The sequence below is a fragment of the Vitis vinifera genome, chromosome 8 (genome assembly GCF_030704535.1).
Source record: "Vitis vinifera cultivar Pinot Noir 40024 chromosome 8, ASM3070453v1".
NCBI lineage: Eukaryota > Viridiplantae > Streptophyta > Magnoliopsida > Vitales > Vitaceae > Vitis > Vitis vinifera.
In genome coordinates this window covers 10,594,408-10,666,496 of record NC_081812.1, presented here as the reverse complement: position 1 = coordinate 10,666,496, position 72,089 = coordinate 10,594,408, and the positions used below count along the sequence as shown (strand labels likewise).

The following is a 72,089-nucleotide window of genomic DNA, read 5'->3' as shown; positions in this document are numbered from 1 at the left end:
AGCAATGCAAATTTTCTCTATGAAACCATTATTTCTCTACATAGGTTGAGCCAAAAAAGGAAAGAAAAGGAGAAATTGAGATCGAGTTGATTTACAAGTTTAGAGAGAACATTAGCCATTTTCTTTCACGTTAACCTCTTGGCAATTTTTTCAACCTAACTAGTGAACTTTGACTCCAATAATATCTCTCTTTTCTCTAAGTTGTTTGGAAGAAAATGAGACATTACTTAACTTTCATGCAACATCAAATGTATGGTATAATATTGTTCTCCAGCTAATTTTTCATTTGCTACTCGGCCCAGTGATTTTTCCCATTTTGGGTATTAATCTTCTGGGCTCACTAAGATTTTATTTCTGAAAGAAGTTTAAGACAAATGCAAAAGCTTCACAAATCTTGAATTTATTTCCATTTTGGAATTCATCAATAATGCAAAATGTAGGCATACAGGAGCTCATTCCATACATCTGGGACCCCAGGGAGGCACCAATGTATACAATCTGCATAACTTTTCGGGTCTGATAATTGGTCTTCTGTTAGAGGTTCCCACTGCTTCCTGTAGATAGATGGATGGCCCTCTTTCCTGTACTCTGAAAGTTGCGTAATGTTTAGAACTTTCACATTCACACCTCTTTTTTTCAATCTATCGATTGTGTCGTCTACTACTCCCATCATTTTGCGGCATGATCCATTTCCCCAGTATCCCTCTTGTGAAATCAGTTCTGTTTCACTGTAACAATTTTGACCCTCTGCTGCACCCCATTCTTCAGCCCTGCAATGAACATGGCATGTTAAGAATCCTACTATTTTGATATTAGGTTAGCTTTAGAGCTAGGCATTGGCTAACCGAGGCGCAGCCTCAGCTTTCCCTCTGTCCTCTTAGGAGTCAAGACAACAGCCTAACGAGTCTCTAGCAGGAAAGAATTTGGGCTAGAGCTGGTTTAATTTGATTATATATCAAAGCATTTTGACATAGCTGAGGATACTATTCTTCATTTCATATCTTAGGTTGAAGGAAGTATTCTGTGTTTATGGAGAGTGTTCAGTGGCAGGAGGCAGCTGCTGAGAGACTTTTCTCTAAACAGGTTAGGAGTTTGAAACACTTGAATAAAGAGAATTAAGATAGGAATATCCAAATCTGGAAAGAGTTGGAGGTGTAACTTCACAAATACTAGTATGGGACATATTAATTGACATACCTTTGGTGAGTTGGGGACATGCTAACGAAAAACAACTGGGTCTTGCTTCTGTTGACATGAACTTCCAACCAATCTGACCAAGTTTTGAGAGCCATCTCATAAACGCGTACCATCTCTACATCTTTGTAAATCCCATCTGGGCTTTCAAATGATCCCCACCTAATCATTTGCAGAAACAATATCAAAATTTTTGGTGCATCAATTCAGCATGGTAGGCTCAGAAGTGAAGTTGTATATTCCTTACTATTGATCAAGAAGCTATGATTAAGGGTCCCAATGTGTACTTACAGAACTTTCATTTTGGACCTTCTCCACCAAAGATAGGTATTGAAAACGAGTATGTCTGCATCAGTCCAATGCCTTGCGTGCTTTTCAATTGCTTGCACTCTCACAACCCGTTCTGGTAATCGGTGCATCACTGGATCATCAGAGTTCGATTCCACTAGCATTGGGGCCCAATAGAACTCTATAGTGGCATTGTATTCCTTCATTTCATTAACAAGCAATTAGCCATGGCAAATCCAAATTGTAACCATAGAAAGCATTAAGAAATAGTTTTTTTCTTCACGAGGACCCATAAAAGTGCTGCTTCTCTTAGTGCCCAAGTGGATTTGATTTTAGTAAATAGTTAGAATGGTAGAAGCCCTTTGCCTCATATACATGTACTGATACATGTATGGCACATCAGTCGAGTTTCTTGTGCATCACAAAGAGGGTAGTGTTGGACTCACAGTGGCCTTGAAGGTGGTCAAGGAGCCATTGGTGTGCATGGATTTGAGGTTTGGAGGGATGGATGAATCAACCAGGCAGACCATTGAAACCCACTGGCCCCTATTAAGTGAATCGCCGACGAACACAAGCCTCTTACCCCTCAGCCTCTCCAGCAATGCTGTGGCATTGAACCTTGTTAACATGAAAAACATTCAACAAGACTCAAAAAACATTAACAATCTCATTATCATCATATCAAAGTGCATGAAATAATGGAGCTGAGAGAAAGAGACAGACCTGGGGAGATCACATTGGTGAGGCTGCCATCTCCAATTCTGATAGCTCAAATCCTGCCTCCCAAACTTCTCACAAGCCAACTGATCAGACATGAAAGTGCATTGCTTCTCCTTGTACAAAGGGTGAGACCTATTATCAAACACCCACTTGCCCGAGAACAAATTGCACCCAGAGCACGACGATTCACCGCAGTTCTGACATATTGACTTCCGATCTTCCAACCACCGTCCACCCTCTCCTGTCAAATAAACAGCAGCAACAACCAGTGTAGCCACCAGGAGGCCCATAAGGGAATGAAAGCTGCACCTCACACCCCATGTTCCGGCCACCATGTGCAATTTCTGTGCCATGTTCACCTTCCCTTTGCCAGTGACTGGGGACTCGTTTCTAAATCCCAAAAACTGGTTGGTGGAAGCCATTTTTTTTAATGGATTAGGAGGAGTGGTGCAACTCCATTTATGGGTAGTTTACCAAAAACAATATACATATAGGGTGTTACACACCCTTTTAGCTTCAACGTAAAGGTCTTAGTTAATCATTTGCCGTGTTTTTGCATCAAAGTGAGGATTGGTGGGACTCCAGGAAAGTCTCATCACAGTGAAAACTGGATATGATTCAGTCAAATATTGGATGAATGATGAAACAAAAAATATCTAAAGGGACAGGGTAGTGAGGAAAGTAAAGCCGAGTCACAGCAGCTATTTAGTATTTACCTTGTTTTCTTTATATTTTCTTTTTCTGGTATGATCAGAGCTGTTGAAGTGATTAAAATATACAATGGATTAGGTTGGGTAGTTGAAATATCTATATCCAAATTTGTTGTCCTCAAGCGTCACAATGGCAATGGCCTGCCTCCCGTCTATCCATTACTAAAGAACCATAGAGGATTTGGTAAACGTCATATCGAATCTTTCCTTTTTTTCAAAAAAAAAAATATATATAAATGTGAAAGGATAAAAATACAGCGGCTTCTCGGATCGACACCCATAAAGCCTAACGGTCGAACCTTATCTCCCATTTCTCCCTATGGTGATGAAAGGGAAGAAAGGAAAGGAAGAAAAAAAAAGGAAAAATAAAGGAAAATGAAAAGAGTAGATAGATTTCGGGCTAGAGCATTTTTGCTCCTTCACATTCATGTTATATTTGATAGAAAAAAAAATTGTTAAAGAAAATTTGTTTGAAATTAATTAAACTTTAGCTTTGTATGTAATCATTCAACTCAACATAATTTTTATCATATAACCATCTCATATTTCTAGTATCAAAAATTCATCTTGGCTATCCTTAATTAGTAGGAGAAACCCTTGCTAAACTAAGAGAAGAATTTATTTTCCATACTTAGAGTGTGATAAGTGATAAGGATCATAAACACTTCATATATAAGTATGTTTAAAGGCCTCAATCATAGTCATTTTAACAAAATGAAAATAACTATCTTGTAACCATATAGTCTCAATAAAAGAGTTTCTCACTAATAAAAGATATATATACAAATTAAGTGGTTTAATTAATGAAGGTAATGGACAATAAAAGAATGCCATTTATAAAACAAATATACAAAGCACGGGTTTATTTCACAATATAAACCAATGGATTCAAAAAATCTTTATTTAATAAATGAAAATGGTATAATTTATAATAATCTCATTCATTAACATTATTTTGATTAATCCATTCGATTTGAGTTATTATTTTCTTCATATTATTGTAAAGAGACATTTATATATAATAATTAGTCTCTGAAGGGGCCATAGAAAACTTGTGTATTTGGTAATGCGATATGTTCATACTTAGGATTTTGGTGCAAGATTCGTGTTTTTGGGGACACTTAACTTGGTTTCTCTTAAAGACAAATCCTGTTTACAAAGAAAAACAAAATTTAACTTTTAGTAAATATGGAAATATTTTCTATTATTGATTCTCTATCATATACTTGACATGTGTTATGATGGAACCTTATATAAGCACTAAATATTAAAGAGGACATTTTTTAAAGACACAACACTTGGTGCCATCTATGGAATCAAGAAGCAAAAGCTAATATTAAATAGGACGTTTTTTAGAGACACCACACTTGGTGCTGCCTGTGGGAATCAAGAAGCAAAAGCCTAGTTCTAACAATGGTGTTAGAGAAACAATCGGAGAATATTTTAATGATAATGGAAGAAAATTTTGTAGCTTCAAAGAAGATTAGGCGAGTAGCAAGAGGAACATAAGAAGCAACTCAAAACGCTCCTATCAACTTCAAAAGCATTGCAACAAGAAAACGAAGTGAGGGCTAGAACCCCCCTAGTACACGTCGATTGCAATCCAATTTGTGGACTTGCAACCTTCTTTCAGGCGGTTGCACACATCTATGAACACATGAGGACAACCAAATCGCTTGGTACACCTGAATGAGATTTTAGGCCATAGTAGTCAATTCCACTATTAAGTTAAATTCAAGTTCATATTCAAGCATTGCTCAAAATAATGATGGCCCCCTACACGAATCAGTTCGCCCATTCCAGATCACTAGCTTGATTCATAGATTTGTACGAGATGTACAAGCGTATAGTACGACATTCAAAATATTAGATGACATAGTCACAACATCATTTGCTTCTCGAATTAAACAGGAGGCTCCATGACACTTTATGATGCCCAAAATTTTAATATGTACGATGGGATGGGAGTCCCTTTTGATCACCTAATGCACTTCAGATAGGTAATGACTCTTGAAAGTGGTAATGATGCTTTATTATGCAAAGTATTCCCGTCTAGCTTGTTGGGTCCAACTCTATCATGGTTCCATCCCTTGCCGTCAAACTCAATATATTTATTCAAACAACTATAAAAAAAACCTTTTCCACTCACTAAACATGCTGTGTAAGGCAGAAGCAAGCAAAGTGTAGCGAGTCTATTTCATGTGAAGATGAAGGGGAGTCTATTTGAGAATTCATGAAAAGATTTCAAGGTGAAATTCGACGGAGTCAACATGGATACTTGCGGGCCATTAAGAAAGAATCTTCCTGAATACTCTATTCTTCAATTTAATATCTCTAGATCCACCTAATTTTGCAGACAAACTATTCCAAAGGGCCAACAAGCATGTGATATTAGAAGACAACCTCCGCTCAACCTCCCAACACATGGTTGCATCAACACAAGGGGGCAAAACTGATGTCCTGTGAAGCTTGCTTGGATATTATTCTATTTAAAGTTAATTGAAGGAGCTGGTAAAAGCTGCTGTTTCAAAGAAGCCACAAGTGTCTACCTCAAAGACTGCCTATGTCCTAGAGTTTCATCTTCAAAAACCATAGAATGAATTTGGCTTGAAAAGAATTTTCTTAAGAATTCTTAGAATACCTTTTGGAATTCTCAGCTACAATTCAAAGCACCATATTCTGGATAAAAGCTCTCTTATGTTTAACAATCCGAAAATAATAGGCTTATTGATGTTCGTCACTGCAATCATCAAGGAGCAATTCAACCAGATACATACTCTAAACAGACCAAGATAAAACTTTCTGGAAGCCATTAGAAGTTATTTTACCTCAAAGTTCATCCAATTCAAGTCATATATGAGAGCAAATGTCTTATGCATAGCAGATCAAGAACATGTGGTAATGTCTGCTCATTGAAAGGTCATTTTTGTTTGTCTCATCTATCATATATATATAATAGCCTGAAACGATAGATGATAATGTTCCTAAATCTTCATTCATGATGTTAATTCCATTCTTTTAATAACGCATGCATTCAGCCGAATTGGGTTTTAACTTCTGCAAAATCTTGATTTAGTGCTTGTTAATGCCCGTTTACTAAACTTTTGAGCTCTTGAATAACTATATATATATATATATATATATATATATATATATATATATATATATATTTAATGAATTTTTGGACCTTGAATGTCTCTCATACAAGTTTCCTATATTTTCAAATGGGGAAGTTGATTTTGTCATGAGAAGTTAATCTTAACATAACGCGTTTCACTCTTACTGCAATTACAAGTGGTATATGAGAACAAGGCCAGACTGTTATGCACAGTTGACGGAAGTCCACTTCAATTTTTAAAAGGATTGTGACAATAGTTGATACTCAAAATATGACTCCTAGAACCTCATCAAGATTAAGGAAAAAGGATGATGTTTACCTTTGTGTGGAAAATGAACCGGGATTTGCAAAAGACAGCACTATTGGTAGGTATGATATGCTTAATTTCATAAAAACTTGTTCCAACATGGCTTAAGAATTTGATGTACTTAATTTTAATCTCTTTCTTTTCCTTCACCTAATCATACTAGATTTCACTTTAATCAACAGATCTTTAAATTGGTAGAAAAATTGTCAACAAACACAATGCGTTTTCCAACATTCACATCCGGCAGTTTTTCCTTTTCCCTAACCATCAGGCTTTCTAGCAGTATTTTCCCCCTTTTGAACCATGTTTTTTTTAGTAATGGTACTACAGTATATAGCTTCTGAATTTTTATCTTGATTATAGTCTTCCAATCTTATTAAAATTTTTTACACCAAGGCATTTTTGGGATAGCTTTTAAGTAGTAGTAGACATAATTATTTTCGTTGTGTGGTTTGATTTTATATTTTAGAAATGATTTTATCAAATATAGTATAATTTTAGCATTTTTTAACATTGAAACCAATGCTAAGCGAGTACATTCAAAGATGTAATAGATACACGGGAACCTGCCAATGAGTCTTCTAGTTGGAACCATAGGAATAAACAGTACCACTGGAAAGAAGATTCGGTATAGGGCAACCTCTAACCTCCCTATTCCCCTTATTATGTCATCTTTTGATTATTTCTTCTAAAAACTAATTGGTATCTAGTGAGGATAAGTTAAGCCTTTTATGACATTTGACCACCATCATTTAAGTGACCCATCCATCAGGCTAAACAACAACATTGTAGCAATCCCTCCCCTAATATGATGTTCCCATGCCTTGAACCCATAAACCTAGCTTTGATACCAATTATTGGATCGGACTTTGATCATCTCGTCTGAAAAACCTTTGGTGTCTAATGATCATAGGTTAAGCCTTCTAAGAGATTCAATTACTATCATTTGGATGACCTATCCACCAATCTTAAGAGCGGCATTGTTGCACCCCCAATACTATGGTATTTGGTCAAGATGTCAATATAAGCGGGCTCGTCTAAAACAACACATGAAGGATTGAAAACCAAACAATGAGGATGGGGAGATGGGAAACAAGATTGTACCAACCCAACACAAGTCTCGCTTAATCATGATTGTTATTCATGGTGGGCTAATGGATTCCTCGTGGAGCTTTAAGTCACAAATAAAATGAAGAATATAAGAGGCTCTCTTCAACTATGAGTGGCTAGTGTACAATGCACTCTTACCCAAGGCAATATTCAACTAATATATGGACTCATCACAACTAACCCCTCTAAGTTGTGGCATCTATCACATCCACATGAAGATGCACTAGTCTTAACCCCAACGGTGGTCAAACACATCATCCAGAGAGTTTTTGTCTACCTAAGGAGATCCACCGATTTATTCCTCCTACCTACATTTTTATAGATGGGATATAAACTTACTATGATACAAACCTTATGGCGAGTATTGAAATGGTTCAACAAGTCTCAAATTGAATCACTAGGAGAAGTTTTTCTGCCCGTCTTACTGGGATTGACAACTATGCTAGTATTGTTTAGTCTCGTGGACAATCTATCTTATACAGCATCATATTAGGGCAAGCATGGATTCAAAAGATGAAAGTTGTCATATCTATTTACCACCAAAAATTGAGCTTTTGTACAACATGAGGGTAGGTGGACGTATATTGAGAAGAGGATTAATTAGGTGCATGCAAAAATCTCTTTGGCTTTTTTAAATCTATGCATAACGGAAAAAAAATTAATATCAAAAACAATTTTAAATCTAGAAAATCAAGTTTATATGTGCTTACCAAGATCTGGATGTTCATAGATTGATCTATGTCAATGAAGATTATTACAAAAACATAGATGGTCTCATAAACTTAGTAATCTTCCACTCAATGACTCCTCCTTGAATCTTGGCACTCTGATCGTGGAGATCTAAAGGGTGGAGGTTAGGGTTATTTCTTTGGAACTTAAAGGAAAATGACAAAAGTATGAAGCCCTAACCCTTAGAGAGGTATTTAAAGGTCCTATGAGCTTAAGTGACTTAAGTCCACCTTAAGCTTAAATCACTTAACTTAGTCCAAAAACCCACCTCCAATTAATTAATTAGCTTAGTTTAGTAATATTGTTCAATAACTCCTATGTAACCTTTTGTGTTTACTAAAACACAGTTACACACATAAGTGAATTAAGAACCAATCCAATCCTTCTAAATCGTGTAATCAAGGAATATGAACTCAAATAAGGACTATTGGGATCCATATGACAGTATTGGCTCTCTTAAAATCTAATTTTGAGTTGACTTGACATCCTATTATAAAAGTCAATTGCACTCCAAAACCCTATTAAGTAATAATGAGGATTGTGACCTACTATATGTTGGACTAGAGCACTGAAATAATGACATGATGTAAAAGTATTTCATTCATTAATAAATTTATTTATTTATGTATCTTGTTCCTTTTATTATCCTTTATGCATGAATTGGTTATTTGAGCATAAACACCTATATTACTTGCATTGTACATGACTTGGGTACATTAGGAGTTACATAGAAGATACAAGTCATGGACTCCTTGTAAAATGATATATAGTTCACAATCAGTTTATAAATTTGGGTAATGCAATATAGATTGTAGTGCATAATCTCCTAATTAAAGAGATGACTTATTCTAGTCGTTAGGATAAGTTTCCCATGATGAGTGCACTAATATGTATGGTTATAGATTAGACAAGAACTACAATGAATCATGATGTAAGACTATCAATCATTATGATTCACCAAGTCATTATATTGCATAGACTTTCAACCCTAAGAGGATATTGAGCTTGTATCAAAATTATTAAAATGCTTTAACCTATGGTTGAGATCTTAATATGGTCATATATCCCTATGGATTAGGTTACTATTAACAAAGGTTAGTGACAACAAATATTCTCAATAGATGCACCTTAATATCTCATGGGATTGAGATAGTATGTCATTTTAAGTGATCCAAAGGACATATGATTTAAAAAATTATTATCATAACATTTCACTTAATGAAATTTGACATATGTTCTTTTGAGTTAGAGTATGTCAATTGATCACATAGTAGGTGAATTTGTAACTCAAGGATTTGAAGAAGTAATATTGATAGGTGTAGCATTGCCTTATTAGATTATAAATACCAGTTCATGGGGAGTCTACATGCAATGAATAATAGGTCATGAACCCAATTTCGTGTCATTGTAATTATATAGGATACTAGAGTGCAATTAATTCTCTTTAGTGAAATATTGAATTAACTTCATAATTGGATTATGGGAGAGATAGTATTTTCTTATGGATCCTAAAATTTAATTTCAATTTCTAGTTTTATGTAAAAAAAAAAAAAAAATCATTGGGTTTTAATAAAAAAAACATGTTTTTTATTAAATAAAATGATTTGTTTATATGCTCAAAATCAGTGATAGATAATCTTTATCATGTTTCTTTTTTATTCGTTTTTCCGAGCAATGAGAATTATCATGTCTCACTCAAAAGAAATGAACTAGCACTTAGACACTTGCGACTATATTATATTAATCTAAACAAGATCCAAAAACTGATTAAGTTTGAAATTTTATACTCTTTGATTATAGATGATCTTCCAAGTCGCAAATTTTATATAGAAGATAAAATGATCAAGAGACCCTTTATTGTTAAAGGATTTAGAGTCGATGAGTGTTTAAAGTTAGTGCATATATATTAACGTGTGTGAGTCTTTTAATGTCCATGCATAGAGAGGGTATGAATATTTCATCATATTTACAAATGATTACTCAAGGTTCAAACATGTTTACTTAATGCATAGGGAGTCCAATACCTTGGACAAATTCATTGGATTTAAGATAAAATCATAAAATTAATTAGTTAAATGTATCAAGACACTTTGATTTGATCGAGGAAGTGATTACATGTTTACTTACTTGGATCATTTCCTCAAGGAGCATGAGATTATATCCCAGTTAAGTGCACTTAGAATTCCATGGCAAAATGGAGTAGCGGAAAAAAGAAATTGAACATTGATGGATATGGTGAGATCTCTTATAAGTTTCTCATCACTTCCTATATCCTTTTAAGGATATGCCTTGGAGACTATGACATGCATTCTCAACCTAGTGCCTTCCAAGTCCGTACCTTTAACTCTCAGGAAGATGTGAAAAAGGTGAAAACCTACTTTGCAACATATTCACATTTGGGGGTGCCTAACACATGTGTTAAAATCAAATGTAGATAAGTTGGAAGTAAGGTATAAGGTATGTTTGTTTGTAGGCTATCCAAAGGAATGATAAAACATTACTTTTATAGAGAGACTGACAAAATGGTATTTGTTAGTACACATGGTAGATTTTTGGAAAAAGATTATATGATGAGTAATAGGATAAAGCGTTATATAGATTAGAGAACACTTAAAGACTCTCCCATATTTACATAGGACACTATGGGTTTAGGGATTCCTATACCTACCATTTTTGTTACTTTTAATACATGAGAGCTTTGTCATAGTGAGAGGGTTGTTGTACAACCAAATAAGTTCATGTATTTAGGAGAATCCTTCAAGGTAAGTATAGAGGAACATAAGACTGATCTTATAGATTATTGAGAAAATAAAGGCTAATATTTAAAAGAGAAAACACCCAAGAGGGGAGGGGGAGGTGAATTGGGATTAAAAAAAAAATCTTTTTAAACTCAACAAAGTTAAGGAACAAATAAAAAGAGATAAAGTTAGAGAAATCAAACTTAGATTTTATAGTGGTTCGACACTTCCTTACTTACGTTCATTCTCCTTAAGGTCAAAACCGAGTGAGGGTTCCACTAACTTAAAGCTTCAACCAAGCTTACAATCACCTTTACACTTGGATTCCGACTCCAATGAGGTCTTACACAATATCTTCAAGTTTCAACTTTCTTAAAGGCTTTAACACTCAATTAACAGATATGAATCTCTCAACCTAGCTCAACAAAGGCTCAAATACAACTCAAGGCTAGGATGAATCACAAAGGTGCACTAAAAGATATGCAAATGAAGATTTAATGCACCAAGAAAAGAATGAGAGCTTTTAAGACAAGATCAAGTGGGTAGACAAATAAATGCAGGTGATCTCTGACTCATAAATGAAGTGAAGCTCTTAAGTTATAGGTTTCTAACCTCGGGAGCCAAGAAAACCAAAAAGTAGCCTCAACCGATCGAGGGGTGTAAAACAACTTTCTCTCTCTTCAAGAACAATTGTTCAACCTGATGAGGAACCGGTCGACCCCCACCTCAACCAGTCTAGGTCCGGTCAAGGGGATGTCGAGGTCCAACGATCACCTGCCAAGCATTAAATGCTAACAACTAGTCAACCGGTCGACCTCCAACTTGACCGATCAAACCCCCAACGGCTAGTTTGGTCGTTTTCTTCTATAAAAAGGCTTCAATTTTCATCGTTTCATGAGCTTAACCTTCCTAAACATTTCTTGAATATATGTGAGCCTTGGGAGAGTATATTTGAGTGCACCATTGTTCTAAAACTTGCATATCATTAGTACACCTTTCAATCCTAGTTTTCTTATATCATTTGAGCTTAAAATTTTTGTACTAAGATTTTGTGAGATCATTTATTTGTAAATATTTGAGAGAAATAATCTAAGTTTGAGGTATCATTTAGGGATTCTTAAGTGTGGGGTATCACTTGAGAGATTGCTTAAGAGTGGAGTATCTCTTGAGGATTGTAAAGGGTGCTTGGAGTCAAAAGTCCAAGATGGTAGATTGAAACCATAATCCAATTGTATTGCTTGAAGGCTTGGTTTGAAAGCCTTGAAATAGTAGAACCTTAAGCTTGAGATTGAAGATAGAGGAGAGTGGACGTAGGCCAGATTGCGTCGAACCATTATAAAAATCTTGTATTTTTATTCTCTCTTCCCTATTCTTTTAATTTATATGCAATTGTTTTTAAATTGTTTTATTATATATTTTCATATAATTATCTCTTACATTTACATAATTTAAATTTTAAAAAAGAGACCATATGCTATTCTATGACAAGGAGTTATGAAGGTAAAATTATACTCTATGTATTTTAATGGAGTCCGAGATCTTATAAAAGCACTTGACATATTTACTTATGTTTTGTTGTATTGTATATGTTCACATTGCTTTTATGTACATATTGTACTAAGCTTGGTGTCCTAAATGCCAACTTGGTGCTTATGTCATGCTTACGTTTTCCTCTATTGTATCATACCTAGAACCCTTGACAAATAATTTTTATTTTTATTTTTTTATAATAATGACATACTTTGTAGATTGTTATTTTGATAAAACAACTTTCGTTGTTAAGGGAAGATAAGTTGCTTTAAAAAGAGATAAATTACCTAGAATGCACTTGATTACTCATCTTAATCCTTGTACAAAATAATGTAAACTAGAAGTTTGAAGGATTATTTACTTGTAAAAGCTTGCAAATCAATTATCAGATGATTTTATTGATGCAAAGAGAGTGACAAAATCATATATATCGATTATGAATACCTCAATGGATTGATGTTCTTGAGGACAATTAATCAACATAGCAACAAATATGTCTCACATAGTAAAATACTTGAAATAATAAAAGCTAATATCCCAATAGGATAAACCTCTATTATAACAACAAATGAATCTAATTAACATCTAAGATGTGGTAGATCTTTAAGCTCAAAAGACGGTATACCTCAAAATGTGAAAATAGTATCACTTTAGTAAGATACATTTTAAAAATGATTGACAACCAAAAGAAAGTGATATAAACGTGTAAAAATTTATGGTTATTACAATTTTTTGAATTAAACCTTTCATATATTAATGTAACGTTATCATATAAATATTTATTGCAATTATCACGATTGTAACCTTTATTTTTTTTAGCACAAAAGATCGATACTGCTCTCCAATTAAAATTTATTTCTAAATGTGCCATAGTTTAATGGGTGCAAAACCCATCAAATCAAAGTTTTTCTTGGTCCAAAAGAAAAGAAAGGCTTCAAAACACAACAGATTGATGCTGCTCTCCATTTATAATTTATTTTTAAACGTGTCATGGGTACAAGACCCATCAAATCAAACCCCATTTAGGTCCAAAAGAAAATAATTAAAGATCAAATTAATCCATAAATGTTTAACCTATAGGAACTCACACGTTTAAAGTTAGGGTACTACATTATATTTTTGCTAGCTACTTTACAAGGACTATGATGAGCCTAACCTAGTCTATATTATCTCCAACACCAACCTTGTAAATGGCATTTGTGGGATCCTTGCATCCGTCCAGCATGGATCCCTTCCCCGACTTGGTGATTAAACAAGGAAACGCTATTCAGGCATCATTAATTATCATTCAACGGGTATTAATTATCTAAGTATTAAGTATTATACCGTTACCTCAAGGTCACTTATGAGTATTAAATGCCTGATTTTAAGCCTAGAAACCATTATTCGTAAAATCAATTATTGACATTTAAAAGCAATTAAGACGCATAGGATACAATGGAGGGTGTTCGGAAAAACCATTTAAAGGAGACTAGCCAAACAAGACATGGTTGGTCGTGTACCAACAACATTTACAATTGACTCAAGGTGATACGATATGATTTTTTGAACAAGATTTAACATCATTTATACTTTATATTATACAGGAAAAGAAAATAAATGCTAATGAAAGAACATAGAGCTGCCCTACCATTGCCCTTCTTCTCAAGAAATATATACCCAGATGAGACTGCAATAATAATTGCAAAGTCCGCTCATAGCTTATAAACAAAGGATCCCAACATTAATTCGGAGTCCTGTTGTGAGGAATATTGTGCCATTTGCCTACAGAGACGAGAGGCATTTGGGGTCTTCATTCTCAGACCAATTTAAGAATGCAAGGACTGGTGAACCTGCAGCGCCCCCCATATTTAGGGCCAAGCCCTTTGATGACCAGACTAATTGACAAATACTTTGGTAGGTGAATTAATACGGCAAAACAAATTGCTTGTAGAGTAAGGCTACTACCACTTGCATCACTGGTTCTCAACTACCTCTTCATTGAGTGAAAATATTGGTGAGAGAGAGAGAAAAATATGGTAATTAATGTAGTCAAATCTCTGGAAAAACAGGGGTGTGATTGAGTTGTTAGAAGGCCACATCTCCCTTTGGCTGCAGTGTCTAGAACCTCTGTGGTAGCACAGGCCATGGAACTTTTGCCTTTGGACATGGTTAGAGCCAGAAAAGAACCAGAGGCTTTGTTTTTTTTTTTTCTCTCTAGCCTGTTTGCTGATTTGATTGACGCATATCCTTTCTCCAAAAAAAAAAAAAATTGAGTGTTGGGCTCGTCCTTGTGAGTTATGAGTGGGTGCGTGAAGCATAACATGTGATCAACTTTTGGATGTGATGTAAAGTCTCTTGAAAGGCAGATGGGGCATCCTCTTTCCATGCCATGGGTATAGCCGTTTTGAATGAATTCCATGGGATGCCTACAGCCTTTTATCAATGGGCCAGGCCATGTTTGCATGGAAGATTAAGTAATAAGCATGTGATGGAAAATTTCTAATTAATTGTTGAATAAGAGGAAGTACAGTGACACAACTAACATGGGTATCACAAAATGGTCATGTTTATCCATGTTATTCAAACCAATTTACAGGATCAGTTGATATATGAGTTGTAAATCATGATTGTGCTCCGCTTTTTAAAATTTTATCTTCTAACACTGTCTTTATCAAAGAATCAGTAGGAGAAAAAATTGATCCGAGTACTAATCTACAATACTTTTCCAGTGCAAAATCGTCTAGTTTGAGAACCAAGGAGCCAGTAGGAGGCCTTGAGTGACTGACTTTGTGGGGTTTGAGAAAGACTTGTAGGAGGATTCGATACCAAAATGGGCAAAAGAAGTATTTCCCTGAGAAGGAATTCTTAAGAAGATGGTATCATACAGCTTCATGGGAGAATGTACCAAAGGCGTAGGTAGAAAGACAAATGTTCCATCCAAACCCAATCCCCAAGTCTTGAATCCTTTTTCTTTGTTTTTTTGGTTAAGTTTTCCCTTTTGACTTGGGACACCCAATTGCATATAAAGAGGATACCAATTTCCAACTGAGAGAGGAATTTTAATCATGCCTTAACCTTCCTAGAAACTGCAAGAGATAAAACCTATACTTTAAATGTTCTCATTATACCCTATGGAACTATTATATAAAGCACGATATGACCCGCCACCCCAAAGTTTCTCTTTTGAAAATGCGCCCACTTTGAAAGATACCAACTCCTTGTGATTAACTTAAGATTATTTTAACAGCTTCCACCCCAATCTAATAACCGACCTCATCATCTATGTCATAAAATTTTCTTAGCTAAAGGCCAAGCAACCTACCAAACCACATGTTTATCGCATTTTAAATTTCTACAAGCAGTCATATCACACAGCTCCTATATATAGACATGTATTCAACCATGGAGCAGTGCATACTCATTTTGATCTGAATGTAGGTTTGATTTTTAGGTGAAAAATATGGGAAAGTAAATGAAATGGAAGGTGAGGTCAATTCAAGAAAAAGGGAGATTAAAGAAGGGGGAGGGGGGAGAGGGAGGGGGTGGGGGGGAATGGGTGGCGTGAAAGCATTGATAAGTCGACAAGAGAGCACGGGGATCATTAAAAGCCGCCCTTGCCCACTTGCACACCAACTTGCAAAAAATTGAAGCCGTCTTATTCACAGCACGGCAAGGGAGAAAAATAAAGAGCAAGTGGCATTTGTTTGGAAGACAAAAACAAGTTGCAACTTGCATTTTTCTTTTTTAACTCCTAGTTGAGTTATCAAAGCCCAACTTGCAGTGGCAGCTGTGTTTGATTCCTCCATCTCCTTCCTTGCTATTATTGTTATTATTATTTAAATAAATGGTTACCATCTTTCAACTCCTCAAAATTCTCCATCTTACCCTTACCCCCCTCCCCCAGCCCTTTTACTTTCCCCCCTTCCTTCCTCGATTAACTTTTATTAATTCTAATGTGGGAGTGAAAGCTAGCATCACAGCCAACGTCATAGATGCCTTGAGCACTGGAAGACCGAGGCCGGTCATTTCACGTGAGGCCTACTTTATTCAAGACAACACTTGTGGCGTTTTATTCGGTTTTTGAATTTTTTTCATCGTTTATTTCTTCTAAAACGTCTCTGACAGGGTTCGTACATGTACATGCCCATTCTCATCCGTAGCATGCAAGGCCCATGCCTCTGTCCGTCACTCAAGCGCCTGTCTCCCATGTTGTAAATTTTATACCAGTTGCACTTGCATTTCGAAACCGTACGTCGGCGTTAATGCCCAATTAAAAAATTCAAGATTTTTCATAATGCTGTATTTCTTTATTATTATATCACAAAAGGGAGGGAAAGAAAAAACAAATGGGAAATTAAGGACATTGCGTCTGACTGTGATCGTAACACTAGCAAAATAGGCTCCCGGGACGGCACATTCTCGTCGGAAAGCGATAAACAAAACGACGTCGTGAAGAAGGATTAGACAATGACGATCATTCGACGGTCACGATGAGAATTTGTATGGAGCGCATCGGATCATCTCAAAAAACGACGGCGTATTGGGATGTGGAAAATATTGTCTACACTCTGCTCATGACGATGACCTCTTGCAGCCGGCGGCGTTCTCCGCGATCTGAGCAAGGGATTGCAGGTTGCACCGAACGATGGTGTCGACAAAAACACACGTGTCTTCTTTGGTGTTTCCTGGGGGTATGTCAACGACATAGGATTCCAGGACCACGGTGCCGGTGCTGGAGGGGGAGGGGTGGAGAGTGGTGACCGATCGGTAATTGGAGAGGCGGTGGTCACCACCGATCACGCTGAAGCTGAGGACATGGCGCTCGTCGTCGAGGATTTCGAGGCGCTCGGTGCTGTTGGCCGCGGGGAGGCCGGAGATGACGTGGACCTCGCGGAGAGTGCCGACATCTCCATCGCCAACAACGACGTGGCAACTCTTGACGAAGTGCTTGTAGGCCTGTGGATTGTCGAAGCGGCGGACGACGGACCAGACGGTGGAGACAGGGGCGGCGATTTGCTGGACGACGGCGGAGCAGCATTGATTGGGGCCGACAACGTGGGTGTGGTGGCGTGACACAGCGTCGGGGACCTGGGTGGCGCTCGTTAGAGGAGACCGCTTCTGAACTTGCTTGTGAGGAGGCATGGTTGAAGTATTATGGTTATTCGCGGCGGCAGAAGCGGTGGTGGCAGTGGTAATGCTATTAGGACTGTTGATTCTATGAACCACAAGCGAGGATTTTGGAGGGTTTGAGGGCATTTTTATTTCACTTTTGGTATTAAGATTGATGGGAGGAAGAGGAGGTGGAGGGGCTTGTGGGGTTTGAGGAATAGGGCTAAGTGGGGTTAGTGGCGTGGGGTGGGTTTATATATATACAGCGACGATATAGGGGGAGGAGTTGAGGTTAGTCACTTTCCAACTCTAATAGATGTGGCCATGGTGTTCTTTCCAGTGGGTGATTTTATGGTGTGAGAGAGAAGAGTTGGTTGGGTTGGATTTGGATTTGGATTGGATTTTCTAAAGAGAAGAAGAGACCGTGTTTATCAAAGTTCATGTGGGAGTAATAAAATAGGGTCTAGTTGCTGCAACTCAAGTTACTTCCATGCCCTTCTCCTCTATCCCTAATTCATCCCTATCCAACTTCATCATCACCACATTGAGGACGCTTTTAATATTACTCTCGTGTCAACACTTCTTATAAATAGTAAATACAACTGAAGCTTGAAATTGATTGGCAAAATCTTAAAAAGGTCCCTCTCCACAGGGCATGGGGTTTTAGGTCATTTGGTGATGTGGAAGGGCAATTGGCACCTAACCCACATGAAGTGGCAGCATGGTGAATACGGGAGAAAGAAAGGAACAACTTGGGAGAAGTGTAACCAAATAGGCATGCAAATGGATGATCAAGTTGGCAGGGAAAGCGTGAGGCAAGGATAGGATAAGCATCCTGCCCCCAGTTTCAGACTCAAGACAAAATGTATACTTAGGGCCAAGTTTTCAAACTCTACCATTCTACTTTTTTTTTCAAAAGCAACTCACCCCAGGGTGTGACCCCATGGCCATAGGCCATAGCATATTAGCATATTAGCATCAGCACCATCGCATATGTATATGATGGAGACCTGGATAGACCTATTGCTATAGAGCTGCATATACCAGCCTTCCCATGCTGCATATCAATGTAGGTTCCTGTTTGTACTGTCAATTTCCCCCCACTTCTTTGTTTTCGGGAACCCCACTACATTTCTTTTTTTCTAAATTCTACACCTCTAGTCTTCACCCACTTTTTTCAACTCCAACTCCTATTCCCTCCACCCACTTGACATTTAAAACTTCCCAAAATAAAGGGCTTTCCAAACCAGACCGATTCAAAGTCTTACGAGCATGAAAGCCTAATGAGTTGCAGTCAAGGGTCCTTATCCATGGCCTTGAATGCTACCCCCTTTTTATTTATTGTTTTCCTTTTTCTCATGTCTATCGATAGAGTGATTTATTTTCTATATACCAACAATGAAAGGCTCTATGGATAAAGGTTATTTTATTAGTCTTGTAGATGGCTTTGAAGCTATCAAATTTGTAGCAGAATTTTGTAAATTAATGATGAATTGTTTGGACAATTCTTCTATAGGGTGCGTATTTAATAGCCTAGCACTCAATCACACAAGCATAAGGACTTGTTTGTTTTTTACTTTTTTTTTTTTTTTTTTTTTTGAAGATAATTTTGTCTTCAAGGAAAAAGTAATTTAAAATAAAAAAAACTCTACCATATACTATCACTATTTTTGCTTATAAATTATTCTTTTTTCTGCAAATTTAAGTTCCATAAATCTTTATAAATTTCTTGTTCAAATTATTAACAATAAAAATAAAATTTGAATTAAAAATGAATTTATTCCAAATTTTCAAAATTCAATCTTAAACTTAAAATTAATCAGATCTCTAAAATATTTACACTTATTTAAATATTTATTATAATCAATAATTCGAATTATTTTTAAAAAGTAAAAAATGTTAGAATCTGATACTCTTTCTCAAATTAAAAACCCAAAAGTTAATGAATTAATCTCAATAATAAAATATATTTTTTTAATAAGAAATTCATAAATTCAAAAAAGAAAACATCACATAGACAAAAGGTTGGATTAGAAAATTTTCTAATATTTTCTTAGCAATCAAACATAATTAAAAATATTAATTCATATATTTATCAATTAATTAATTAAATATATAATTAATCATTATAATAATTTTATTATGATAATAAATTCTAATATTTTGATATAAATAGAACTATTTTAAATTACTACTTTTTAGTTATTAGTTTTCAAGTTAAAATAAAAATATAATAATTAATTTTATATACATTTCCAACATATAAAAATAAATAAATTTCACACTAAATATTATTCAAATATTATTAAAAACAAACAATTTAACACTTAACGAAGTTCAAATACTAATAAAAAACAAACAATTCAAATACTTAATTATATTTGACTTTATTTGAATTCAAGTTAGGTTCAAAATGATTTAGATTTCAAAAAAGAAAAAAAAACATTGATCAAGGGTAAAAAAAGAGTTAAAAATTATTAAAAATAAATAGATTTCAAGGGGAAAAAAAAAATCAAACACAAAAAAACACTACTCTTATGTGAATAAAAGTTAAAACTTATTAAAGATAAACAATATGAGAAGAAGATAAAAAGTGTTAACAACAATAAATTCTTAACAAATAAATATGACAAAAACAATATATGCAAAAGACAAAAAGTCTCTCTCAGCAACAATAAATTATTAACAATTATAAGAAAAAGCAAATCTAAATTATTAGAAAAGAAAAATTATTGTGAAGCTTAACAATTTGAAAGAAAAAAAATAGAAGAAAAGAAAAAAATAAGAAAAAATTCTAATTTTTTTTTTCTATTGTTTAAAAAAAAAGAGTTAAGAAAAAAAATTATTAAGAAATTCCATATTCCTAAAAGTATTATTTTTTAGTATTTGTTTCTAATTACTTTTCCCTATACTTTTTCCTTACCACTTTCCATTTTATACAAACTAAAGAAAATTGTTATTTTTTTTTCTTCACATATTTCCTTTTATTTGATAGTTTCCACAAACCAAACATATAGATTTATTTTTAAAAAATCAGTTATTGTACTCCAATGTCACCATTCTTCACAAATAATATCACCAAAACCTAAGTCAAATTTGACTTAAAAAATAATGTTGTCATTTAATAGCAGTTCTCCTTGGAGCAAGAATGCTAAAAGATTATTTTATCTTGTGAGGATAATAATTTTTTTTAATAGTGGTCGAGCTAGGAAATGACCGGAGGGGAGCAACGTTTAGACATGTAGAATAGAAAACATTGCAGTCTAGTAGTAAACAGGAATTCTATACATGAGAAATGATTCAAATGCCCTCAAATATTAAAATAAAATAAAAAATTTAGTGGGTGTGGTGGGGTTACAATGGAGAATTACTTATTATTATTATTATTATTATTATTTTATATTAATTGTGTTTTACCCAATCTACATGTTAAACAACCTAAGATTGACTAGCTTGAAGTATTTTTGAAAGTACATCAAATGTTACCTTGATTTATAAGAAAATAGTTGAATGCTAGATTTTATGTGATTCTAAATGGTTTTAAAATTTTAATTTTTAATTTAATTTAATTTGTATTATTTTCATATTTTGCCCAACTTCCTTAACTTATTTCTTAGGTTTGTTGTCAACAATGTCTCTGAATTATGTGATAGCTACTCGTATGATCTTCATATCCTTGGGTATTTATTGAATACATCATTGCTACCCGTGACTTGAGTTTTTATTTGAAGTTTTCAATGATACATGTCAAATGTCTCATTCATAATCATTGTTCTTTCAAAATTTTTATATAAGAATTAAAAATTGTTCATATAATTTGTGATTTGATAGCAAAGTAGGTTTTTTGTTTGCTAGTTCAATTATTCTTCTACGAAAGAAACATTAATGTGACATTAATTAGCCCTTGAATGCTCAAATTCTCTTAGACAATATATATATATAGCTTACCTATGCCATCAATTAGAGTAAGAGAAAGGGATATACATTTTTTATTTAGGGAATCACCCCCTTTTTATACTTTATTGATTTATGATTATGATTGGAGCAATTAGTTATCAAGCACATAAAGTTTAATAACAAGAGAGGAGATGATTAGGTGTTGCTTGGATTATGTTTCAAGAGAGGCTGCTAAAAAAGCATAATATTGTTCTTCTATGCATTATCATAATAGTACGGGGAGAGAGCAAAACTCTTTAATTTAAGTCTCTTAAGAATCATAATGCTGTTTAAGGAGTTCTTATTTGTATCTCCAATTATGTCTTTGTTGCTGGCCTTCTCATAAATTTGATAAATATTTGGTAAATATTTACAATATATTATAAATGTGGCTTTTTTCTTACCTACAAGTAAATTACTTTCAATAAGAAGTTAAAAAAATAAACACCCTTTAAATCTATTTATAATATATACCATATCTAGTGTGTTAGTGAAGATACCAAATTTTCCCATAAAAACAAATATCCGAAGCTTTTAGGTCGACGAGGTCACTTTTAAGATTCTACAAATTATTTTTTTTCCCTTCTTTATATGAAGTTTTTAAGGTTGTACTTTATGTTTGACAGTAAATTCCCTTATCCATGTCCAATTCCTTGATTCTTGAATAGATGACAACGATAGCATTCCAACAGTTGCATAAGACAGTCTCTTTAACAACTTTTTCCTTACTATTTTATTAACCCATGCCCATTACCATGTTCACTGTATTGGGCAATTAAAGTATTCAAACTGCTTTCAAAACTCTTAGAAATTTGAAGGTTGAGAGAAGTGGTCCATAAAGTGCACATTGAAGAGGGAGCAACTCATGCTTTCAATGAATGTTCTTTGTATGCGAAGTTAAATTCTTATCCTTTGAGAGGTTAGGGAGATTAAGAATAATAATAATAAAAGATAAAAAAAATAATATATAACTTTTTTGAGATATTTTCAAAAATAGATTTAAAAAAAATTTCTTCTTGAAACCGGTTCCTAATTATTTTCAAATTTTAAATATAAAAATCCATTTTTTTTACTTACTTTATATAAACGTATTAAAAAAAAACATATGTAAACGCATAAAATTTGTTTAAAAAATAAATTCTTAAAAACCCTTTTATATTAAAAATTTGTTAATAGTAATTTTTAAATTAAAGCATAATTTTTTATCGTTAAGAATAATAAACTGTTTTGCAGTTATCCATCAGAACATAACTTTCCTTACTTTTTTATTAGATTTTTTATTTATTTATTATTCTATGAAAATATATTCCTTTATATTTATCTTCATAAAGTTAAAACTTGTGAAAGAATAAATAAAATTCACTAATGTGTAAGACAAATGCTTAATCAACCAAGTATTTTATTGAAGGAAAGATGAAAACAAGTGACTGATGATACTTGGTAGTGGATAACGAAATGTGGGATTATAAAATTTTTAATGGTTGGCATCGTCCCCAACACCTTCACATGGTTGGTTCCTGGAATCTTCCATCAAATTTCATAGTACTTAATCCTATACCTAACCCATAATTTGGGATAACTAAAGAGGATTACTTTCTCTCTTTTTCCCCACTTAGAAGTTATCTATCTTAGCAATCCTTTCATCGTATAGCTCTAGTCGAGATTCGTTACTTGCATTTCCAACTCTACAACATCCAATATTCTAAACAAGTTTGATGGGAGCAAAGATGTCTCCATCATATGATCGCATAAGATTGGAAAATGCATGTCCTATTAAAAAAACCCTCGATTTTCCATTTTAAGTAATTTTATTGAGATTTTTTTATATACAAGTAAAAACATTATTACCAATATTATATAAAAAAAAAAACACTAAAAGACAAATAAAAACTAAGCATCCAACCAATTTACAAAATTAATCGATTCATGTGATAATATTGATATTCTTTTAAGATGTTCTATTTATCTGTGTCTCTTATTGGATATTGGGTAAAATAAAATTTGATTTTCATTTCTGGACTTGGAAGAGGGGTTATATGTCAAGATTTCAGTATCCGTAAGAAAAATTGATCAAATCCACTTTAAATTTGATACGTTGTTAGTTAAAAAGAGTCATTTTTGGTAATATTTTTGTTTTTATGACAATAACATTTCCAATATGCTGAGTTTCGAGCACTTGAGGCCTAGAAAATGTTAGAAGAGTGTGGGCCATGGAGAATTGTCAAGAATTTGGAGCAAAGCTAGGGCAAAAAGATGAGAAAAAACAAAGTTTTTTGGTATTAGAACCTTGGCTCTTTTGCGGCCATCGTTTTCCAAACAGGTCTATCACTCACCTCTGTGCATGTAGCTCAGTGGTAGGAGATTTTTTTTTTCTTTTAACTGTTTGTCTGTTTGTCGATGTAGTTGAATGGATGTCCACTTGATGATGGATACAACTATACATTAAGGTATACAGATGGATACAACTAATAAACCATATAAATTAGGATTCCCACCAAATTAAATCAAGTTTATTAGGCCACAAAAAGAATGAAGAGAAGGGTGGTAAGTGGTGAGGGTCATTTTCAGTTATCCATTGCGTGAGAATAAAATTAATCAAACTCTCCTCACTTTTTATCTTTTCTAGGTATAAATTCTTCTATTTTAGGATAGTACAATGTATAGTGATCAATATACACTTGAAATCGGTCAAAATTCATGTTAGAATTGTAATTTCATTTATAAGTAAGGTTTCATCTTCATTGAAATCATTTTTATTCTATTTTCATCCACATTTAAGTTATTCAAACATGAGAATAAAGGAGAAAAGTAATGAGATACTAATTTCCATTCCTTACACCGACATAGTTTTTTAAAGTCGTTTTATGTGTTTTTAAAGTCACATTTGTTTAAGATGATTCCTGGCTTCTAACTATGATTCTAAACTTTTTTTTTTTTGAAAATGAGTTAAAAATAAAGATGATTTTAGGTTTTGTTTTTAGAAAAAAAAAAACTTAAGGGCCTATTTAACAATTATTTTCGAGAATAGTTTTCTATTTTTCAGAATATTAAAAAAACAAAAAAAAAACATGTTTGAAAATTAGAAACTATTTTCCGTTTTATTTTCTTATAAACAGAAAATATGATGTTTTCAGAAAACATGTTTTAGTTGTTTTTATTTTATTTTTTTGAGGGTTGTTTTAGAAAATAATTATACAAGTATGTAAAATGATTAAAAATAAAACACTACATATAAAAATCATTTTTAAAATATATTTAAAAATATTAAAAACAAATTAAAAACATTTTAGTTCTCAAACAGACTTTTTTTTCTATAAAACATTATATAATAATTTTCAAAAACTATTTTTGAAAACAGTTACCACACTCGGCCTATAATTGCTTTCAATATGTAAATGTTGTTTTACCTTGTAAAAACAGGAAAAGTTGAAAAGTTTGGAGGCATTGGATTGCCAATTTTTCTAAAACTCAATCAAAAGTGAAAGATTTATTCTTCTTAATTTCCCTTTTTACTACTTTTTGACCCAACCCTACTGTAACGTCTCATTCACAAGCTAGGAAAAAAATGAAGACAAGTTGCATACCATTCTACTGAGTTCTGAGTTTGAGAAATACGCCATACTCTTTATATAAGTGAATGATAAGGAGAAAGTAAGAAAGGTGGAACATGCATGTTTTTTAAGTAACGTTTTTATTTTCAAGTTTGAAAGTAAAAAAAACGTCATTTTCATTCATACAGCCTGCGAGCACCCACAACCACTCCCAGGCGTGAAAGTGAATTTGTGATACAAAAGAAGACATTTATGAAAAATGTCATTTTCATTTGACACGGTCAAACAAACCCTTAATCGCTCTCTCACATTGGTTTGCACGAAACTGCAATTTAATTGAGGAAAATGTGAAGTCCCCATAGGGGGGGATATGGGGAAATATATGGGGGTGTGGGCCCTTAAATTGGTGGCAAGTGTTGTGGGTGTGGTTGCCCATTTGAAGCAGACCCATCATGCTCCATATGCCTTTGATCTTCTCATGATCAGCCCCGCAAGTCACGTGCTCCTTTGTCCTTCCCTCACTGTCACTCCCTCTTTGAATCATATGCTTCTTTCACCGATATTGCTACCATATCTCTAGCTTGTCCTCCATTTTTTGGGAGTGGTCCTTGTTGTGGAGCTATTCAATTTCCTTTTCACCACATATTCACTTTTGGTTTGGAGCCACAAGATTTTGGTTTGTGGGGAGAATTGAATTTTCTTGTTGTGTTTTGTTGTTTTGGATTGTCAATCTCCCTTTTTACCTTTCTTTAAGAAATTCAAATTGAGCAGATTTGTTATCACATGACTCCAAGTTCCTAATAATGTTATCTCTGCAGTTTGATGAAACGATGAAATGAACTGTTGCAGAATTTGGCTTATGTGGTTGGCAGACTCCCATTTTCTGCACTCATGCTTGAGAGAAAAATGAGCTTCCTTCTTCCTGTTGAATCTTAGAGGATAAGTCATGGTGAGGTGGTTGAGTTCTGCTGAATCTTAAAGCATAGATCAAGTTTCAGACTAAGAACAGGTACTCCCTCTCTTATTCCTCATCTGTCCCAGACTAAAAAGGATGGCAAATCCTTGTTTCCAAATTAAGATACCAATTGGGTTTAGTCCAAACTCTCCTAATGACCCAACCAGAAATAAAAAAATCAAGATACTGTTAGATAATGACTAGTATGGTAATATATATCAAAATTGAAACACCCAACGTCTGAAACTATTTTATATAGTTGTTGGCCATTGTTTCATGCATCTTGAGACATCAATACCACCTACCTTACACTACTTTACAACACATATAATACTGTTCTTCATTGCAATGCCCAATCATGAATTATTAAGTAGCCAGTTTCCTTGCATGAGCAAGCAAGAAAGAAAGCTAGAACACCCTACAAGTAGAAAGGCACCCACTATAAATTGACATGTCTGTGGAATTTTCTTTCAAGGTAGCCGACATGTTAAATCTAACCCCAGACAAATTTAGGTGGATTTGAGGTCCCCAGTATAATTTTGTATATCATTGAATTGACCTTCGAAGTATCTAATATATATATTGAATCCGATTCTGATAGATATATAATGTGGAATTTGTAAAATGGGTTTGGCTTTGCACCATTATGTTGGGAATGGTTTCCAACTATGATATCATGTAAGTTTTGTGCATACATTTGGTAACAAAAATGATTCATTATCAAAAACAAGTTAGCGTTAATTAGAGGGCAATGTAGTCAATATCAAAGCGAGATTTTCAGATTTTGTTTAAGGCCATAGAACTTAGCTTCCATGGCAGCTCTCCACTTTGGGAAGAGGTAGGTGCAACAGTAAATGACATACCAGTCAATATCGAAGTACATTTAGTTGTTATTGTTGTTGTTTCTTTCTTTCCTTTTTTTTTTCCATATGTCATGCAAGTGGCCAGGAGAAAAGGTTAGTAGTGGCTTAAAAGAATGGTCGTATCATCCAAAGCGAGCGAGTAACAGCAGTAGGGTCTAAAGAAGACGGAAATGGCCGGTGTCTTCTTATAGGGAAGGTTTATTTCATGACAAACATCTCTACTTGTGAAAACTGAAATGTTAGAATTTAGACAGCCTGTTTCCCATTTCAAGCACATGGCATTGCTTTTTCTCAACAACAACGTTTTAGTTTGAAGTGTTATGCAGACCGAAACTTTAAACCTTAAAATTAAAGATCTTATTTGTTCTTGTATCTACACTAACTTGCAAATTCTCACTCTTTGGATGTTTCCGACCTTCCTCGTAGTTTTATCTGCTCGGTATTTATATGCTCATCACTATCTTTTAATTTTATTTATTTATTTTTTATTTTTTATGACCTAAAATATTTATAAATATATTTGTATTAATTTTGCTTATCCTGTAAAGGAATCTATTTCCACAAAGAATAAATAATATGCATATGCTTTCATTGATGTACACATCACCTTTGATATGTACCTACAATTAACATAATAACATGATATAATCTCCTTGAAAATTTATATCACATTCTTTAGCCATGACTTACTTTTTGTATCGTGGTCCCTTCATGTGCTATGGTCCCCTTGTATGCCATGACCCCTTTCATGTGTCACAAACCCTTTTGTGCACCAATGTCCCTTTTGTGCACTAGGATTTAATATATTAACCACTTTACTATTTTGCCTTTAAAGTAGAATAAATGCATAAGAGACGCTGCACTTATTTTGGATCCATATCACATTTCAATAAAAAAATAACCGACTCTCCACCTTTAACCAAAAATTGTTTTGCAATTCTCTTATGTGCTTTGTTCTCTTTCACTTTTTGAGAAATCTCAACCTAAATTATTCTAGAAATCTTCAACCTAGGCTTTAATATAATTTGTTATGCAGACATAAGTTTCAACACTACCATTACTTCAACTAATCCCAGTGTTCTTTGAATGAACCTCTCTCTTAGTTGTTAAGAAGGCCGAGTTAGTGCAAAACATAAAAAGAAAGCACAATTGATATACACACAAAGGTATATGAGGTTTTAATATGGTTCTTCTGATCATGATTATAACTAGACATATGAGAAAATCATTCCGCTATATCATAAAAAATATTATAGAGGATAAAACAAATAGATACAAGCCATGAAATATCTCATGTTTTCTTACTCCTTATATTTGACCTTAAATCGCAAGTCCTCACTCTATTGGATGCCTCTTATTCTTCCTTGTATCTCAACCTATTCAATACATGTTTTACATGTCCATGTTTATCTTGTATCCTTTTTCCCCCTTATAACCTATAATATTGATAAAGTATTTCTAATAACTTTTCTTATTCTATAAGAAAACTAATTTTATAAGAAATACTAAGAATTTGAGTCATTTTGGATCAAATTTCATAAAGTAATTTCCCTACCTTTTCTAGATATACTTATCTTCATCATACACAACTTTCTCACACACTTTTATACATGAATATGACCAATCAAGGCAATCGACCACTGTACTCCATATGAAAACTTGTTTGAACCATATTCTTACTCCATGCCTCAAATTCTTCATGTCCCATAGTCCCCTCATGCTTTATGCTTTACGGTCCTCTCATGTGGCTTGTGTGTCACAGTCTCTTCTTGTGCCATAGTCTCATACACCATGGGTTCAAACCATTGGACACTTTATAGTTTGCAACTTTTAAGATCGAATGAGTATATAAATAGGAGAGCTATATTTATTCCAAATAACAAAGTACATAATGTATTACATTCCATTGAGATAATGACTCTGACTCAACATTTAATTAAAATTTCTTTTGCTATCCTTATGTGTGCCCTACTCTTTCTTGCTTTTTTGGAAATCTTCACTGTGGGCTATAATATCACTTGTTAATAAGGAGAAAGGTTTAATGCTAATATATTAGTGTAAGAGAATAAGACAAAATCATTCACACAAAGATATGTAAGGTTTTCATGTAATTCACTCAATCTTGTCTACATTGAAAAAATCATTCCATAAATAGTATAGAGATTATTACGGAGAATAACAAAAATAAATATAATTATTGAAACATGAAACATCTTACATTTCTTACTCTATATATCCATACCCCAAATCTTGAGCCCTCATTCCACCAAATGTCTCTAATTCAGTATATGCTTTACATGTCCATCTCCATTTTATACCTTTTTCTTCTTTTGACTTAAAATATTTATAGGATATTTCTGACTGATTTCCTTGTTCTATAATTTTTTTTCTTTTTACAAGGAATCAACAACATGTGGAGCATCTTAACATTAATATTCAAAGAAAGATATATATCAAATAGAAACTTGGAACAAAGGAACAACTAGCTTCTTCAATTTTTACATATTTGGATCATCTGGACATTAGACCTCTAATCTAAACAACAAGACTTCTATGAGACTCGGAAAGACTGCATTGAGAAGCAAGCTGAGATAGCGGTCAGAGAGAAATGAATGTCTTCAAACTAGACTGTATTAGAATTACGTGCGTATGACACATAGCTTGCATGACTAGGCTTCAACCAAATACAGATATGCAATTATCACGAATAAAAGTACTTTTCGTTTGATGTTATACCTATCGGATAGAGTTCACCAGATAATGTGTAACTTTGATATTTGGATTGGTAACCCACTGAAGAGAAGAGTATCTCTTTATTATCTATCTTCTTACTTTTTTGATTGTCAAAATTTCTAAGTTCTGGTGAACATACATTGTGTGCCATAGATTGATACGGAAAGCCACTGTATGCAATGATAATCTGCACCTTAGAGATATGCATCCGCCCATAAAAGTATATGGTAGCATAAAGTCTTCAAGAGGTATGTATAATCTCCTAACTATAGATGAGATAATTTTTTAGTATAATACCCAATAGATAGCTTCCTGAATGGTTCCTGCCCATTGATGGAGTTCAGAAAATTTGAAACTCCTTCGGATATTCTTTTAGCCCTATGGAGATTCTTAAGATGAGAAGCAATATGAGTAATGAAAGCTTAGAAGATTGTACAAGGACATACCTTATAGTTCAGATTTCTGTGTTATTTGTAGAAAACTAAGCTTTAATATAACTTAGACATACCATTTGCCAATTAGCCTTATCAAAAACAGATGTATCTTTTCCTTTGGTATTTATTTAATCAGACATGATATTATCCTAAAATGGGGTGATGCGTGCTAGGAATATCCATACTTAGTTTATTTCTCCGGACACTTTGAATTATCCCTTTTTCTTTTCTTTTCTTTTATTTTCCTTCTTGCAATTAAAGGAGGTAGAAACATGATGAATCTTAAGGGAGTAGATATGGTGGAAGTGGTGTCTATATGCAGGCTTCAAACCCAAAAGTGTGGATGCATGCATTCTCATCATATGTTAGAGTGCAGTCAAATTGATTTTCGTTCATGTTCTATATTATTGATGATTGTTTCATGAATTTGGAGACACCGAGACCACACGTTTCATTTACACAATGTTTACAGCGTAATATCGATGTTGGGTGCAGTGCACATTAATCACAAAAAATTATAAAGTAGCCTTATCCCTGCATGACCAAACACCACACAATTGAAAAGGGCCCCAACTATAAGTAGATGTCGTCAATTTCTGTTTAAGCTATCTGACATCCAATGAATCTATTCACTCAAATATTAAGGAGCCCATCATGAATTTTGTCTTGTTGAATTGACTTTGAAAGTGTCAAACAAGTTAAAATTATCATGTGGTGGAACTTAAACAATGGGTTTGGCAGCCCATCATTCAGCCTCAAGTTTATCTCCGCAAGCGAAGATGAACTTCCACTAATGTTTTATGAAGATTACAATCCTAAATTTCTCTAATCCCAAGTTCCAATTACATTAATTAGGGGAAAAAAAAAAGAATATCTTGCAGACAAAATCCCTTCCTATATTTTTCCTAATTACATAGGAATATTTCATATAAGAAATTAATTATATAATTATCAAAGATATTTATTCCTAAAAGGATATCTCATAATATGGAATTTCCTTTATAATAACATGAATGACTTTTTTTTTTTTTTGAATAAATATATTCCAATAGAAAAATATTAATGACTTACGAATTGATTGAAAAGGGAATTTGAGATACCTTTCAACAATCTCCATTTAGGTTTAATTTCCAAGAGTCTAATAAACTCAAAAGTCTTCCATATCACTTTGCTCTTTCAACCCTAAGGGACCTACTGTCTGTTAATTAAGTTTAGGCAATCTCTGAATTTAAAGTAGGAGCAAATTTAGTACGTAGTCACATTGGTCGGACTCTCCACTATAGTGACCTTGTCATTAGTGTCCTATGCAGCAAAATCATCACCAGCATACTTTTGAGTTGGTTTAATCCATCTTCTCATTGTGTCTATGGCAAAACAATATAGATCTTTTGGTGCATTTTCTTTATCAACAACATGTTACACTTTTTTTTTTCTTTTACTGAAAGTTTAATTTCCATGGTTTCCTAAGGATGACCTCAAACTCACATTTTCTCTCATATCAGGGTTGTTTTTATTATTAATATTTTATCAATTTACTCCATAGGACTCAATATTACAAATTTCTCAAAGATCACATCTCTACTAATTAGAAATTTAGAGGACTTTGAATTTGCACACAACAACTTGTACCCTTTTACACCATCTACATGTTGGAATATTTGGAAATCTTCATTATCGTCCCTTGATCACAAGGGTGCATGCACCTATCTTCCTAGGTGTACTAGATCTAGGCAACATAAGCATTTTAAAATTAAAACTCTAGATCTAAAGCACAAAAACGTACATTACCTTTAATATGAATGTTCTCTTATTTAATCCAATTGTGGTAGAAAATCTTGTAGGCCTTATGATTTTCCACCTAATGACTCTCTCTTGAACCTTGGAATTAGAGAAAGGTTGACTTTTTTGTTTAAAAGAATGGAATGATTGAAGTTGTCAAACCCTAAAACCTCTATGTAAACTAGCTTGCTTGAGTTTATCTTGGGCTTGGGCCACTTAATCTAGCTCATTATGTCCTAATTAATTAATTGGAACCTAATTGGACTAATTAAAAAATAAAATATAAATAATGTGTCACTGTTAGGTTCCAATTAATTAATTAGTCTAATCTAAAATGACTACTCATAAGTTTTTGTGTAACCTTGCATATTCACCACAACGCCTTTATATATGCATATGAATAAAAAACCTAAATATCCCTTAAAATAATGTGTCACTAAGGAATGTGAGTTTAAGTAAGGATTGATTGCAAATTTCTGTTGTAAATAAAATATAAAGCCTAAATACATGGTAACCCTAACCAAGAAAAACTAGAGATAAGGTTATCACGACTTTGTAGTATTCTAGGTTATTGTCCTCTAGGATCAACTCTAATGTATTTAATTGTTTTTAGATTACAAGGATTAATTAATTTCTAAAGGTAACAAAAATAAATAAATAAATAATGTAAATTAATGATAATAAACTAGGGATAAAGATTTTCTAAAATAAACTTATTTAAATTAAAAACTAATTATTGGTTTCTAATTCAATTAATCAAGATTAGGGGTTCCAAAATCTAACTTCAGGTATAGACCTTTAGGTGAAACAAGAGTATATAATTTAATTAGTCTTAAGGTAATCATAATGCATGACTTGACAAGATCAACATGAGTTTCATATCTTGGAGTTGATCCGTATCTTAACTTTTAATATTTTATTCCATTTTGAATTACCTAACAAATGAATGTAGATTAATTATGAGTTTAGGTCTAACATTTTTAGGCTTTTACCACTTTACGTAGATTTGCCCTAAGATAGATAACAACGGTAAAACCTCTAATAACTATGGATAAAAAATTTCCAAGAGTCCCTAGTATTAAGGAATGTGCAATTGTACTATTTCCTAAGTTAAACTAACTTTAGAAGATATTTTAATCTCAATACTAGCATCATAACCTTTGATTCATTCTATTATTAGTATAATTTTACCCATCATATCTCTTTTGATTTAACTCTAAATTTTCTTGTTTCATGTCAAGATAGTTTTTTAGCCTTTAATGGTTATGTTCTCTTATATACACAAGTCATACAAAAGTAAGAAAAAAACCATTCTTGATTTCAAAGAAATTAAAAACAATCATTTATTCAATAATAAAAATAGAAAGAAAAAAAAAACCTTCAAGGTCTTTTTCTTCTCCTAAAATTGTCAAGTCATCCCTAATTCTCTTTAAAAAAAATATATAAAAAAAAAATCAAGAACTCCTAAGAAAACTTAAAAATTGAGTTTTAATAGTTTTTGAAAAAATCCAACATTTGTGTGTTCCTATTAGTCCTGCTTATATCCCAAGTAATTACATAAAATGAGTAAAATAAAATAAAATCATGATTTCTGATTGTGTGGGGCTACTTATGGTGGATAGAGTGTCTAAGATACAATTCCCAAGGTGGAAGAGGTAAAATCCTGAAGTGGCAATATGTGATTTTGAAATTAAGGTCATTTCGAAATGGATTTTAAAATCATGAGTTGAATTTTCAAAATCATTTCGAAATGGTCCTTTAACTTTGCCCAGTTGTCTTGAAATGATTATAACTTCTTCATTTTAACTCTGATTTATACATTGTTTGAAGTGATGGACTCCTAAATTCTAGAGCTTCAAAATAATATGTGGCTTACCCTTAAAAAAAAAATCATGGGAAATGCTTCAAAAATCATGTCAAAATTAGGGCATATGTTGTTGCTAGATTGAGTTCCAAATTCCATTTTATGCTTGATTACAGTTGTTTCCAGCCCCATTCCTTATGGGCATGCCCTCTATCCCACTCTATACCATTTATTGCTAGTATTTCATGCCCTAACTCACTCATTTCAACCTTTCTTGGACTTTTCATGGTTCACAAGTCCAGAGTCTCTCATTTATACATATTTATCTGTTTATACTTTCCTTGGTTGAGAATGACTTTTGCACTTCAAACTCTTTTTAAATTAGAAATTAAATCCATAACTATGGTATTTGCATCAATTTGAGTTAAATTAGATTATTTAAACTTTTTATATTGCATAAATCATATCATATATGTGTCATTGGAGCACATATTTTAGCTCCAATGATCCCTCTTAACATAAACTTTGCTAGTCCCTAGCAAATAAAGAGAATGAAAAAAATATGTTTTATGGAAGTATGGTAACTCATCTTAGCATATTTTACACAAGTTAATCAAGTAGTCAAATTTCCTAGAATTGAGCAAGATGACACAAAATATGCAATCTCTTAGTTTCCTCACCTTGCCTTATTATACATAGGCATGCATCCATGTTTAGCATCCTCTTAGTGTCCCTTAAAATTCCCCTTGATTAGTTCTTTCCATCTAGCCCTTATGTGTTTAATTTTGGTGTTCCCACATAGTATTCTTCTTAAGAATTTTTTTTCTTAAATTCAAAATTTCATCATTCTTTAACTTTCTCTCTCTCTCTCTCTCTCTCTCTCACACACACACACACACACACACACACACACACATATATATTATTATTTTGGTTTGGGAGATTTCTTTTTATACGACTCAATAGGGATTCACTGGTAACTCCCAGATATTCACCTGAGGTACCAAGTATTAAGGACCTTTACATGCCACTTACCTCTCAAGTATCACCATAACTCAATGTAGAACAAGGTTGAATTTCCGAAACATTAATTTTACTTTCATTTTATTTCTCTTTTTCAAAACTAAGTTCAACTTGTGTAATAAGTAAGATATCAATGACATCTAACCAATTGATTTCAGGCACTATGGTTTGAAGAAACAAGGCCATGCCATTCCTAATTGAAGCCAAAATATGTGCTCTAATAGCACATATTTAATATGATTTATGCACCAAAGGACACTCAAATCACCCAACTTGACCTAAATCGATGCTTATATCACTCTAGATTTTGAAAGATTAAGAAATTGTTAAATGCGGAAATGAGCGAGTCAAGACTCATAAATTATGAGGAAAGGCAAGACAAGGATACCATGAGTTTGGAAGATGAGAAATGGCCATTATGGAGTAAGAAAGAAGACAAGCAAACATGGATAATGAGTTATGAAGCAAATACATCAAGTTGCATGGAAGTTTGGAACTCAAAATCTAGTGGCAACATGTACTCTAAATTTGAGACAAAATTTAGATCAATTATTGAAGTCCATTTTATGCATGCTATATATCATTTCGAAGCTCGAGAAATCAAGAGTCCAATACTTTAAATAGTATGCAAATTAGAGTTGAAATAAAGAAGTTATGAACTTTTGAAGAAAACTACATAGAGTTAAAGGACCATTTCGAAATGATTTTGAAATTCAACTTATGAATTCAAAATCAATTCAAAATGACCGCAATTTTGAATTCACCTATTGCCACTTTGATGTTTCATCTCCTTCACCTCAAGAATTGCATCTAGGACACTCCATCCACCCTAAGTGGGCCCTACACGACTAGAAATCATCATTTTATTATTATTTTTAGTCATTTTTAGGTAATTATTTGTAATAAGTGGCCAATGAGAGTGCTACATGTTAGGTCATTGATGATACTATATAAACTCTCTTAGTTCTAGGGTTTAAGGATCATCTTTTGGGAATTTGATAATTTTTTGGGAAAGAAGACAAAAACTTTGGTTTTTTTTCTTTTCTTCTTTATTGAATATATTGTTTTTAGTTTTTTTTTTAATTCAAACTATGGATTTTTACCCTATTATGGATTGTGAATGTGACATCACCCCCATGAGAGGCTAAAAAGCCAACTTGGGGCTTGAAGCATGAAAACTTAAAGCCTAGAAACTTGTAGGAGCAATGGGTAAATTATTATAACAATAAGATTAATTATTAGTTAGGTTACAATTTATCAATTTTTTTTATCATATCCTTATAAGTTAGTTTAGGGAATGATATGATAAGTTATTACTTAATACTAGTGATTCTTGGTAACTCTTGATCATTAGTTGTTTTGGTCTTCCTTATCGTTATTTGCCCCAAAACAAAGCTATAAGGAGTAGAAAATTTTAAACTAGTAATCAATCGACCTCATTCATTTGATGGTTTTAGAAATATGTTTTAAAAGGAAAAAAATTAGGTTTCAGGTGCAATCTTGAGTTTTAGAGTTCGGGTTGATCGCGAGCAACCAAGAATCCTAAAATCTCAATATCATATTACTTAAAAGACTTTTGTTCTCTCTAATTTCTATGTCTTAAGTTGGATTGTAGAAAACCCTCGACTTAAATCAATTGAATTTAAAATTAATATTCATTTTTTTATTCATTTATTTTTTTTCTTCATAGTTTTATTTCATAAAAGTTAATTCCCAGATTACTTTTCACTTTAGGATTTAAAAAGTGATTTACTTATCCTAGTATTGATCATTTTCATAAGTCAGTCCTTGAGGACGATACCTGAAATATTACCAAAGCCATAATAGTTTTTTTCTCTAATTTTTCTCAGCTAGAGCTACTACATATTAGACTTAAGTATTTTAGTACAATAAAGAAGAGCGGTCATGAGTTTTAAGTAGAAAACAACCATTAAAGAAAAATCGAAGGTATCCAAATTATTCAATCTAATTATTTTTGCAATCAAAGTTATAAAAAGAAAAGATAAGTTAACTAGCTAATAGTCTTGCTCTAACTATATCACTTCTCAAATTCTAAAGAAAAAATCTTACTTAAAGAATCCTTATCTAAAAATAACCCATGAGTCATTAAGGTAAATCAAGAATCTCATTAACTAACCAAAGATAGTATCCAGAATTTTGAAACAAAAAATAGGGCTAACACCTTCCCCTTTAACTTAATTTACACATTTCCCCAATGTGTAGAATAATAAGTAAAATAGGTCAAATGGAAGAATGTTACCTCATAAATCATGGATTCAAACTTGTGTAACAAAGAATCATAACATAATATACAACCATATATTCAGTGTTAATTTATGATGGAGCGTATAAGTATGTAATGTGCATATTTTGATCTCCTCCTCAACCTGCTCATCAAACTTGAGGATGTTTATAAATGTAGTGTCATTAGGTGCATCATCCCTTGAAATATCAAGCTTATGGATGTCCCCATCCTCTTACCATCATTAGCATACTTTGAGGGTTGATGCATGTTAACTCTATGAAGATAGCAATAAACAACTAGGAAACAACTTGAAACCTTATTAGACTGATGAATATAAAGGACTCAATATCTAAACAAACTCAAATCACCTAAAAGTATATAAAATAAAAATAAAAATAAAAATAAAACCTAAAAAATAGTAAAAACATCCTAAAACCAATTTTCCTACTCCTGAAACTAAAAGAGGATGAGCTAGGTTTTAAGGCTTATCTCACCCTCAAAAATGAGAGGGAGAGGGCAACCTATCATACACCTACTCTTTCAAAAACCATTACAAATGGGATGACCCATCTATAATTTTTTTTCATTACCATAGTAATAATAATAAAAGTAACTAACTTAAGGAAAGTTAGTAACCTAATCCTATTAAAATCTAAAATTAATAGACTATTTAAGTAATCATCAAAATGACAAAAACAAAAAATAAAAATAGAACCCTCAATAAATATGCATTGAAACGATTATACCATATGCATTTGGATTGTTTTAATCCATACAAGGATCTTTGTAGCTTAATTGAGTATATGCTATGATTTTTCAAATTATTTGTTTTAGGGATTTGAAATCCTTTTGGGATTTTCACAAATATCTCATTATTTAAAAATCCATATAAATATGCAGTAATGACATTCATGAGACGCATATCTACTCTTTTTGAGACTGCTAAACTAATTTAAATGTGATTGATTTCATCTAAGAGAAAATGTTTTCTCATATTCAACACTTGATCTTTGCAAGAAACCTTGAGTTATGAGTCATGCTTAATGTCTCATGATTTCATTTTTCGCTTTAACCTTTCTTACAAATACTCATTTATATTTAATAGTCTTGACGACTTCAAGCATCTAAACTAATAGTCCAAATACTTATCGTTTTTCGAGTGAGTCTAATTCTAACTTAATAGGTTTTTTCTTACAAATACTCATTTATATTTAATAGGTTTGACGACTTCAAGCATCTAAACTACTAGTCCAAATACTTATCGTTTTTCGAGTGAGTCTAATTCTAACTTAATAGGTTTTTTCTATTTTAGCCAATCTTTTCATTGTCAACACTCTTCCACACTCTATGGTCCACTTGGAAAGAGAATACATTATCCATAAAAAAAAAAAGATATTTCGATTCCATTTTTTCCTAAATGTAAATAGCTAATTGAGATCTTATCATTATTAAGTACTTGTACCTTTTTGAGAATTAATTGTATAATATGTCTCTTCTAAGGCTACTTATTAATACATGTCTTTTCCAAGGCTATTTGTTTTATTTATGTCTCTTCATAGGTTGTTTGTTTCATTTATGCCTTTTTAGAGGCTATTTAGGATTGATAAGTCATTTTGTAGCCTTTTCGTACCAAGTTTTCAAGTATTTTCCTTACATTTTCTTCTTATAGGGAATTGAATCTTTTGAGCCAACGAGTCTACCATGCTTTAATTATGCCTTGGACTCATTATTTAATTGTCCTTCAGGGATATCAATCCATATGAAATATTTGTAATTTATATAAATGACTTTGTTACTTTCTTTCAATAAATAAACACATCTAATAGTTGATTTACAAGTCCTTACAAATGAATAATCTTTTGAACTTCCAATTCACATTGATTATTGTAAGAATCAAAGTGAATCAAAGTCGATGCATTCCAAATAATTTCATATCGTTCTTTTGGAGTTGGTTTTTCTCCTTATACATAAAAACTTGTCTTATAATAATTTCCACAACATGTCATACTATCTTCATGTATATTTATAGACTAGTCACTAGATAAAAACTTCTAGTTTTATAATGTAAGTTGATACAACTTTGTAATGAGTTGATGCATTATTGTTTACTTGAGGGATTTAGTTAGTCAGTCTTGTAAGATTCTTTTAGATCTAGCATAATAGAAAGTGTCATGGACTCAATTGCTACTAGTGACATAATGTGAGCTTTTTTGGAGTTTTTTTTTATCAGGTTTTCATTACCTCATATATTTAGAAAATAAATTATATCATATAGAAAGACTTTTGTATTAAATAAATAGAATATAAAATATTTCAATGTTAAGTATAAATATTATGTCTTCACACAACTTAAAATTTCACTTCTATATGTAAATATTTCTACTAACGAGTACTTCTAGTTATAAGAGTTCAAAAAATTATCAAACACTTAACCATTTTGTGTAACTTGCAATGATATACAAAATATTAATCCTTTTATATGTAAATATTGTACTTGTTATTATAACTTCAAGTTGCAAAATATTTTTTACATAATTACAATAAAATATGAAAATAATAGTTGCATATAAAACATTTTTCTTAGAACTTTGGGTTATATGAGTTTCATAAACTTATACAAAACTGTTAGTTAAAAATTTTATTCTCTATAACGTCCAGTTATAAGCAAGGAGGAAAATGTCGCGATATATCGCCAAAATATCGTGTGTCGAAGGGTATACGATTTTTCTTGCAGAAATATCGGCCAAACCTCGATATACCGCCTGGTTAACGCGGGTCAACGGAGTCAACGCGCTACAGTGTCCCCGCTACAATGCACCTTCCCAAACAAATTGCTTCCGAGGGGATTTGAACCCCAAACCAAAAGGTTTGGGGTTCAGCCTTCTTGCCATCTGGGCTAACTCACCCTTATGATATAAAGTGCATTAAACATATATATACTTAAAGTTCTTATATAAAGAAAATGTTAAAAGAATATTTTAAAGAGCAAATTAATTATAATTATTTTATAATTAAAAGCAAAATTTTATTTTAATTAATTACCAAAAATATAAAAATTATATAATTTTCTTCATAATGTTTTTAATATCATTAATAATTAATTAAATATTAAAAAATTATATATATATATATATATATATATATATATATATATATATATATATATATATTATAATTTATTTTATATTGTTTAATACAATTGAATTAAATGGATCATATTTTAATATTAATATATATTTTAAAATTAGACATATTGTAATCAAATATCATAATATTATATGTAATTTAATAATAAATGTACACTTATAAAATTCATATTTTTATCGATGCATACAATATTATTATCAAATATGATAAATCATGTTATACATATATCAAAATTTTCAATAAAATAACTTTAAAATGTCTATTATACTTCTAATTATATTATTATGAGGTTTTCTTTACATTTTCATGAGTTTTTAATAATTTTAAGCACCAATATTTTTTTCCAAAATATTCACCGATATATCTCCGATATATCCGTAAAATCGAAGTACCGATATATCCGTGATTACCGATATTTTCATCATTGGTTATAAGAACATATATTAACAACTTTATCATATATATTATTTTACTAATACAAAGAATATTAATATTTTCATTTTAATAACTTCATATTATAAATAATAATAATTACATAACTTCTTGCTATATACTATAAGTTTATAATAAACTATTTTTCATATAACTTTTGGTTATATGAGTTTTAATATTTATTAATTACTAACTTTTTCTACATAGCCTTAAAATATGAATAATTAAAATTTGACTAATGTTGGAATAACATTAAACAATTAATAGTTATGTTGTGATATAACTTCTAGTTATACAACAAAATTAAAAATTGCTTTTGTAGTTTCTAACTACATGGTTGTTTATTAACAATTATGTGTATGGCTCCTAGTTATGAAGTAATTGACAATAGAGATGACTTTTATAACTTTTGATTATGAAAATTTGTCTATATAGTTTCTAACTTAATTATATAAAATATGATTTAAATAGTTTTTGACCATGAAGTAATTGTCAATAACGGATTGTTTCCATAACTTCTAGTTATGAAAATCTTTCTATGTAACTTCTAACTATTAAAAATTACAAGTTTTTAACTTGAATATATAAAATATGAGTTACATAATTTCTGGTTATAAGATAAAGTAAATAAAAATTATAATAATAAAAATGAATATAATGACATACCACTTTCCATATTCTGTTTAAAGAAAATAAAGTTACATACTTATAAGAAATCTTATAGATGAATTCTTTTCTTTTTTTACTTAGAGCATCATATTGATAACATGTTGTAAAATAAAGAAATTAAAAGGAAAAAAAAAAAGAAAATAAATATAAATGCTTAAAAACATAGAATTATATATATTCAAAAAAACTAAATGAATATTTCATTAAAAGTTTTCTCTTTTTATTGAAAGTCACGAAGAGATTTATATTAATGTGGACAATTATTCACAAGTTACCATAATGCCACAAAATTCTCATATTGTATATTTCTCACATAAAATTCTTACTTGTTTAGGAAATGAAAATAAAAATTACATTTTGAAGTTGTGAGATGATGGTTTAAAAAAAGGATAAAAAAAAAACACAAAAGCTTTAAACTATTTAGAAAAGTTATATCAAGATAAAACAAATTAAAATTACAATGAGTATTGAAATAAAGAAAATTATGTTAAGAGGTGGAATGATTCCAAATGTTATTAAAAAAATGTGGATTAATAAATTATTTTAGTTTATGACATAATAAATAAATTAACTCAAAAGAAAGATTGGCAAAGAGTGGACGTAATTGAGAAATGTCATGTATCATTTGTTTTATAAATAGAAAAAATTTTAACATTGTGAAATGCTCTGAGCGATTGTAGGTCGCAAACTATAAATCTAAAAATTTATGACAATTTCAGGATAAGTTATTAAAGACTAATGGTACCATAAAAATGGTTGCAAGTAGATATATGGATAATACTTCAATAATTATTGTGGAATATATGACTTTAAGAGATGATATAATAGGTGTCAAGAATAATGAATTTTAAACTTAGAAATTGAGAGTAACCGGATAATAGTTATAGATTATTATAATAATAAAAAAAAGTAACATTCTTAGTTCTATTATGTTATTAATGTTGGATATAAATATTTACTATTGTTAATCATATTTATATAAAAAAACAAATAGAATATTAACTAATAAATGTATTTGTAATTTAGAATTATGGTCAAATTTTTCTAAAGATGTTATAAAGTTTAGTTTTGAAGATTATTGTGTCTTATCGTTCAATAAGCATTTAAAAATAAATAAATAAATAAGAAAAGTGGGTTTTGACTTACTTTGCTGATATCAAAATATATGGAAAAAAGAAATAAAAAGTTTTAAATCAGTATTATCTTCATCAATTTAAAAATAATTTGAAATACGTATATTTTTTAATAAGTAATCAATTATTCCCTCAAATACATTTTTAACTTGTCATATCATCCACATTAATTGATAATTAGAGTGTTCCATGTAAATATTTTCCTTCTTTTACATTTATTATTATATTTTTATTATAATTTTATTATTATCTATAATTTTTTTGCCTCCAAAAACAAACGCTCTTAGGAAAAGTTGAAACTTATTTTTTGTTCTATTAACAAATATTTCATAGCAAAAGGAAGGTAGTTTGAAGAGTAAGGATATTAGGAGTGAAAAAAATCTCAATAATAATAATAATAAATAAGTAAACATTTACGTGAAAGAGTCTATTAATTGATTCTAATGACATGACAAGTAAAATAATATTTTAAAAAATAATTAGATGAGTCATTAAAAAATGAATGTATTTCAAATTATTTTTAAATAGGTGAAAATAATACCGATTTAAAAAATTTGAGGTTCTTCTTCCACATATTAGTAGATCAAAGCCCATTTATCCTAAGAAAAAAAAATTGTGATTACCTTCCACATTAATCTTAAAATTAATTTCAAATAAGTGAGATTGTAATGTCAATTTCTTTTGTTATCCGCAATGAAATTAATGCGTTGCTAAGATTTTGATAAGATGGAAATTTAAAGATAAAATCAAATAAATATGCATCTTCGTAATTATCAAACTTATTTTAGTAAATAAAAATAAAGAAAGAAAGAAATACGCGGGGAGGAATCGCTGAAAAGTCGTGGAGAAGGGGAGGACTTTTCTCTCTTCTCTCTTAATTGTTGGAGAGAGACTCTGACATTCTCATATTAATCTGTCTGAGAGGGGAGAAATTAGGGTTGGAAATGGATCAGATCTTGAACAAGGTGGGATCGTATTGGTTCAGCCAGAAGGCCAACAAGGAGATCGACTCTGTCGGCGACGATATCAATGTACGCTTCTCTCTCTAGCTCCCGATTTCATTATCTTTTATCTCTTTCAATTCCTTTGTTCTATGTCGTTTTGATTGGTGCCAAATTCCCCCCGATTTAGGGTTTCGTTTCATCAATTCAGTTCTTTAGGGCATAAAAATGGCACCTTTAATTCCCGGATTTCTGGTTTTGAATTTTGTGGATAATTACCTAAATTTATTGCAATGATATCAACAATTTGGTGTCTGATGTACTGAAGGTTGAAGTTTTAATGCGGTGGTAGCATTGATTACCAATTGGATTCTTCCCCATTTTGAAGAATTAGCTTTCTTAAACAAATTACCTGTTGAAAATAAATCTGAACTTTCGAGCCTTTTGAATTGTGATATGGTATTAGGCTATTAGTTTAAGGGTTTAGTCTACAAAGGTTCACAGGCCATGGGCAATTCTCCTTTCAATCCATGGTACAGAGTTGGGATGTGGGTTCAACAGATAGGAGTGATTTTGGAACAATGCATATCAAGTTGACTATCATTTAAGGTGGATTTTTCGAATGAGGAATAAACCAACAGAAGGGTTTAAACCAAGATCTGTAGAAACAGGGTTCTCATACCATTTTCAATTAATAGTCAGCCCAAAAGCTTAAGAAGTTGGACCAAAATGTGTATATCACTAGCTAATAATTAACATTGCTCTGTTTTTTCTGTTTTTTTTTTTTTCCTTAAGTAAATTCTCTCACAGTAATGTTCATTGCAGGGATGAAGCCATGATCGTAAATGATAATAACACATTAAAACAGTGTCATGTTAGTGGATTCTAAAGATGACTTGGTAAATGCAACCATATAGAGTAACTTGAAATGACTCATTTTTATGTTAAACATGACAAAATTATTGTAGTTTGTCCAGATGTTTCCTAAAATTCATTTAGTTCTTTGTTTCTTAGCTATTTATCAAGAATATGCAAGAACTTGTGCTGATTCATTGATGTTTTGCTGTTTCTGCATCCTGTGGTTTATGTCATGAAAAATTTAAATTTATCTTCACACTGACATTATTTCTCTGTAATTAGTCATTGTCAACCAGTATTGAAGGTGGAGCTAAATGGCTGGTGAACAAACTTAAAGGTTTGGTTTACTTCTACATTTGTCAGTTCTACTCTTAATATTTTAATGCTTTTCATGTGGAAAAAAAATCTTATATGCTACTTTTATAAGCTGGTATATTTCTTTTTTGTTGCTTTTGCTTCAAAGTTTATTCCAAGTTTGCATACTGGCATTTTGTAGAATGGCCTTTCAGTTGTCGCTGCTATGCACAAGAATTGTGGTTAAGAGATTTCACATGAGTCACGTATAATTAATCCAGCAAAAATAATCCCGGTTTCATTCAAAATATTAGCACACTGTTGATTTTGTGATGTGTGAACTAGCCTAGCCCATGAACTGAAACCATACTTCCCAACTCAAGGTTTTCCTGAACTATCAATCTTTATAGGACACTGAGGATTGGTGCAGTGCCATGTCAATATTTTTCCCCATGTTTTGGGTCCTTTTTTTCCCGATGCTTTTTTGTCTCTCTTTTTCTTTCCTTTCTGGAAAAATGGTGGGTGGGGGCTGTTTGTTTATAAGTGATGAGGACTTAAGGTTTTAGGGCACTGGGACACCAGAGAAACACAATAAGGTAATACTATATCTTCTAACACCTGGCTTAGCATGATACTGCCACCATCTGGCTTTATTGTCTGAGTTTGGAAGTTGTCAAGTGAGCAAGTTGAGTCAACAGAGGCATGTCCATTGACTCCCATGGAAGCACATTTATTATGAATGTTTGCATGTGTATATTTCATATATGAGCGACCCAACACTATTTATTGGGAAAAAAGAATTGGACATTATGGTCCTATTTGACAACTGTTTTTGAAAAGGTTTTCTATTTTTCAAAAAACAGAAAAACACGTTTTGACAACTAGTAAATGGAACTAGTTTTCTGTTTTTAAAAACAGAAAAAAATGATGTTTTTAAAGAACAATTTTTAGTTGTTTTTACTTTTTTTTTTTCTAAGGGTTGTTCTAAAAAATAATTATATAAATATAAAGAATAATTAAAAATAAAACACTACATATTTAAAAACATAAAAAACAGGTTAAAAACATTTCAGGTTCCAAATAAATTTTGTTTTATAAAAGACCAAAGAACAACATTCAAAAATTATCCTAAAAAATTGTTTATCAGAACTGTTTTTTAAAACACCTTCCAAACAGAGCTGATTCTTTTGAATACGATTTCATATGTAAAAAACTCTTTTTCAGAAGTTTTACTGTTATGAAAGTACCAGCTAGCTGATTCCCTTTAAAATTTTATAAGAGGCCTCTGAGTACGCTTGGATTGGTTTTCTTTGTCATTTTGATTTGGGATTTTCCTTTTTTCTAAAGTTGAACTGATAAATCATTAATTTAGGAACTCTAATAAAAACATTAATCAAGTAATATCCTTTTCTAATTCTTTGTAATTCAGTTAGCATTGATTTCAATTATTACCAGTAATAAATGTTGTTTGTTTACAGGGAAAATGCAAAAGCCATTGCCAGAGCTGCTAAAGGAGTATAACCTGGCAGTAGGTATCTTTCCTCGGGATGCCACCAACTATGAGTTCAATGAGGAGACCAAAAAGCTTACAGTTTTCATACCCTCAGTCTGTGAAGTTGGCTACAGGGACTCGTCTGTCTTGCGTTTTTCCACCATTGTAACTGGATATTTAGAGAAAGGAAAGCTAGCTGATATAGAAGGAATGAAGACAAAGGTGGTGATTTGGGTAAAAGTGACTGCCATCTCAGCTGAAGGATCAAAGCTTTATTTCACAGCTGGGATGAAGAAAAGCAGGAGCAGAGGAGTTTACGAGGTTGTCAGAGATGGAGTGTGCGTAGATAAGTTCTAAGATGCTGAATGATTGTAAGATACATAAAAAACATGTAGCAGGGCTTTTGGACCCATTGCTTGCTTTCTTAATGTTAATTGGTTGCTGTAAGTAGGAGGATCATTTGAATTGAGAATTATATGTTTCCTCATGGGTGTTCAGTTCCAAGATATTGATTCTTCTGCCCTTTTGTGTTGTATTAGAGATTCCAATTCTATATTTCTATGGAAACATTCTGTAGTTGATGGGCCAGACGTTGCCTTATAGGAGTGAAAACAAATAATTTGTTAAAGAAGTTATGCCCATATTAGAACACTGCAGGTTGCACCATCAGGTTTTTACTACTATCTAACTGAAGGTATAGAGGGTCCATGTGGGACTCTGCAAATGAGCATTTTAGCAGAAAGGGAGTGGAAGAAAGAGATGATGATATACTTGGAACAACTCTGCAGGTTGCACCCATCAGGTTTTTACTACTATCTAACTGAAGGTATAGAGGGTCCATGTGGGACTCTGCAAATGAGCATTGTGGCAGAAAGGGGGTTGAAGGAAGAGGATGATATACTCAGATCAAAGGGAAGCAAAAAAATTGCTATGCACCAGCCGGGAATCGAACCCGGGTCTGTACCGTGGCAGGGTACTATTCTACCACTAGACCACTGGTGCTTTGCAGTAGCCAGCACAGGTATTTAATTTAATATATTAATTTAGTATGTGGAGATCAATCCCACTGGTCTTCTTGTTGTACTTGGGGAACTCACTATTGTATTGTGCTTGATTTATATTTACAATTGATCTTAATATGACACATTAAAAACACCAACACCATGGTTAATATTAGACACTATCCCACACAATTTTTCCATTAATTTTTTTGATTTGTGTGTTGCTTCGAAGCTCTCTAAGCTACACAAGATGCAACAAGAGGAAAACAAATAACCACACGGGTAATACCATAACTTTTATATTATTCTTCAAAGACTTAACTTAAAATGAGCTTGAGCAAGAAATGGATAGCCTTTTACCACTAAATCAAATTTGCTTTACTGTTATAAAATCTGCATAACATTATATATTTACACTTATACTAATTAATTAAAATAATAAATATGTTAATTTTAATTATCTTATTATGTCTTTTATATAATAATAATTATTATTATTTTTTAAAATAGTCCTTCAATGTATATCAATTTCTTTATATATATATTTTAATCATTTTTAGAGTTTTTCCCAATATTTCTAAGGTTTTCTTTTTTATTAATTTTTGTTTTATTGACATTTCTTAATGTATTTTTTTATAAAACAACTTCAAAATGTTTATTATTTTTTATATCATTTCTTAAAAAAAAAAATTCAATATTTTCATGAGTTTTAATAATGATAATTTTTGTCTCATCGATACTTTATATTAAAGCATCCATCGATACTTTATATTAAAGCATCCATCGATATTTTATGATATATCTATAAAATTAGGTTAGTAATAAATTTGTTAAAACTAATATGTTCATCCTTAGTACTAGCAAGGCTTACCATCACACCTTATTCATACTGAAACCCCCATGTCATGCTATTGGTGTAATGTAAACCATGCACTATCACCATCTATTGAGTCACACCCTTCCTAAATGACATTCGAGTCATTTCCTCAATGTTAAGAGAAAACACCATAGGTTCTTAAGGAGGCATGATTAATTTATTTATTTTTTTATTCCTTCAATAACAAATCCAAAAAATCATTCTTTCACTTGGAAACTCCTTCTCATAACCTCCTTTTTGAAGCAAAAATACAAACCATCCAAAATTCTACACTTCAATTGTTGTCATATTGTCAAGCCACCCAAACATGCTACACCCTCAAGCCACCACCAAGCCTTTTCATTTACATAATCTCTCATCAGCCTCGGTTATTACTCTGTCTTGCTCATGAACCATAGGCACTCATAGGTGTAAGATGCCAGCACATGAGACCTTTGCGCTGTGTATGTGTATCAAATTACTGACAGTGAGCCCCCTACAGCAACACGTTTGTGCATGTTTTCGTACATCTTTCTAGCAAACGGATTAATGCTATGGATGCATGTGTTGGATGATTTCAGGCGTCAACAATTTGTTAGTTTATATGACTTGTTTGGTTTTCTCCAACAGCGGGGTGGCACCGATTCAATGAAGCACAAATTCCACATTCCATAGCAAATATACATATTCATGCAAGGGGAGGACAAATCGCCACCGTGATGAATAAATCATTAACATCATCTCATATGAGCAGTCACCACAGCCATTTGCATAATACATTTAATCCTATACTTGTGCGTGATCCAACCAACACCATTTAAACAAACAACTGCCTTGTGATGGGAAAATGATGCCCACCTGTTATTCCACTATTCCAATCCAACTATGGTGAATAAATTTCACACAGTCGGCCAATTAGGTTGAGGTGTCGTCCACAAGGCACAGTTGTGGTTCCTCAGTTAACCAGGTTACTACGGCCATTCTGCTCTTCAAAGAAGGCTTTTGCTGCTTCATAGGTGGACCAGCAGATTGCAGCGGCTGGTGCATGGAAGAGCATCCTGGGGATCCATCCCCTCATAAGCCCACCGTAACCATCCTTCTTCACTATGGTTTCAAGAACATCCCTAATGGAACCACTAGAAAATCTATCACATCCACAGACACCCTGCATAACAATGAAAGACAACTTTATGACGAATGCAGTTAGGGGTATGTTAAATTTAATCGGAAAATTTCCCCAAATTTCCTGTAAGTGTCAAAAATAGAGGAACCACTCTGGCTCGTATGGATAAGAAGACGCAACGTGCAGCAAGAGAATCTAGAAAAGCAGGATGTGAACCAACACATGGGAATCAGAAAAGAAAACGAACTCCCTCAATTGGCAAAACCAGTGTGCAGTTTTGGTTAACTAGATCCCAGAAGATAAAAGGAATTTAGAACTGTGGTCAACCCAGAAAGTTGATGTATCGGCCAAACCAGCATTATTACTCCAGCATTTGGAACAATTTATCAAAATGGAGCTCTTCAATGGGAACTTAACTAGCAGGATTGATAAGGCATTTACATGTATGCCACCAGCAACCCTTGAACAAATGTTCAACACTCCCCAGTCATGTCCTCCAGTATCCATGTTTGCAAATAAAACATAAGTATTTGTTTCTCTTTAATGATGTTGAGGATGGACATGTGGGAGGTCCCTGGTTCAAGTCCGAGGCATAAAAAGAAAAGGAAAAGGAAAAAAAAAAAAAACCTAGCAAAAAAGGAAAATTTTCTCTCTTTGACAAAGGCGAACTAGTAGGAGATTCTTGAAGAATATGTGAGAAATAAAACCATGTATATGAAACAGAGTTTAGAGATGATCTTCTAAAGGCTTGTGACCAAACTGCATGGTGCCAAATTCTTGATTGATGGATCCACTCACCTTAGGAACTAACACAATGAAAAGAGTAGCAAAATACACTATACCCTTTGCAATAGTTCTCTGGAACTCCTAGGATACATAGAATGAGCACACTCCTTCCATGTCCAAGTCCTATTTTTTAAGATTAGTCATGCCAGCATATCTGTGTCTGCGAAACACATAGAACAACATGAAGCACTAATTTTTATGATACATGACTAGTTCTTTCACAGTTTCACAACACAAAACATTGAGAAAGATATCAATATAATTTCAGACATAGAAAGCGAAGGACCAGAACCTAGAAGCCTTTAGTTATTTCTTAATTTTCTTTCTTACATGTTTAGGAGGTAGGCAAGTTGAGATTGGAAGAAAACTTCTCAGATACTAAAAATTTTAATATTATTCTGTAGAATATGTAAAGAATTGAAGACATAGAACCCACCACATACATTCACTTGATAATCCTTTTACCAGCCCAGAAATCTACTGCTCCCACATAATTACAGCACGACACATTGAGCTAGAAAACAGGCATCTTAAAATTATATATGCCTGGTCAACAATTAACATCTAGACGGGGCTGGTCAGAGTTTGGTGCTGATTTGAAACCATAAATTCATTGTTAGCAGCCCGATAAAGGAGCTCGGTGTAATTTTTAATGTATTCTTTATCCATGTGTTCACGAGTTTTCTATTCTTAATAACTCGTTACTTTCTAATGCCTGACTCGGTGGCAAGCAAAGTCAGAAATAAAATATACCAATCCACCCAATTCAACTCAACAAGGCAATATCCCACCTAACTGGGATATGTCCATATCCATTTTTAAAGAGAAATTAATACAATACTCAGAAAGCTCCACTAATCCTGGATCTAAATTGTTGAAACTTGAACAGCAGCAGAGAAAATCAACAGAGAAAGAGCTGAGCCAATCAGCGGCCTCAGCACTCCCCTCAATCTTAGAACAACTATATCTTTTTATCTTGGGAACCCATGCTAAACCAACTTCATGACTGCCCAATTTAATTTTGCAGTAGCAGTAGTTAGAATCCCAGGAATTTGTTGTCTTTGTCAAATTGACAGGCTTCTCTCATCTTCATATCGAAATCCAACAATTTTGAAAAATAAAAAACAGAGGGAAAAAAGAAAGGGACAAGAGAAACAATCTGGTAATAACTGTGCAAAGAATTAATCAAGAACTACCCACTCAAAAGCAAAATAATGAGCACCCCAAAAAAAGGCAGGCAAATCAAATCATATGATTACACAAAGGCTTTCACCTGGCACTGCAACTGAGTTTTGACAACATCAAGTGGAGTTGTAACAGCTGCAGCTAAAGCCCCAGCCACGGCTCCGGCAGTGGCATGAACCACTAAATTCTCATCATCTGCATTCTCCGGAGAGACCTCCATCAGCCCCCTCTTTGCGGCCTCATAAGTCGCAAAATGAACTGCGGTGAACGGCGCATTCATCACAACAGTAGTGCGATATGATGCGTAAAAAGCTTGAATTCCCTCTTCCATCAACACTCTCTTCACACAATCCATCACGCCCTTATATGGGCTACTCTTCAATTGCAACCTCTGCTTCACCATATCCATTGGTGTAATCACAGCATCGCTCGCAACAGTAGCGAAAACTCCCGAAACCGCGTGGGCAGCAGAATTATTTGGATTTCCGGCCGAGAAAAAATCTTTACAGAGCTCATACACCGAAAAATACACGGCATGGGAAGGTCCGGCGCCGAGACCCATTGCAGCAATGCCGCGGTAGAGGCCGGCGGGCCCCTCCATCTTCAAAATGGAGCCAAGGACTTGCCGGAGACCGATGGACGGAGCCGGATACGACCCGCCAATAACCTGCATACGGGTCTTGAGGGTATCTACTGGAAACATGGCCATGTGTTCGACGGAGCCCGCAATTGAGCCGGCGATCATGAACTGCCAGAACTCAAGGCCGTCGTGAGAGGAATTGACAGTGATTTCGGGGCGGTAGTCGGAGGGTTGTGGGACGTGGCGAAATTTTGGGGAGGCGTCGGTAGTAGTGGTGGCCATGGCAGTGGTGGTGGTAGTGGGTGATGGTGTTGAGGCTGGCGCTTAAATGGGGGAGTGAATGATTGGGGTTAGGAGATCGCTTTCGGGTTGAATAGAATTGGGTTGTCGCCATACACCACTATTCCTCAAGATTTTAGGGACAGAGAATAAAATGGAGCTTTCATGGTCTTGATGTTTTTCCTCTATCTAGACGTATGTGTGTGAGTGTGTGCCTGCAAAAGAATCTGAATACAATTGGTTTTTGAACCGTCTCTGAGATGATAAATAAATCACCATGACAAACAGATAACTCGTAACCATGTTTGGTAATAACAGTCAAGTTAATTGTGGACAGACGTATCTGCAACCCTTTTGGGTTTCGGATCCAATTCTATTTTGGAATTGGGTAACCTACAAGTATTTGGCTTTTAATATGGAATTAGAGTTCCATTTTAGCTAAATGAGACTTAAACTTAAGCCACAAAAGATGAAGAGAAGGAAAAAGGGCATCTCCTTTGAGTGTCCCTGTCACACCTCTGCAAATAGACTTGTAGGTTCAACCAAACAAATTCAGCTCGACTTCCTCCCATCCCAGTTTCACAGTTACTAATACCCATTCAGCATCATCTTTACTCCTTGTATTGTCATATATCAAGGGACCATGTATATTGATATTTGTTCAGAACCAATTCAGCCTTCTCAATGAATGATTCTGAATGGTAGTGTGTGTCAACCCCAGTAACTTGTCTTGATATGGCAAAGGGGACGTGTGTTATCCACAGGCCATGCCTGTGGTGGATGTCCTTAAGTGTACCGGAGCTATCAGCATGGCGCGATCCCAATACACCCCTTCAATTCACTACTAAAGTAACTATATCCGAGTAATGGATGTTTGTGGAACATCAAGTGGTCAAGGACGCGTGGTGTCCATGGGCCTTTGTTGTGGCATCTATCTTCAAAAGTTGCAGTCTCAAGTCTCAACATCAGAGCCAAAGGTACACCAAAGCCACACGCATCCCATAAGTAATTGATAATGAGCCATACTGTCGCTATGTGAACCACTGGTTCCTCCTCTCATTCCACATCTCATATCCATGCCCTTCTCCCGCTCATGGTGAAGGTGGAGGCTTCATTCCTGGCAGAGCAAACAACTTATTTCTTCTCTTCATTTTTCCTTTGATGGGTGTCCCAAGGTCAAGCCTCTCTAAGGTGGAGGCTTCATTCCTTGCAGACCAAACAACTTATATCTTCTCTTCATTTTTCCTTCGATGGGTGTCCCAAGGTCAGGCCTCTCTCCCTAGGTAATGTATTCAAAGTCATTTACATGTGTGACGCTAGATCACAATCGGATAATTGAGGAAAATATCTAAGTATGCATGTTTTAGAAGGCGTGCATACTCACGCTTCATTAATAGTTGTTGAAAACTTACTCTACATGTTAACCCTCACACTTTTCCTTCCTCTCATGACCAGAATAACTAGATGTCCAGAGAAGAAGAAAGAAATCAAATAAAAAGTGCTGAAAGGCTCGCATGTGGACGTCTACATTTGTGATGAGATGGACTATGACCCAACTGATAAGGCACTAATATCTCCTTTCCGTCCACTATGTGTTTCCATCCACAAATAAATTAATTAATTAATTTAAAAAATCAACCCCAAAATAAAAAAATAATATTATATATATATATATATAAAGGATTTGAGCCCATTTGTATAAGGGGAACGTCCAACTGATTTTTCTTTTTTTCAATTATGGAACTAAAATAAACTTACCCAGCTTCAAGTGCCAGGACAAACCCAAAACCAACTGATCAAGACTGCAGCATTTGTAACATGTTAGGAAAGGAAACCGATAGTTCCAAACCACACCAAACTGGAAGACCTGCTTCATTAGAAACTGAACTAGCTCAAAAACTATGATACAACATGCATTCTATGTTTTGGGAGTCAACAAATATATATCCTATAGGTAAATTGATTATCCAAAATGACGAGAGGACAATCAGAATAAACATACATTTAGGTTAAGGATCACAATTCACAGCTACGCTTAGGTGGCTATTTAAAGGACCTGACTTCACCAACTGAGAAATGAAATGAGGAGATTTGGATTCACAAATTGATCCTGGCTCCAGAAAAGGATATTGAACATGAGGACAGAAATATTTGAAGCAATTTCCAATATGGCAGCAGGAATACTATACTGGGCTGCTTTGCTTCTCTACTTCTTTCATTTGACTTTGAATAAGGAGGGAAGAAGTTTCCATTACTTCTATACCATGTCTAGATGGCAGTGAATATCAAGTTCCATTCCCAGAAACATTTACTTAACCTTAACGACTAGGAATGAATAAAAGCACATCAATGAGTAACATTTGTCCACACCTCACTTCAGAAGTTGTCAAGGACCAACAGTGGAGTTCAAAAACCGAGGTTTTTTAGGGTTTTAGAACAAGTACTGCCTGATTTTACCCTTCTCATTTCTGCTTTAAACTACAAACCGCAACCAGTAAACAGATAATATTGCAAATTATTTATTAAGTTAATATAATCTAATCTAGTTTTTTATTGAAGTAGATCCGGAACTCATAACAAGATAATCACATGATGCAGCCATTGCCCCTCGTTCGTACGGAGAGTACCTAAAATGGGAGGGAATGAGCTCAAAGGCCAATAGGAAATATTAATATAGTTTCATAGATAAAAAATTTTAATCATGAATACATATAAAATATATAATTTACAATCTTTTTTTTACAAAAATTCTTGAGTTTCAAACATATTAAAAGTATCCAAATTTTTTTCAATCAAACTTTTTCATATTTATATGAATAACAATTTCACATCAAATCAAATAAGAAGATATCAAAATATTTTTACACTAAGTACCAAATAACAAATGATGTCTAATTAAGTAAAACTTTACAAATGAGTGGCTAGCCTCAAATTTGTTCATTTTAAGGTAGGTGGAACCAAACATTACTAGTACTAATAATTTCTCATCAAATCCCTAAAAGTTGGGATTCAAAGCAATTGTAATCTCCATCAAGGAATGTAAAGGTCTATAATGATACTATGGTGCTTAGGTTGAAATAAACTAAAGTCAAATAATTTTGTTTCATTTACTCACACTTACAAAAACATAATATCTCCATTTATTTATTTATTTATTTGTAAACAATCAAATATTATCAAATATATTTTTCATACACAAATGTATTTGATTCATATGTAGAGAAATAAAAATAACATTTTACATAATTTCAAAATTGTAAGGAATCCCAATCACTCCATTCCTTATCTCAAGTTCAGGTTAGGTGCATGAATAACTTCCTAGGGCTCTAGATCCTAGCAACGGAAGCAAAAAAAATAAAATTTTTTAATGTCAAGATCTAGTTTAACAGAGTTAGAGAAAACCTCACCTCCAATTTGGACGTTCCCAAATCAATTCCACATGGTGAAGAAGAAGTCTAAAGATTTTGAAGCTTTCATGCACCTAAGATCTTCCATTTAATGACTTTAATTACGATTTTGGCACTCCAAAGGGTAGGCTTTGGAAAGGAGGATGCTTTAGCTCTCTCTCATTCTCTGGGGGTGGAAAATGTCAATCACTAAAACATCTTAGAAACCCAAACTCCTAAAAGAGTATTTATAGGGTTCCCCTATTAAACTTAAGTGACTTGAGCCCACATGGACATAAATCACTTAATCTAATCCAAAACAAATTCTAATTGATTAATTAACCACATAAGGTCATTTAATTAATCAATTAGCCTAATTCAAAAACCTTATTTACTATCTCATGTCCAACCTTGCATCATTACCAAAATACCCTTATGGACAAGAGTGAACCTAGAGTCGATCCAACCCTCATAACCTGTGTCATCATGGTATATAAGCCCAAAGCGATGACCATTGGGACCCATAAGAGTATTGGCTTCTTCAAAATCCAATTTTAAAGGTGATCCAACATCCCACTAAAGAGAATCAATTACACTATAGTACCCTATGTAAATAACAACAAGATAAGTTAAGGTTTGTAACCTACTATACACTGCATGTAAACTCTCAATTAACTAGTGTTTATAATATAACAAGGTAATACTATCACTTATCAAGATTACATCTTTAATCATTAAGTTACAAATCTCACTTATTATGTGATTAATTAACGTACTCTAACTCCAATGAGCATATATCAAATTTCCATTATAGGAAATACTACGGTCATAGACTTCTAGATCACATATCCTTTAGATCAATTAAAGAGACACAATGTCTCAAACATATGAGATATCATGGTGCCTTTATGTGACCATTTTAAGGTCTTACTCATAGATCAAAGTCTTCTACTAACTTTGACACAGACTCAATATCCTCTCAAGATTGAGAGTCCATGTAGTACAGTAGCTTGGTAAATCATGACAATCGATAGTCTTACATCATGATTCACCATAAATTCTATCTAATATGTAACCATACACACTAGTGCGCTCACCATAGGAAACTCATCTCGATGGTCAAGACAAGTCATCCCTCCAATTAGGAGGTAGTGCATTATAGTCTCTATTGGATTGCCAAAATCGATGAACAATTTATCTACTTACAAGGAACCCATGACTTGTATCCTCTGTACAACTCTTAATGCACCTAAGTCATGTACAATGTAAGAAATATGGGCATGTATGTTTAGATATCTAATTAATGAAAATGAGATAATAAATGGGAAATAAAGAAACATACATAAATAAATTTATAAATGAATCTCAATTTGTTACATCATATCATACATTAAAAGGTTCAATCCTTACCAACTTTTACTAGTCTTAAAGCATATTGGGACACATCTACCACTTATGTTATCTGTGTGACCATCAAAGACTTTAGTAAATCAAGTCTTCATGAAGGAATTTGTTAGGTTCTCTGCAGAAGCAATCTTCTCCATAACCACATCTCCTTTTATTACTATCTCACATATCAAGTGATATTTTCTTTTAATGTGTTTACCCTTCCAGTGGTTTCTTGGTTTTTTAGAATATGCCACCGCCCAATGTTATCACAAAATAATAGTATGAGTGATGCAACCAAGGGTACTATTCAAGTCCCATCAAGAACTTTTAAAGCCAAACGACTTCCTTTGCTACTTCAAAAACAATAACGTATTTGGTTTCCATAGTGAAGTCAACAACATAGGATCGTTTCACACTTCTCCAACTAAAAACCTCATCACCTAGAGTGAACACAAACCCAAAACTAAACTTGTGGGAGTCTTTATCAGATTGAAAGTTCGAATACATATACCCAAGGGGTAACAACTCATCACAATGATATACCAACATATAATCTCTCATTCTCAAAAGATACTTGAGTATATGTTTGACCGTTGTACAATGATCCATGCTTGGATTTGACTTATATATACTCACCATACCTCCTACAACAAAGCAAATATTTTATTTGGTACATAGCATCACATAGATAAGGCTACCCGCTACTGAAACATAGAGTATTGTCTTCATGTGACCTTTCTCCCCAATGATCTTGGGATACTAATCTTGAGAAAAATGTGTTCCATGCCTGAAGAGTAGTATACCCTTTTTGAAGTCCTACATCACATACTTAACTAAAAGTTTATTAATGTAGATGGCTTATGACAACACAATGTTCTTATTCTTGCAATCTCAAAGGACCTTAATTCCAGGCATATATTATGCACCCAAATCTTTCAATTAGAACTAAGTAGATAACCAAGTCTTAATTTATGACAACAACCCTACATCATTCTCAATTAATAGAATGTCATCATTGTACAAGACCAAAAACACCATAATGTTTCCCTATATCTTCTTATACACACAAGGATCATCCTCATTTTGATCAAAATCAAGAGCCTTGATAGCCAAACCAAAACGTCTATTTCATAAGCAAGATGTTTGCATTAATCCATAAATGGATTAATATAACTTGCACACAAGTTGCTCTTGGCTTTTTTCCATGAATCTATCTAGTTACATCACATAGACGCTCTCTTCATGATCACCATTCAAGATTGTTGTCTTGACTTCCATTTGTCATATCTCATAATCAAGATGCACCATAATGGACAGAAGTATTTTGACAGATTTAAGTATGGCTACTGGCGATAGGGTCTCATCATAGTCGAAATCAAGTTTTTAACCATAAGCCTTCATTGCAAGCCTAACCTTATATGTCTCAACCTTTTCATCTACCCCCATCTTCCTTTTGTAGACCCACTTGCACCCTATGGGTTTTATCCATTTAGATGTTTCTGTGAGATCAAAGACTTTGTTAGAACACATAGATTCTAACTTTACCTCCATAATTCCTAGTCATACAATAACATCTTCACTACTCATTGCTTCATCATAATTTGTGGGATCGGCCTCATGTTCCTCTATAATTGCATTAAAAGAGTCTCCCAAATATATAAACTTATCTTGTTGCATAACAACCCTCTTACTACAACAAGACACTGGTGCATTAGAATTGACTAGAATGGTAGGTGTAGAAACCTCTGGATCCATAGTCCTCTATGCTAATGTGAGAGTGTTTTTAAGTGCTCTCCAATCTATATTATGTTTTACCTTATTACTTATCACATAGTCTCCTTCTAGAAATCTGGCATTTGTATTAACAAATACTTTTTCATCAACCTAACTATAAAATTAATACCCTCTTGTCCCTTTTAGATAGCCTATAAACTGGCATACCTAAGACCTTACTTCCAACTTGTCTACCTTTAGGTGTTGGGCACCCCAAAATGTGAATGTATTGAAAACTACGTTTGTGACATTTCCACATCTTCTTAAAAGTTAAAGGTATCAACTTGAAAGGCATTAGGTTAAGTATGTATGTCGTAGTCTCCAAGGTATATTCCTAAAAGGATACAAGACGATAAGAAACTTATCATAGACCTCATCATGTCCATCAATGTTCAATTTCTTCTTTCCATCACTCTATTTTGTTGTAGAATTCCAAGCGCACTCAACTAGGATATAATCTCATGCTCCTTGAGAAAAAAATAGAACCGAGTAGACATGTACTTACCACCTCAATCAGATCGAAGTGGCTAGATACATTTAACTAATTGGTTTTCTGATTCTACCTTAAATTCAATGAATTTTTCTAAGGCATTGGACTTCCTATGCATCAAGTAAACATATTCAAACTTAGAGTAATCATCCATAAATGTGATGAAATACTCATACACTTCTCATGCATGGACATTAAAAGACTTACACACGTCAATATGCACTAACATCAAACACTCCTTGGCTCTATATCCTTTAGCTGTAAATGGCTTCTTGGTCACTTACTTTTTATATAGAATTCACTAGCTATAAGTTCTTTTAGAATCAAAGAAGGTAATATTCTATATTTAACTAGTCTTTGGATCCTATTAATTTAGATTGATATGACCTAGACATAAGTGTAAAATTATGCTAGGTTCATTTCTTTTACGTGAGATATGATAATTATCATTATTTGGCAAAACAGATAATGGAGTCATGTAATAAAAACTATCTATCAGTGAACCTAAGCATATAAACAAATCATTCATCTTAATAAATAAACACTCAAAATTTTGAAGAATGTACTCTTCACCTAACATAATATAAGAAAATGATTGTTACTATTAACTATTTTTCTAAAATTATAAAATTAGTATTCTTAATAATATGTTATTTCAATTTCTTAACCAATAACAACTTAATTAAAGATCGAGTTTCTAAATTTTTATAAAAATCGTGTTCCTTCCAAAATCTATTCCAAAGAATCTATCAATTTTTTATTTTTTATTTTTATTTTTGAACTAAAACTCCTAAAAGTATATTATTTCCATTTATTGCATTAAAAAGATCTATTCCTAAGAATATATTAATTTTATTTATTTTTAACTAAAACTCCTAAAAGTATATTATTTCCATTTATTGCATTCAAAAAAATCTATTCCTAAGAATCTATCCTTTTTTTTTAAGTACTAAAACTCCTAAAGTGCATTATTTCCATTTATTGCATTAATAATAGAATAAAACTCCTAAAAGTGCATCATTTTTATTTTTTGCATTAAACTTTTACTATTATTATTATTATTTTTGTAAACTGCCTTTTTTTTTTTTTTTTTTAACTAACCTAGTATGCACCCTAAGCCTTAAGTGAACCATACCATATTATCAACATGTCATTTAATAGTATGATTTTCTTTTTTATTTTATTTTTTCGTTAACCCTATCAGTTCCACCATGCAATACCCTTTTCAATCTTCCTGTATTGCCTACCATACATCACACTCTCCAAGACATCATAAGCATAATTTTTTTTCCCCTTCCACTAGGTCAATTGTCCAAAGCACCATTCATTAGCCTTTTTCATTTCTTTTTTTTACTAACCTATCATGCAACCCTAAGCCTTAAGTGACCCATACCATATTATCAACTTCATGTTATTTATTAGTATGATTTTGTTTTTTTTTTTCCCCTTAACCTTATTGGTTTCACCATGCAATACCCTTTTCAATCTTCCTACATAGCCTACCGTACATCACACTTTCCAAGACATCAGAGTATAAATTTTTTCCCCCTCCATTAGGTTAATTGTCCAAAGCACCATTCATTGGCCTTTTTTCTTTTCTTTTCTTTGATTGTTTTTAGGATTGACAACGTGGCAGATTTGGGATAGGCCACCCCTATCCTATTCCTGTCCCAATCATATAAATCTCTTTCCCATCCTCATCCCAAACCCAGGGCGAGGCGGGTTAATGTCTCTTGTTCCCGTTTACAAAAGAGTTGATAATCTCATCCTTATACCAAATGTGTTTTTAGGGCGGGGCAAGGCGAGTTCGGGATCGGGTATTGCAACTATTTGATTAGATGCAATATTGACTGACCTATTGATATATCTAGAGAGCCCATTATTGCATCCAATGAAGTACACCGATAATAGAATACTATGGCTACTGCACAAGAAAATTCATACCCAAAAAATATAGTTGAAAGGCTATATTGTTTTATGGACATCATTAGTTTAATAGAATTTTATTCGGCATCAAGAAATCTAAATTCAGTTTCAAAGCTTGAAAATAAGACTTTCTGAAATAAACACAAGCTACTACTACGGTTGCATAACATGCTTCATAACTAATCTTTGTGTGTGTTTCTAAGAAGCAATTTAACATAGAAAAGCTTCAATAACACTTGGTCAATCCCCTTGCATCTTTTGCTGCTTCAAGAACATGGTCAGTTTCCATGGATGTGATACTTGATACATAAGGTGGAATAATCCCTACAATACATAAATTCATGATATGGCATAAGAGAATGAAACCTTAAAAATCTAGGAAGAATAAATTATATATAGGGAGGAGTTTTTGGGGCATTTTGTAATATTTAAGGGTAAATTGGTAATTATATATTCAAGGTTGGGCGGGGTGGGTAACTACAAACCCATACCCACCCCAAATCCGAATCAGGTTTTAAAAAACCTTCCTATACCAGTCCCAATAAGGGCGGAGCAGGCATGATGGATGGCCCGAATTACCCACAAAGTTGTCATTCTAATTTTTTTTCCCTTTATCATCACAGTTCCAAAAATCACATGGTACACACTATTTTTTTTCACCATCTTATTGCCATTATAGCACACCCACATTTCTTTTTTTTCCCTTGCAACTCTCATTCTTCACACATCTACATGTTTTTTTAAAATATTTATTTATTTATTTATTCACATCCAAATCTATGATTTATTTTCTTCTATTTATATTTATTTTTATTTGTTTAAATCTATTCATTTGAATATGTAGAATTTCTCAATATCCATCAATAAATCTACCTATATTTATATATTTCTAATTTTTATAAAAATAAATAAATCAAACCCTAATCTAAATTTAAATTTTCCAAAAGAATTAAACTCTTTAAAATTATCGAAGGGTTAGAATCTTACCCCAAAAAACTAATCTCCAAGTCCTAAGTTCTCAAATCTTCAACCATGCATTATCTAATCTCTCTAATCTCCCCGCAAAAGGATTTTTATATAGAAAAGGTAAAAAATCTAATTTATACCTAAAACTTTTAAACGTGAAAAACCTTTCTACCTACTTTTAATTTATTTAACCTATTTCTTTGTTTTTAATCTACATTTTACCCCTAAACTTTGGTTTAGGATGTGTGTTACACTCACCGTCACTCACACTTGCACAGTAAGCCTTCTTTTGTATGTGAATTCAAATTTTCCATGGTTTGATATTTCATGTTGAAAATTTGAAATTCTTGTATTGGATGAAGGCTTACTATGCAAGTATGAGTAATGGTGAGTATAACATCTGCACACTATTAGTATAAGTAAAGATGAGTGTAATGCCCCAAATCAATATATATATATTATTTTCAAAAAATTTAATACCTCATATTTTAAAATTTTAGATAAAATTTTTAAGAAACATGATCTAAGTCTCCATAGTTTATTTTTCAAAGTACACTTGAGTATTCAACATTTACATATTGCATTGTATGGTTACAACTTTTAACATAATTGTAGTTTAGTTAATGATAATTTTTTTTAATATTTTATTTTCGATATATTAAAACATGTTGGCAGTAACATCATTTTATTAGTTGGATAAAGCTTTGCTCCCTTGAATTAAGAAGAGGCAACACAACCTAATACATCAAGTTCATCCTCTTACACAACTAAATGTAATGGTGTACCTTGAACTATATATAGTTTGTTTCCCATTTTGGTCCTTACACCAAAAATCCTACCTAATTAGCAAGTTAAATTTCATAAATTATATCTAATTATTCCATCTATAACTGATTGTGTAACACACTAATGGAATAAGTTGTTGGACATGATGTAACATTGTAGGAAATTTGATGCATTTCCCTTGATGCCACTTAGGTGCTCATTGATTTTGATGCAATGACCATGGTTAATTCATTGGTTATTTGAGAATAGAGTAGCTAAGATGTATGTTCAATGTCCATATATCAATTTAAGTTTATGAAAAGTTAAGCCTCTAGTACAAGGGTGACATATGAAAAAATGGGAAAAGATATTAGAATAGCGGTTAACTATCATGAATCATTTTTCTTTTTTTTTTGTTAACCTTATCTCACAAGTCTTTTATAGCAAATAATTAAATAGAAAAAAATGTACACACATGTACATATATATTATAAGTATGAAATATAGAATAATATATGATCAAATTCATGAAATGCTATATTATTGGGTTTTCTAAGGTGTTCCACATCTCAAGTTCTTAAGAGGGTAACAACATTATGATAGTCTTCTACTTCTTCAATTATTTGTGAAACTAGAATTAAGTTAATGGTTGAGTAATTTTTAGTCATGTAATAATGGTGCTCAAAGACAATTAAGGTCAATATGCAAAATCAAATGTTTCCAAGAGCATTAATACAAAATTCCTCAGGAGATACCTGACGCTTACAAACACTAAATTAATTATACCTCACACTTCGTGTTTTCCCTCAAGTGATACCTCATATTAGAGCTCACCACATAAAGGTTACATGAAAGATATAGAATTAAACTCACAAAATTTTAGCACAAATTTAAGCTCAAATTAATACATGATAAACTAAAATCAAGTTACACTAATGATATGCAAGTTTTAAATAAAGTGTACTCAAAAATGATTTTTAGGATGTTAAGTTTACAAAATAATGAAGTTTGGAGCTTTTTTATAAGAGAAGAAAACTCAAACTAACCATTAGGCAAGTTAAAGGATCAATTGATCGAAAAACTAGTTCTACCAATTCACTAGTTGTTAGGCAATAAATGCTCTCTAGATGATTATTGGGCTTTCTGAGGCTCGAACGACCCAAATTGAACATCAACTAGATGAGCCAAAAGTTCAACCAGCTGAGCATAGCTACTAAAAGAGAGAGTGTGCAAAATGCACCTCGATCAATCAAGCCCAATTGGCTCAACCGATTACTTGACCCCTTAATAAGTTGCACTTTGAAGTGCTCAAATAATATAGTTTTTGAGGTTTGGAACTTTCAAAAACTTGTGGAACCCTTCTTAAAACCTTTTAGAGAAGTTTAAAAAAAAAAAAATTGACTTAAGGTTTTAACTGAGAACATGAAATCATCCAAATATACATATATAAAAAAATTAAACCAATTCAACTATTGGATGATTTTAGGTGCATGAATAAAAATAAGATGCATAATCATAGTACATCAACAACCTTACAATAATATTTTAGGCAAAATATTAAAAACTCATCTTTTTATGTCTTCTTCTACTTCTTGATTTTCATTTAGCTTGATTTATCTTTATAATTGTCATCTTATAAATCATCTTACTTAATGACACTCAAGGCCAAACATTAATTTTAAACCTTGTTTTGTTGTCATCAAAATTAATATTAACTAATTTTTTATTTTTTTTTATAACCGTGGATGTTCGGGCCAGCTTACGCACACCTCGACTAATCCCACCAGGCTCTTAAGTTAACAACCAGATAAATATATAATTTAAACTTATAAATTTTTTTATAAACTAATTGATGTGTCATATTTTCCAAATAGATATACAACTTATTATCAACTTATTAAAATGATAGAAAATCTTATAAAGACTATTTTAATCCCTATTTCATCTTGTAGACTTAAAATTACTTGTAACATGAATGATGTTTTATTTTTTATTTTTTAAATGCAGTAATACGTAAGTAATTTTTATATTTATGTGGTTGAAAGATGTCACCTCATTTTTTTTTTCAAATTACTTTATTTTTTTACTATTTATAACTAATAAATTAGAAACTTGTAGTATAGAAATAACTACTATTGTATATCAAATTGAATAATGATTTATCGTTCACAATCTAATTTTGTATTGAATTAATTTATATTGATTAATTATAAAATAAGAAACTAATTTATTTTTCTATATTTTTTATTCTTTTACCAAGAAATGGTTTTCAATTTTTTATTAAAACGCTTAAATTTTAAATTATTTAAATTTTAAAGTTTATCTTACAAAACTAATTTAACTTAAAGAAAAATGAAAATTATTCATTTAAAAAAATTAATTTAATACATTCAAATAAAATAGAACCGATAATAGTTTTATTAAAAAAAAAACTTGAATAAAATAAAATCCACAATAGTTTTAATTTTTTTTTTTTAAGTTTTTAAATGTTTTTTTAACAAGTTAAATATGATATAATTTAATTTCACCTATAAAAAAATTAAACATTCATTTATCAAAATATTTTTAAAAGGATATTAAGAAATAAAGTCAAAGTGAAATAAGGAAGAAAGGCATTAAATAAACTTAAAAAAAATTATATTTATATTTAATAGTAAAATTAACATTAAAATTCAAGATAAATACCAAAATATTTTTAATCAATAGCTAAGTGAATATAAAATAGTATTATTTTAATATTAATATATATATATATATACTAACAAAATAATTTATATTTTTTAAAATGTTATTATTTAGAAATAATATATAAAATAATAATTATTGGTAATATTATTATTTATAAAAATATATCCATATTAATTAATAATTGTTTTTACATACTGAATTTAAAATATAAAATTAATTAATTTTATAATATATATATTTTAAAGGGATAATTGTGTTTTAGGCCCAATTGTGCCCAAAATTTAAGCTTTGATTCGTGTAAGTTCACCATTTAAACCCAAAACCTAAAGAAAGTGTGAAAATTGAGAAGAAATATATGAATTTGTTATCTTTCCATAACGACATTTGCTTACTAAGAAAAAAAAAATAGAAAAGTATTAATTTAAATTTTATTCCTTTTGTAAACCTTAATAAATTTAATATAATTTAGTGATTTGGAAAAAAATACACCATTTTAAAAAAAAAATAAAAAATTATTATTATTATTATTATTTAAAAATCAAACAACTTGAAAAATATATATTTTTAAAATTGTGTATATAAAAAATAACTATGTCAAATTTATTTTTTTAAATGATATATTTTTAGAATATATTTTTTATAAAATTAGTTTTCTACAAATAATAAATTTTCAGAATAATTATTAAAAAAATTAAGATAAAAAGGTTTGTCAAATATTATGATAGAATATAGTTTTAAATAGTATATTGGTCTTTTCATATTTCATATCATCCTCATTAATTATGTAACTTATATGGATCAAAACTTAATTTTTGAGCTCAATTGGGTCCAAAACATAATTATCCATATTTTAAATAATTTCATTATTATAAAAATATATTATTAGTTAAAAATATTATTAAAGATAAGAAATATATATATATATGGAAAATATATTATTAGTTAAAAATATTATTAAAGATAAGAAATATATATATGGATAGATACGTTAGACTTGAGAAAAAAGAGTAGGATGGAGGATAAGGAAAAGCCTCGTGTGGAGGACAGGCTCCTCAACAATTTGGTCACACACGAAAGCTTGGAAGTCATAACTTCCAGAAACACAAGGTATTTAGATGTGGAGTGAAACCGTATTTGGATCGCTACGTGAAGCAGATATTTGGTCAGATTCCATGGCATCTTGGATAAACCACGAGCTCGCCACACGCCCTCTACACGTGGTGCAACCTCCTCCCTCCACCTCTGTTCTCATCCTACGCTCCAAAATGAGCCCCATCAGAATGGAACTCTCTCAAAGGGAGCTTATATTATATCATCAGCCTCTTCATCACTTCACCTCTCATCTGCATCTTTCTCATCTTTTCTTCATTTCTGTGATGGAATTAGCCATGCTTGTGGGAGGTGTTTCAGCTGTTTCTCTCTCAGGGTCGTCAGGGGAGGGTCTTGGAAGTCCTCTTTTTGGTAGCTTCGGCTCTTCTTCCTCTTGTACTTCTCGGTGGCTGAGGAGAAGAGGGAATAATGGATTGGTGGTGAGGGGATCAGGGGAGAGAAGTAATGAGTTGTCGACTAGTAGAGTGGTATTTCAGCCGTTTGAAGAGTTGAAGAAGGAGGATTTTCTTGTTCCGATTTCTCCTCAACATTCACTTGCTCGCCAAGGCTATTCCGAGGAGTGTGAAGCAGCCATTAATGAACAAATCAAGTGGGTTTTATTTATTTTTATTTTTTTCAATAATTTTTAGCCGACCTAAAAGAAAAATTAAAGATATTAAAATTCAAAGATCAGTTTTTCCGAATGATTTAAAAACAGTTTCTGTTTTTAAAAATAAAATATTATTTTAAAGAATTTTACTATTCGTTTTCAAAAATAATTTTTAGAAACAAAGTGAAATAGAAAAAATATTTTCATTTTTTTATTTTTTTTATTTATCCTTCTCTTACTTTTCTTTACTTTTTATTTTCACTTTTATCTTTATCTAAATCATGGCAAGTTTAAGACATGATGATAAAATAGAGAAAAATTAGTATACCTTTTCATTTTAAATTATGAAAATTTTGTAAGAAGATGGGAAAAAAATAAATATTAAACTTAAATTTAATATTTTATTTTATTTTATTTCTCAAATATTATTATAAATTAAAAATATGAAGACTTTAAATAGTTTTTATTATAATTATTTTTTCTTATTATTTCTAAAATAAATAAACAAAACTGTTCGAAATTCCTTTCCAATTTTTTGCTTTCCCCCTCTTTGTTTCTTTGCTTAAAGCTTCAAGTTGCATTGACTTTGTGTTCTCATTTTTTTTTCTTCTGCCATTATCGCCCACCAACTCCAAACCTTAAACTTAATATGTTTTCCCAGAGAACCCTGTCTTCTAGTCCCTGTTTTGAGAATTGGGTTCTACTTGTTTATTGTTCCTGACTTGGTTTTCACATTCATCAATGCCTGGTACTTTTGATTCTTAACAAAGAGAGAGTTTGCAACACATCCCTTCTTAAGAAACAGCCCAATTTTAGGAAGATCATGTTAAGCTTCCTGCCTTCTGTCCCTCCTTGTTGTTCGTTTTATGCATCTGCTTTAACTTCGCATTGAATTTTATCTACAACCTGAGCAAGCTTAACTAGGTGCTGGCTGATCTTGATCTAAATGAGGCTCACAATAAATTACTGTACCTAATCCAAGCTTTGGTTGGCTCTACCTTTTTGTTGACTACCATATATGTGATCTTAACTTAATGTTTAGTTTTACTATAACCATAGTTACAAATTTACATGATCTAGTTAAGTTTGGTCAAGCATGAGAAATGATCATTCAACCATGCGTAATGAGCCATTGTCTAGCTCTTCATGCTCTTGAGCCCAAGCCAAGTTCAACTCGAGTTAGTGGTTTGGTTTATGATGCTAGATAAATTAAGTTTAGGGTGGATAATTCAATAGGAAGATGAAAATTGGTCTATGGCAGGACATGATTCATAGACTCTTTAACTCATCATGGTCTACAGAAGGTGCTAAAAATAAAATAAATGGAATTCAACTTCCTGGGAGAGGTTAAAATTTTTTCTATTTTTTCTCATTAGTGATCAACATGTAGTTTAGTTGATTTGGATGCTTAGGGGATTGTGGTGGAGAAGACAATGGGACCATCATGGGGAGGTTTGGTAGAAATTAAAGCCAAGATGGAGATTGTTTCATATTCTGCTCTTATCAGTATTCTGCTATCTTTGTAAAACATACTACATTGAGACCATACAAAATGCTTTCTGATATAGCCTTGTAAAGTAGTCTCCTTAGTCCGGACAGAGCAATTCTCTTTGAGTTGCTTAAGTGGATTCCCAGGAAAAGACAATGGGACTTTAGGAGTTATAGCTGCGAATCTCAAGCTGTGGGCATGTGTTTGTTTTAAAGAGCAGGGCTGACCTGAGAGGGGGGATACCATTCTACTCTGTAAAATTCACTTTACTTTTCATTCACTTTGTTTCTTCGTCCAGGTCCAGGATTTTTCATGCATCATTATCATCGTTATCACTAGTTCCTGTTTCAGTTAAAATTTTCTTCTTACTGACCTTTTTCTTGCTTTGTTTGATATAACAGTGTGGAATACAATGTGTCTTATGTGTATCATTCAATGTTTGCATACTTCGACAGGGACAACATTGCTCTCAGGGGCCTTGCCAAGTAACCCCAATAACCATAAATTCTCTCATACTGCTTGATTGTTCTAATTATTAGAGTTAATGTATCATCCTGTTGCTTCAGATTCTTCAAGGAGTCAAGTGAAGAAGAAAGACAGCATGCTGAGAAACTGATGGAATACCAGGTTTTCTAGAAGTGATTTGTTGCCTTCTTAATTTACTTATTCTTTCTTGGTTTTGCATATCTAATACTATGCTTTCTGATAATTACTAGAACAAAAGAGGAGGAAAAGTAAAGCTACATCCTATCCTGATGACCCCTTCAGAGTTTGATCATGCTGAGAAGGGAGATGCATTGTACTGTAAGTTTCTTTTCGGTTCTTCTCCATGCTTATGAGTTGACATGTGTGCGTGTTCGCACACACCTGCATTATTTTATATGGCATGCATTTGTCTAGGTTTTAGTTCTTCAAAAGTATAAATTTAAGGTGTCATTTCTTTATGCTCCCGAATCCACAAACACACAAAATGCCCTCCATCAAACTATTCACGTGCCCCTTAATTCCTGTTTGGGTCTCCCTCATACCGTGCAATTTGGAATAAGTTGAATTTAAGTATGCATTACTTGAGGACATTGTTTCGTACTCTGTAACCTCCAGAATGAAAGATGTTTGATTTGAGTAATGCAAAATCTTTTATTTCCTTTTTCTTGTTCTTTCTTTGGGTGTCGTTTGTTCATATTTTACTACTCCGGAAATTGTGTTTCTTTACAGAAAAAACACCACCTTAATAGGACTGCCCACCCTTCTTCCATAGTTTATTTGACTTTCACCTGGCATATTCACAAGCTTGTTGTGTTTGTTCTACTTGCTTGTGTCTTGAACATTTTAATTTTTTTTTTGTTTTTTTTGGGAACTCATTCAATTATCTATGATTATTGATTCAGCTATGGAGCTAGCATTGTCAATGGAGAAGTTAACAAATGAGAAACTCCTGCTCCTGCACAGTGTAAGACTTCTTTATTCGGTTTCTGGTCCACTAATTTTGAATCTGTTGCTTAAAATGGGGTAGCATGGGTGGTGTCTAAATCAATCACCTGGTTGTTATAGCTCATCATGGTTCTTGAATCTGCAACCTATAATTGTGACTTGGACAAATGGATCTCTTTTAAGATATGCTCTGTTCTTGATGAATATCAGGTGGCAGATCGAAACAATGATCCCCAGTTGACAGATTTTATTGAGAGCGGGTTTTTGACAGAGCAGGTAAACCTAAGAGTTTAATGTTTTTGCCATCAGAACTTAAAAAGAGTCATTTTTGTATTATATGAAAAATGGTGAAAAGCGTGCTTCTTGGTGTTTTTTTTTTCTCTTAATACAAGTTATGGTAAAAAAGGGTTTACTTCCCCATAGCCTAAGGATGACAGAAAACATGCCAAATAGAAGAAAATTCATTTTTCCATGTGTCCAGCCAAAAATGTATTTGCAAGAGAACACATTTTGACAGATTGTCACATGATAGTTCTTTTCATGTATTCAACCATACAACAATTTGGAGAAGATTGTCAACACATAATGTCTGTCATGAATAAAGGAAGAAAAAACAAAGTGTTCTTTGGCTTCAAAATGTGACTAGATTTTTTCCTTTTGTAGGTTGAAGCCATCAAGAAGATCTCAGAATATGTTGCCCAACTGAGAAGGGTTGGAAAGGGACATGGTACGAATCAAATTTTAAATTCACTCTTTGTCATTTCTCTTTTCTTTGAGCAAGTGCCACTGTCTTCTTTTCATATAAGCTTGTAACCAATGAATCCATCCGCTTCCATTTGTTGGCATTTAGATCTTTTTTTTTTAATTGGTTGGCCTGCAGGAGTGTGGCACTTCGATCAAATGCTCCTCGAAGAGGGTGGTGCAGCATGATGAAGCCTCATAGTGTCAGTTCTCTTTCTTGGTCAGTCTTAGATTTCAGGAGTGGCTTTCAGCAGTGTGGCACTTCACATATGGAGTTATTTACAGTATTGTCATATGCAGAAATATGCATTGCTCTTTTGACAAAGGAGAGAATGTTCTTGAATACAGAGAGAATAGAATGATTGTTGTCATTAATAGATGAAAAATATTAGTATAAAATAAAGCTGTTAGTTGCATTGCTTTCACCTACTCCTATTTGCCCATGAATTTTATCAACTATTTTTATAAATGCCAAATTTGATTAGAAGATAATAGTTCTGAATTATCTTACATAGTTGATTTTTTATTTGGGAGATCTCCCAAGACCCATGGCTTGCTAAATCCTACGAATCAACAGAGAAGTCATTAACTATATACAGAAGTGTTTCGAAGTAGAGACTTTTCAGAGCAAACTATAATCTATATGCTCAGCTGCTGGTATATGCATGACAAAGGAGGTGGTGCTTGCTCTGGCATTTTCTATCTGCAGAAACAGAACTAGCTCTTTTATTTAAATGCAAAAGGGGACACTGAAAGAAGTGTATAAAAGGCATCTAAGACCAATCCTTTGAGAAAATGTGAAAATTCAACTTGGCATAAAACAGAATCTCCGAGAAACCCTCTTGCTCCTTTTGATGGTGTGAACATTAGGAGGATGAGAAGAATGAATCATCTCCCACATCACTTGAATATCTGCATATCCTCCATTGGACTCTATGTCCTTGTAAAGACCAACCAGACCATATCCATTCCCTGCCATTACCACCATGTGTGTGAGGTGGATAGTAAGGTATTTGAAAACCATATGGAACTAGAAATAATTCCATTCTTCATACATGGCATGGGAAACAAATAACAAAGAACAGAGGAAAAATAGATAAAAGAGAAAAAAAAATGTTAATTTCTAGCATTTAGATTGTCCATCAATTTATATTAACACTTCCATAAGTGAGCCCATATGTTAACTGAATCGTTTTGAATTACTAATTTCTACGAACTTCAATCATACCTTTGTTGGGATGATAAACGAGCTCTTGAAGCACATCCAGTACCCCCTCCACCTCCCCATCTTCACATAGCTTCTCCTTTTCCTCTCCTTTTTATATTTTTCATTTTTGCTTGTGTCCCAAGTTTGCTCCACTAATAAACTAATGAGGGAACACAAAACAACAAAAGCATCTGACGCAGAAGAAAGCAACATCCATGGGGCCTGAAAGCAGAAGGGCACACAAAATATGCATTTATAGAACTTACCCTTCGAACTTAATGCAATGTCTCTAATGCCCTTCCATAACAAGATATCAATAAAGAAAACTAACTGAAGGTTCCAACTTCCAAGGGGACCCCAACTATCCAATGAATGAATCTTAATGAAGCAACTACATATTGTTTTACTTTCATCAAAGTTAGGTGGTTTCCAATTGGAAGTAAGAGGTTCAAGCTTGGGCAGACTATGTTAGTGGAGCATGGTCATCCAAGGACAATATTGTCAT

At 32.6% G+C, this 72,089-nt stretch overlaps 5 protein-coding genes and 1 non-coding gene across 9 annotated transcripts; 2 read left to right on the top strand and 4 right to left on the bottom strand.

Moving 5' to 3' along the window:
* Positions 1–384: 384 nt before the first annotated feature.
* On the bottom strand, positions 385–3,108 carry LOC100261884 (protein trichome birefringence-like 34). Its single transcript, XM_002264159.4, has 5 exons — positions 2,206–3,108; positions 1,929–2,100; positions 1,486–1,682; positions 1,198–1,356; positions 385–770 (listed from the first exon to the last, which is right to left on the bottom strand). Exons 1-5 carry the CDS (start codon positions 2,622–2,624, stop codon positions 422–424), a joined length of 1,296 nt encoding a protein of 431 aa, XP_002264195.2. The 5' UTR covers positions 2,625–3,108; the 3' UTR covers positions 385–421.
* Positions 3,109–16,711: 13,603 nt separating this feature from the next.
* On the bottom strand, positions 16,712–18,020 carry LOC100267073 (abscisic acid receptor PYL4). The gene has a single exon (XM_002264122.5). It carries the CDS (start codon positions 17,680–17,682, stop codon positions 16,999–17,001), a length of 684 nt encoding a protein of 227 aa, XP_002264158.1. The 5' UTR covers positions 17,683–18,020; the 3' UTR covers positions 16,712–16,998.
* Positions 18,021–42,995: 24,975 nt separating this feature from the next.
* LOC100261989 (uncharacterized protein At5g01610) lies at positions 42,996–46,412 on the top strand. Its single transcript, XM_002263466.4, has 3 exons — positions 42,996–43,270; positions 44,321–44,375; positions 45,811–46,412. The coding sequence occupies exons 1-3, from the start codon at positions 43,184–43,186 to the stop codon at positions 46,179–46,181; spliced, it is 513 nt and encodes a 170-aa protein (XP_002263502.1). The 5' UTR covers positions 42,996–43,183; the 3' UTR covers positions 46,182–46,412.
* Positions 46,413–46,755: 343 nt separating this feature from the next.
* Positions 46,756–46,826, bottom strand: TRNAG-GCC (transfer RNA glycine (anticodon GCC)). Its single transcript has one exon. It is a non-coding gene; the product is annotated as a tRNA-Gly (tRNA).
* A 1,504-nt stretch (positions 46,827–48,330) lies between these two features.
* LOC100249984 (uncharacterized) lies at positions 48,331–52,903 on the bottom strand. 3 transcript variants are annotated; one of them, XM_002262808.5, is made up of 2 exons: positions 50,864–52,903; positions 48,331–48,846 (listed from the first exon to the last, which is right to left on the bottom strand). In XM_002262808.5, the coding sequence occupies exons 1-2, from the start codon at positions 51,635–51,637 to the stop codon at positions 48,637–48,639; spliced, it is 984 nt and encodes a 327-aa protein (XP_002262844.1). In that variant the 5' UTR covers positions 51,638–52,903; the 3' UTR covers positions 48,331–48,636. The 3 variants fall into 3 exon arrangements, with proteins under 3 accessions (XP_002262844.1, XP_059594922.1, XP_010653395.1); XM_059738939.1 differs by having other exon boundaries at positions 48,331–49,750; positions 50,864–51,875; XM_010655093.3 differs by lacking the exon at positions 48,331–48,846 and adding an exon at positions 49,647–49,744 and having other exon boundaries at positions 50,864–51,875.
* Positions 52,904–66,117: 13,214 nt separating this feature from the next.
* On the top strand, positions 66,118–70,806 carry LOC104877317 (ferritin-4, chloroplastic). Of its 2 annotated transcripts, XM_059738938.1 has the most exons (8): positions 66,118–66,716; positions 68,607–68,690; positions 68,772–68,832; positions 68,922–69,009; positions 69,594–69,655; positions 69,847–69,912; positions 70,300–70,363; positions 70,517–70,806. In XM_059738938.1, exons 1-8 carry the CDS (start codon positions 66,133–66,135, stop codon positions 70,564–70,566), a joined length of 1,059 nt encoding a protein of 352 aa, XP_059594921.1. In that variant the 5' UTR covers positions 66,118–66,132; the 3' UTR covers positions 70,567–70,806. The 2 variants fall into 2 exon arrangements, with proteins under 2 accessions (XP_059594921.1, XP_059594920.1); XM_059738937.1 differs by having other exon boundaries at positions 70,300–70,806.
* Positions 70,807–72,089: the final 1,283 nt, after the last annotated feature.

Excerpts from the sequence above, each read along its gene's own strand:
- LOC100261884 (XM_002264159.4), bottom strand. The coding sequence starts at position 2,624 with ATGGCTTCCACCAACCAGTTTTTGGGATTTAGAAACGAGTCCCCAGTC. Across the intron at positions 2,101-2,205 it reads CACCAATGTGATCTCCCCAG|GTTCAATGCCACAGCATTGC; the intron begins GTCTGTCTCTTT and ends CATGTTAACAAG. Across the intron at positions 1,357-1,485 it reads AGGTCCAAAATGAAAGTTCT|GTGGGGATCATTTGAAAGCC; the intron begins GTAAGTACACAT and ends GCAAATGATTAG.
- LOC100267073 (XM_002264122.5), bottom strand. The coding sequence starts at position 17,682 with ATGCCCTCAAACCCTCCAAAATCCTCGCTTGTGGTTCATAGAATCAAC.
- LOC100261989 (XM_002263466.4), top strand. The coding sequence starts at position 43,184 with ATGGATCAGATCTTGAACAAGGTGGGATCGTATTGGTTCAGCCAGAAG. Across the intron at positions 43,271-44,320 it reads CTGTCGGCGACGATATCAAT|TCATTGTCAACCAGTATTGA; the intron begins GTACGCTTCTCT and ends CTCTGTAATTAG. Across the intron at positions 44,376-45,810 it reads GCTGGTGAACAAACTTAAAG|GGAAAATGCAAAAGCCATTG; the intron begins GTTTGGTTTACT and ends GTTTGTTTACAG.
- LOC100249984 (XM_002262808.5), bottom strand. The coding sequence starts at position 51,637 with ATGGCCACCACTACTACCGACGCCTCCCCAAAATTTCGCCACGTCCCA. Across the intron at positions 48,847-50,863 it reads AAACTCAGTTGCAGTGCCAG|GGTGTCTGTGGATGTGATAG; the intron begins GTGAAAGCCTTT and ends ATTGTTATGCAG.
- LOC104877317 (XM_059738937.1), top strand. The coding sequence starts at position 66,133 with ATGTGGAGTGAAACCGTATTTGGATCGCTACGTGAAGCAGATATTTGG. Across the intron at positions 66,717-68,606 it reads GCCATTAATGAACAAATCAA|TGTGGAATACAATGTGTCTT; the intron begins GTGGGTTTTATT and ends TTGATATAACAG. Across the intron at positions 69,656-69,846 it reads AACTCCTGCTCCTGCACAGT|GTGGCAGATCGAAACAATGA; the intron begins GTAAGACTTCTT and ends GATGAATATCAG.